This window comes from Triticum aestivum, chromosome 3A (assembly GCF_018294505.1).
Source record: "Triticum aestivum cultivar Chinese Spring chromosome 3A, IWGSC CS RefSeq v2.1, whole genome shotgun sequence".
Taxonomy (NCBI): Eukaryota; Viridiplantae; Streptophyta; class Magnoliopsida; order Poales; family Poaceae; genus Triticum; species Triticum aestivum.
In genome coordinates, this window is record NC_057800.1 from 582,650,010 (window position 1) to 582,722,098 (window position 72,089).

General features: G+C 48.7%; 2 protein-coding genes across 2 annotated transcripts; one reads left to right on the top strand and one right to left on the bottom strand.

Moving 5' to 3' along the window:
• Window positions 1-35,900: 35,900 nt before the first annotated feature.
• On the bottom strand, window positions 35,901-40,455 carry LOC123057000 (senescence-induced receptor-like serine/threonine-protein kinase). Its single transcript, XM_044480187.1, has 9 exons — window positions 40,362-40,455; window positions 39,675-39,819; window positions 39,383-39,454; window positions 39,232-39,297; window positions 38,802-38,869; window positions 37,891-38,117; window positions 37,607-37,733; window positions 36,645-36,704; window positions 35,901-36,571 (listed from the first exon to the last, which is right to left on the bottom strand). The coding sequence occupies exons 1-9, from the start codon at window positions 40,453-40,455 to the stop codon at window positions 35,901-35,903; spliced, it is 1,530 nt and encodes a 509-aa protein (XP_044336122.1).
• Window positions 40,456-51,758: 11,303 nt separating this feature from the next.
• Window positions 51,759-52,937, top strand: LOC123058703 (uncharacterized). The gene is made up of 3 exons (XM_044481401.1): window positions 51,759-51,915; window positions 51,987-52,274; window positions 52,351-52,937. The coding sequence occupies exons 1-3, from the start codon at window positions 51,909-51,911 to the stop codon at window positions 52,833-52,835; spliced, it is 780 nt and encodes a 259-aa protein (XP_044337336.1). The 5' UTR covers window positions 51,759-51,908; the 3' UTR covers window positions 52,836-52,937.
• Window positions 52,938-72,089: the final 19,152 nt, after the last annotated feature.

Genomic DNA, 72,089 nt, shown 5'->3' on the forward strand with positions numbered 1-72,089 from the left:
TGGCGTGCACTTTGCTGCCAAGAAATTGAAGCCTTACTTTCAAGAACATCCAATCACGGTGGTCTGCATGGCTCCACTTGCCGAGATCATCGGCAGTCGTGACGCCTCTGGTCGAGTGGCCAAGTGGGCCATAGAGTTGGCTCCTTACACCATCTACTACCAGCCCCGCACCGCTATCAAATCAAAGCACTGGCCGACTTCCTCGTCGACTGCGCCGAGACCCAGTACCTGCCTCCAGCACCTGACTCCACCCATTGGCGGATGCACTTTGACAGCTCCAAGATGCGCACCGGCTTGGGAGCCGGCGTTGTCCTCACCTCCCCCAAAGGCGACAAGCTCAAATATGCACTGCAAATCCATTTTGCCACCTCCAACAACATGGCCGAGTACGAGGCGCTCATTCACGGGCTCCGGCTTGCCAAAGAACTTGGCATCCGCCGGATCTTGTGTTATGGCGACTCGGACTTACTGGTCCAGCAGTCGTCTGGCGACTGGGACGCAAAAGATGCAAACATGGCGAGCTACCGTTTCCTCGTGTAGCAACTCAGTGGGTATTTCGAAGGGTGCGAGTTCCTCCATGTGCCAAGAAACGACAACGACCAAGCAGACGCCTTGGCACGAATCGGCTCTACCCGCCAAGCAATACCATCTGGCATCGCCCTTCAACGCCTCCTCAAGCCGTCTGTCAAACCTTCACCAGAATCAGACTCCATCTTTGTGCCGGCTCCTCCCAAAGACGGCGAACCCGACTCCGGAGTTCCGGCAGTCGGAACGGGGACTTTGGCGGGCGACTCCAAAGCTGCCACAGTCGAGCCCGGCCCGGGGACTGCGGTGACGGACTTGAAGATTCCAGAACTCGGCCCAAGGACCGAGCCAGTCGGCCTGGGGACTTCATCAGCCCAACAAGCGGTTGTTGACTCCAGCCCGCCGCCTCCCAGCCCAGCCGCCCTCGTCCAAGTCGCAGTTCTGATAGTCGACGAAATAGCAGCACCCTCATGGGCCCAGCCCATCCTCAAATTTCTGGTGAACAAAGAGCTACCAACTGATGAGACCTCAACTCGGCAAGTACAACGCCGGGCAGCAGCCTATACCATAATCAACAGAGAGCTGGTCAGGCGCAGCGTCACTGGTGTCTACCAGCACTGCGTAGAGCCAGAGCAAGGCCAGGAAATCCTCAAAGACATCCATCAAGGCGAATGTGGCCACCATGCGGCTTCAAGAGCACTCGTCGCCAAAGCCTTTCGGCACGGTTTCTTTTGGCCGACTGCCTTGGAAGAGGCCAAGGAGTTGGTCCAAAAATGCAAAGGGTGCCAGAAGTTCAGCTCCAAGCCGCACCAGCCGGCTTCCGCGCTGAAGACCATCCCCATTGCTTGGCCTTTCACAGTTTGGGGTCTAGACATGGTGGGTCCATTCAAAATAGCACGAGGTGGTCTGACTCACCTACTTGTCGTAGTGGACAAGTTCACCAAGTGGGTGGAAGTAAAGCCAATTAAGAAACTGAACGGTCCGACTGCCGTGACCTTCATCACCGATATCACAATTCGGTACAGCATACCACACAGCATCATCACCGACAACAGCACAAATTTTGCCAAAGGCGCTTTGGCCCGTTTCTGCGCAACATAGGGCATCCGACTGGACCTAGCGTCCGTTGCCCACCCGCAGTCAAACGGCCAAGTGGAGCGAGCAAACGGCATCATCCTGTCAGGCATCAAGCCTCGGTTGATCGAGCCTCTGGAGCGCTCGGCTGGCTGCTGGCTCGATGAGCTGCCAGCCGTCCTCTAGAGTCTACGAACGACTCCAAACAAGTCAATCGGCTTCACGCCCTTCTTCCTCGTCTACGGTGCCGAAGCCGTCATCCCAACGGACATAGAGTTCGACTCCCCACGAGTCACCATGTACACCAAGGAGGAAGCAGAAGAAGCACGACAAGACGGTGTCGATCTGCTAGAAGAGGGTCGGCTGTTGGCACTCAGCTGGTCCAGCATCTACCAGCAGAGCCTACGCCGATACCACAACAGGAAGGTCAGGCCAAGATCTTTCCAAGAAGGCGACCTTGTACTCCGGCTGATCCAGCGAACAGCCGGCCAGCACAAGCTGTTGCCGCCTTGGGAAGGCCCTTTCATCATCAGCAAAGTACTAGGCAACGACTCCTACTACCTGATCGACACTCAGAAGCCCCGAGCACGCAAGAGGGACGACTCCGGCAAGGAGACAGAGCGGCCATGGAACGCAAATCTTCTCCGAAGATTTTACAGTTGATGCAGTATGTACCATGCTACCTTTTGTATTAAAATACAAAGACTTCGGGCCCCCCGAGACGAGCTCGGGGACTGCCCTCTTTTGTCTGTATGATAAAAAGTATGCCTACAAGTATGTTACTCTTTGTCATGCCGCTTGGCACCGGGCTCGACAAGTCGGCCCGGGGACTTGCCGCCTTGCACTATGAAATGCTTCCTGCAGCCGGACAAGTAGTTGTAACATCTAAGCCGTCTTCTGTCAGAAGCCGCAGCTCGCAGAGCGACTGTACGGTGGGCAGAGGTAAGGTAGAATGGGTGATCGCACGAAAAATGGCTAGGGACTCAAAGCATAAAACATAGCTCAAGACGGCTTCCAAGCCCTTCTCGCAAACTGACTCGGACAGTCGGATTGTCGTTTTCTATCCAACTTGCCCAAACAATCCTGAAATCGGCTAAGTACTTGCTTTCCCAAAGTAGCCTAGCACTTGATCCAGCAACAGTCTGCAGAGCGGCTATCCGATTGGCAAGGCAGACAACTAGGAGAAAGCGGCAAAGGAAAATAGCCAAAAGAACTATGAGCAAGAAAAGATAGACATATATATATAACACAGGCCCTTGGCCGAATTGTCAAGCAGAGGTTCAGAATACACCCCGTGGGTGGAATTGTGCGAATTAACAAGTTCTTCAAAAGACACAGCGGTAGCTTAGGAGGCGGCAGACGGAGTGGGGGGGTCGGAGGAGGCGCCAGCGTCAGTCGTCGGGGCGGTCGGCTGGCTAGTCTCGGCTTGATTGCCTCCGGCAGCAGTCAGATCGGTCGCACGCGGCTCGTTGCTGGAGGCGCGGTCGGGCTGAGGCTGGCCGTCTGCTCCGTCTTCTGGTGCCTCCGCCTCGCCCCCACCCTCTGCCTCGTCCTCCTCCTCGACGCTGGAGCCGATCACCTCCGCCAAGTCTTCGCTGTAGTCTGGGTTCATCCCAAACCACTCCGGTGGGACCTCCTCGCCGTCTTCAGACCGCTCGGGGATGAAGATGCTCGTGTTGGTGTACTCGGCGATCGCCGTAGCACGCTTGACAAGGGCGTCTTCCGTAGCCGCCAGCTCCGGCTGGGCCTCCGACCGAAGTGTGGCTAACCGGTCTAGATCCAGCCCCGGGTACCACGCCTTGACGAACTCCAAGGCCCGGCGCGCTCCAGCCCGAGCCGAAGAGCCCTTCCAAGCCTCGAGGCGACCAGCCGCGACCTCCAACCAGTTGGCCGTCAGGCTGGAGGTGCGCGGAGCCTGCATATCCGGCCAAAGGGTGGAGATCACCTTGGCGTCGACGCGCTGAAGCCGGCGCAGCATCCGGCGAGCCGGCCGGAGGCGAGCCTCGATGCTCAAGATGTGCTCATCAAGAGTTTGGGGGGCATCGGCAGCGATCTCTGCGCCCTCCGCCCTCCGACTTGCGCGATCGGCCTCGATGGCTTGGATAGCGGCCTGAGACTGCCCAGGGAAGAAGTCTGCAGAAGACACGAAGAAACAAAAAAGCGAGTCAAAAATCAGAAGTTGGCACGACCTAGGTCGGCGGCTCAAAGAAAGAAAACAAAGAGACTCACCATCAACGATGTCTTCGATCTCGTGGGAGCCGGAGGACAGCATCGCCTCCTTGTCAAACCAGGAAGAGCGCTCGCTCGCGAACTCAGCCAGGAGGGCGGCCTCCGTCTCCTCTGCCTCCCTCTGCGACTTCGCGAGCATCCCCTTCTGCTCTGCCAACTGAGTGGTCAGCAGATCGCGCTCCGCGGCGAGCTTGCCGCACTCCTCCCCTTTGGCGAGCAGGGCGGAGTTGGCTTCGCTCAGCTGCTGTTGAAGAGCAGCGTTGGCCCCTGAAGGAAAGAAAGAAAGATAGCAGTTGTCAATAAAGTAGGTCGCCGGGGAGATTCGGCCCAACTGCTCAGCAGTCGGCCCGAATCTCGGGGACTACAGCCCGCGGGTGCGCTAGCGCACCCCCGCAGAGAAGAGAAAAAGGAGAAGGACTTACTTTGGCTCTCCGCCAAGTCAGCGGTCCGCTTGCCCAACTCTTCAACATTACGGTTGAAGGCGGTGACGCGGAGGTTGTGGTAGTCCTGTAACAAGCATTTCAGACAAAGTTAGTACCCAGAAGTTCATCAAATTGGAGTTCCGGACCACCTGCTCAGCAGCCGACCCGAAACTCGAGGACTACACCCAGTGGGTGCGCTGGCGCGCCCCCACAGAGAGGAACAAGAAAAATAAAGGCCCAAAGAAAAGACATACCCGGACGGCCGCCCGCGACGCCAGGAATGCCTTGGTGCAGCTCTGGAGGGCGTCGCCCTCAGCGCGGAGCTTCGCCTGGACGTCCAGGAGCGCCCGATTCAGCGGCCCTGTGCCGCCTCCCCGCACCCACCCAACAAGTGTGGCGCTCGTCGCCTTGGCGTCTGGAGCCGCGAAGCTGGCGGTGCCGGCCTCCAGGGGGCGGGGTGCCGAAGTCGCCTTCTCGAGACGACGGCGCGCTGGCGAGCCGACCTGGAGGAGCAGCCTCGCCACGGCCTCTTCTTCGGTTGGCGGCACCGGAGGGTCCGCTGGCTGCTCGCCTCGCACGCCTTCAGATGGCGGCGGAGGCGGTGGCGGAACGTTCGCGCCCGGAGTAGAGGGCTCGCCGCCTTCCCTCTCCTCGACGAGGTTCTCCCCGCCGGCTCCCCCAGTCTGCCCCGTGAACTCCAGCGGCGGCGGCGCAGAGTTCAACGGGGTAACAAGCAAGGCCGCCTGGCGGCGTGCGGCTTCCTCAGCCTGCTGCTTCGTCGCGGCGGCGGCTTCGGCCTCCACTAGTTTTTCTTGGCGGAGGCCTCCGCCCTGTCGGCCTCCGCCTTCTCCAGGCGGAGGGCTTCTTCTTCATTGCGCTTCTCCTGCGCATTCCGCTCCGTCGCCTCCCGGAGGTCGGCAGCGGGGTCTATCCGCCGAGTGGTGGCGAGCGTCTCCGCTGACCCCATGACGGAGGCGGCGGCGACCTGCTCAAGAGAGAGGGAAGCCCTGAAGAAAGAAGGGCGAGCAGAGACTCAGACAAAACATGAAGAAAGAATAAACTTTGAAGTCAGAATACTTACGCGGAGACCAACGGCGGCTTCTTCACTTCCTTACGGAAGCGGATGGCCTTCGCGGCTGCCTCGTCCCGCCGGGTCGCCACAGCCGAGCCCTTGGGCTTCTTCGGCTGGCTGCCAAACAAAGTCAGCGCAGCCCGGCGTTTCTTCCTGCCGCCTGGAGCGCCCGACGCGGCAGAAGAGCCCGCGCCCGGCTGGCTGGCTCCTGGCCGATGGTGAGGGGTGACTCCACCCTCGGCGTCGTCTTCAGGCCTGTCGGCAAAGGTAGCCGAGGGCCTGAAGTCGCCTGTCATTCCTCCTCCTCCCTCGGCGTCGTCTTCCAGAGCCGCCGCCCCCAGATCGGGGTCGTCGACGTCGCTCTCCGCCCGATCGCCGGCGAACTCACGGGCCGGCCCCGAGGTGCCGGCTGGTGGGTGAAGAAGGGGATTCTAACCAAAAAGCAGACTGATTAAAACAAGACTCGGCAAGAAGAAGACAATCTATAGAAAAGAAAGGCGACTCACCACGGGCGAGGGGGTGGCGCGGGAGTATGGCTCCTTGCCGAATCGCCAGTCCTCCGGGAGCCTGCTGTCCGAGAGGTAGTTCACCATCAGGGCCACCTCTTCGTGAGGCATGTCCTTGGTGCACATCCGACTCGGGTCGCGGCCCCCGCTCATCTGGCATATCAGGTGAGGGCGACCTTGGAGTGGGAGAACTCGGCGCGAGACGAAGGCAGCTAGCAGGTCCGGGCCAGTCAGACCCTCCGACTGCGTCAGCACTCGGAGTCGCGTGATGGCGCTAGCTCCCGCAGGCGTCAGCGACCTGGCCCGGTACAACCAGTTGGGCAGTCTTCCAGCCGGCGGGCCGGCTTCGAAAGCCGGCAGATTAACCCAGTCGCCCCTCGTGGTGACATTCCTGACGTAGAAGTAGGACCGCTGCCACATCTTCACCGACTTCAGCAACAAGATGGAGGGAAAGTGGTTGTCGGCTCCTGTCCTTCGCACGGCGATGAAGGCGCCGCACTGAGCCGGCACGCCCGCGGCCTGGGTGTCGAGCTTGGAGAAGAAGAACTCCCCCCAGAGCTCGAGGGTGGGGAGGACTCCAAGGAAGCCCTCGCACAGAGCCACGAAGGCGGACAGCAGCACCACTGTGTTGGGGATGAGGTGGTGCGGCTGGAGTCCATAAAACTCCATGAACGACCAGAAGAAGCTGCTCGCCGGCAGCCCCAGCCCGCGCAGGCAGTGCGAGTGGAAGATGACCCGCTCGCCCTCCCGCGGGGCGGGGGAAATCTCCCCCTCCGGCGCGAGACGCACCTGCACGCGATCCTCGCCGGGAAGCCGACGGGTCCGGCGGAGGAACTCGATATGGTCTTCGTGGACCTCGGAGCCGTCCCAGGTGCCGGAGTGCACTGGGCGAGGCGCGACAGCGGAGGAAGAGCTCATCACGAAGCTGTCACCGCGGCGTTCGCCGGAGCTTGGGCGTGCGGCAAGGCGAAGAAGAGAAGAGGAAGCAGGAGAGCAGGAGAGCGAGGAGCTGCGAGGAGGAAGAAGCGAGGGGTAGTGGGAAGGAGGGGCGCGCGTGGCCCCCTCTTCCCCCTACTTATAGCCCTATGGGCTGCAAAGCCGAGGGGGCGGACGTGGGGATTTACTGCGCTCGCAGCCCCACGACCCCCACGATCCACGTAAAGTTACTGCGCGTAGTAACTTCACGGGAATCCTAACCGCCCGCCAGGGCCGCAGCGGATCCGCTCGGGCGCCGAGGCGCGGTAGTGGTGGGACCCGCCTATGGGCCTGTCCCGTCGCGCGTGTGGGATGGCAGAACGGCCTGGCCACGTGCCCTCGTGTGACAGGCCAGGAACGGGCGGCGGCTTGGAAGCTTAGCTAGAACGCCACTTGAAATCCCGCTGCGATTTGAGCAAGTCAGAATTAAGTGAGTCCGAGTTGGGCGAGTCCGACTCCTTCTAGTCAGCCTGGCGGAAGTCATTCAAGACCATGTGTTGCGCCCGGAAAGAGAAACTGCTGAGGCTTCTCGGCCGATCGTCCGCGGCGCCTCACCAGCTTCGGGAAGTACTATCGGAGTAATGAGCCACGGGTAGGCCAACCCGAGCCCCACGACCTTTCAAGACATCGGGGCAGGCTGCGCCCCTCAAGAACACAGGGCGAAGAGCCGCCTCCTGGGGAGTCTACGGCAAGGCGGCCGACTGCCCGCTCACGGCCGAGTCCCAGGGACGACTTCCAGAGGAGCCGGCTTTGGGGAGTCGGCCGGCGACTCCAACAAACTGTGACCTCATCGAGGGGGACGGGGCAGGGGCGTGGCTACAATGAAGCCCACTCCCCGCCCCTTACCAAGGGCAGGCATGGCTACAGCGCGCCATACTTGGGAAGATCTCCCCGTGGCGTGGCACTGTTGCCTAGCCGGCCCTGACATCAGCACCACTATACCTGGTCCTGCGCCCACGACGGCTTGTCTGTACGGCCTAGAGGCAGCAGGGCCCATCAGCCAGTGAGACCTCGGGAGACGGCGGGAGCACCGCCAGTCAAACCCAACGGGAGTCGACCCGGGGGAGTCGGCCGAGCCCTCCCCCGGGCCCACGTGCCATTAATCAAGAAGAGATGGGGAGTGGCCACAGTGATCGCCCGCCAGGCGGCGGGGCTGTTGCCACGACCCCATGACCAAGCTTGCATCATCAGGAGCATGGCTACAGTAATCAGCAGCCGGCAAGACCCGCCCACGGTGGACGCGGCCTGTCGGCTCCGTACCAGACCAGTCGGCGGGGCCCACCAGCCGGCAGGCCCCAGCAGTCGGCGGAGAAGTCGGAGGTCGGAGACACTAACGGCTGGGCCCGCGCCCAGTCACATTACCATTGTACCCCTAGGGGTAGGCCTATATAAACCCCCAGGGCACCCATGCAAAGGGTTGGATCCCCGTAGTTCTATACCTCACAAGATAGAGGGAGAGAGCTAGCCTTGCCCTCTCCTACCACCATACACAGCTCAAGGAGCAACCGTGTAAACATTTGACCATAGTGATCATGCGGAGACCCCGCAGAGCAGCAGTAGGGGTATTATCTCCCCGGAGAGCCCCGAAGCTGGGAAAGATTCGTCGGCGTGCATGCATTCGCCTCATCCCATTTCCAGGCACCGGCGACGTTCTACTCGCCCCCACCATGATAAGCCATCTGTTGGCATATGTCGCACCAAACCCCCGACAATATACTAGTGGGAATTTTTCATTATAGAACTTGGCTTGTATATTCCAACAATAGGCCTCCTCAAGTGCCCTAGGTCTTCGTGAGCAAGCAAGTTGGATGCACACCCACTAGTTTCTTTTGTTGAGCTTTCATACATTTATAGCTCAAGTGCATCTATTGCATGGCAATCCCTACTCCTTGCATTAACATCAATAGATGAGCATCTCCATAGCTCATTTATTAGCCTCGTTGATGTGAGACTTTCTCCTTTTTGTCTTCTCCACATAACCCCCATCATTATACTCTATTCCACCCATAGTGCTATATCCATGGCTCACGCTCATGTATTGCGTGAAGGTTTATAAAGTTTGAGATTACTAAAGTATGAAACAATTGCTTGGCTTGTCATCGGGGTTGTGCATGATGAGAACATTCTTGTGTGACGAAAATGGAGCATCACTAAACTATATGATTTTGTAGGGATGAACTTTCTTTGGCCATGTTATTTTGAGAAGACATAATTGCTTAGTTAGTAGGCTTGAAGTATTATTATTTCTATGTCAATATTAAACTTTTATCTTGAATCTTTCGGATCTGAATATTCATGCCACAATTAAGAAGAATTACATTGAAATTATGCCTAGTAGCATTCCACATCAAAAATTCTGTTTTTATCATTTACCTACTCAAGGACGAGCAAGAATTAAGCTTGGGGATGCTTGATACGTCTCCAACGTATCTATAATTTTTGATTGCTCCATGCTATATTATCTACTGTTTTGGACATTATTGGGCTTTATTATCCACTTTTATATTATTTTTGGGACTAACCTACTAACCGGAGGCCCAGCCCAGAATTGCTGTTTTTTTGCCTATTTCAGGGTTTCGAAGAAAAGGAATATCAAACAGAGTCCAACCAGAATGAAACCTTCAGGAACGTGATTTTTGGAACGAACAAGATCCAGGAGACTTGGACCCTACATCAAGCAACCAACAGGGAGGCCATGAGGTAGGGGGCGTGCCTACCCCCCCCCCCAGGCGCGCCCTCCACCCTCATGGGCCCCCTGTTGCTCCACCGACGTACTTCTTCCTCCTATATATACCTACGTACCCCCAAACGATCAGATACGAAGCCAAAACCCTAATTCCACCGCCATAACTTTCTATATCCACGAGATCCCATCTTGGGGCCTGTTCCGGAGCTCTGCCGGAGGGGGCATCGATCATAGAGGGCTTCTACATCAACACCATAGCCTCTCCGATGAAGTGTGAGTAGTTTACCTCTAACCTATGGGTCCATAGTTATTAGCTAGATGGCTTCTTCTCTCTTTTTGGATCTCAATACAAAGTTCTCCCCCTCTCTTGTGGAGATCTATTCGATGTAATCTTCTTTTGCGGTGTGTTTGTTGAGACTGATGAATTGTGGGTTTATGATCAAGTTTATCTATGAACAATATTTGAATCTTCTCTGAATTCTTTTATGTATGATTGGTTATCTTTGCAAGTCTCTTCGAATTATCAGTTTGGTTTGGCCTACTAGATTGATCTTTCTTGCAATGGGAGAAGTGCTTAGCTTTGGGTTCAATCTTGCGGTGTCCTTTCCCAGTGACAGTAGGGGCAGCAAGGCACGTATTGTATTGTTGCCATCGAGGATAACAAGATGGGTTTTTTATCATATTGCATGAATTTATCCCTCTACATCATGTCATCTTGCTTAAGGCGTTACTCTGTTCTTATGAACTTAAGGTCAGTTTGGATCGTGTCCTCACTAGTTTGCCTGGGCAAACAGTTGCCTGGTAGTGGCCGGGAGATCTCAGCGGAATTGCCTGGCCAGGCTAGCCTGGGCCGATAGCATTTGGATTCTATCCTGGCATGTAGTTGTGTCTGTAGGTTTTAAAAAGTATTAAAACAATGGGCCATGCAACCTTTGTCTCCCGATTAGGCGTGAGGCAACTGCCAGGCGTGAGCATATGGACGCCTGGACCAGGCTGAGTACGCCGCCTAGGCTAACTACTTAATATTATATTATTTTATTTAACTGGGCCAGGCTAATCATGTTGTGGAAAGGGCCAGGCCAGACAATAAATTTTTCCTTCGAGGATACCAACCAAACTGTTCCCGGGCAGGATCCAGGGACATGCCAGGCCAGGCATGTTGTGATGTGGACACGATCCAAACTGACCCTTAATACTCTAGATGCATGCTGGATAGCGGTCGATGTGTGGAGTAATAGTAGTAGATGCAGGCAGGAGTCGGTCTACTTGTCTCGGACGTGATGCCTATATACATGAACATACCTAGATATTCTCATAACTATGCTCAATTCTGTGAATTGCTCAACAGTAATTTGTTCACCCACCGTAAAATACCTATACTCTTGAGAGAAGCCACTAGTGAAACCTATGGCCCCTGGGTCTATCTTCATCATATTAATCTTCCAATACTTAGTTATTTTCATTGCCTTTTATTTTACTTTGCATCTTTATCATAAAAATACCAAAAATATTATCTTATCATATCTATCAGATCTCACTCTTGTAAGTGACCGTGTAGGGATTGACAACCCCTTATCACGTTGGTTGCGAGGATTTATTTGTTTTGTGCAGGTGCGAGGGACTCGCGCGTAGCCTCCTACTGGATTGATACCTTGGTTCTCAAAAACTAAGGGAAATACTTACGCTACTTTGCTGCATCACCCTTTCCTCTTCAAGAGAAAACCAACGCAGTGCTCAAGAGGTATCAGTGGTGAAAGTCAACTGCCGTTGTTTACATCATAGCAAGCCGGCCGCAATTGACGCGAAAACAGATTACTGAACCAGTTATTATTGTACTAGTACGGGCTATACAAGGAAGATGGCGTTTTGGTGCTTTCTACTCGTTGCATGTTCGATTGGGAGTAGAGAAACTAGCAATAATGTGACAGGGCTGAAGCGTGGAAGGTTCACACATTGAGCATATACAAGGATGAACAGGACACGGAGTTGAAAAGGAGAAAAAGAAAAGACAAAGCAGCACGACCCGGAAAGGACGTGGAGGGAGGTTGGATTTGGACGCTGCCGCTTGCGTCCTCGTTAGATCGCCCCGTCACCGCATTTCCATTGATCGGCTATCGCCTCATCGACCTGTCACCTGTAGCCAACGAGCCGCCGATCCTATGGTCATCTGAGTCGCCACCCCTGCCGACCATGGCTCTGGCTCTGTCGAGCCGCCCGGATCCTTCTGCTGCAGATTTTTTCCTCGTTAGAGTCGACCTCGTGCAGACTAAACTGTGTCTGTAGCTCAATAGTAACCTGTGGCTGCTCCCGCCTTGAGCCGCCCGGATTGGGCCCTGCTATGACCCGCCTCGCCTGTTGTGAGCCGTCTCCACCACCTCGACCACCTGCGAGCCAAATCGGATTCAAGTCAAGCTGAAAGCTACAAATCAAGTAGCAGACCGTCGCCATCGTAAAACTACCTCTGCAGCCAGAGAACCTCCCCCTGTTGATCTGCCGCCAGAGAGCCGCCGTCACACAATGAGCCGACGCCGGTCTCCGGGTCGACTCGCGTCCGTTTCAAGCTGTTCAAGTCCCCGCCTTCGCCGTCTCAAACGCGCTGCCACTGTAGTTTCTGAGCCGCCGCCATGGTGATGCCTCAGTTCCGCTGCTGTGTTGAGCCGCCTCTGCCGCGTTGAGCCCTTCTGCCGTTGAGCCGCCCCGGTCACGATTTTGTTTCTACAGTCTCGTGGTGAGCCGCCGAGCCGCCATTGCTGCTTTGACAGGCTACGCCTCCACTGATCCCGTGAATCGCGACGAGCTGCCTGGCCAAAGCCTCTGCTTCACCGGGAGTTTTTCACGACCGTGCTACAACCACTACTTTGCCGCGCCCCGCTGCACCATGCCAACCCGCCGGCATGGCCTTCGCTTCCTTCTGAGCCAGCATGGTAATACTGAGTCACCCCTGCGGGGTGTTAAGCCGCTGGGGCCTCATGGAGCCGTGCCTGTCGCGTGTTCAGCTGTCCCGATGGCTCGCCTCCACTAAGACGCTCGCCTCCATTGAGACGCTGGCTTGTACTAATAATCCCGCAGGAAGGGTACCAGGCTACTAGACAAAATTACCAGGGCCTGTGTTTGATGAAAGGTGATGGATGTTGCAAGTACTAGTGCATTTTCACCAAGTGCATTATAACAAAGGATCATATATCATCCGAATACATCAGGTGACATCCATCCAGTTTACTGTTTATCAGTACCTGTTAATTTTTTGTGAAACAACCACTTTGCCCTATAGTGTTGTTATACGCGGGTATATTATTCATTACACAAGTGTTGATATACCGCGGATATGGAGCATGCGCCAACATCATTTTTATTGGTGTTCGTTTATGTCGCGCAACTTCATGGACACACGTGTAAGCCGCTGCCCCTACGGTCCGGTCAAAATTAATGCACTCACTGACTCGTCCGTCCGCGCCGCCTTTACAATGCCATGGACGATTTTCCCGTCCGCCCTCGCGGCTGGCTCACACATTTGCGCCGGCTTATAATGTGACGGAAAATTTGCCCGAACATGTGGCTTACCACACCTGCAATTGACTCGCCCGACTGCGCTGGCTTACAACGCCTCGACCGACTCATTTGTCTGCTCCCAACGGACGACTCAACCGTGATTGATTTCATCTTCACCAAGATGATCATCAACTCCGCAGTGGATAATTTCTAGTTTAACATATCAGGTAAAATCTATCCATTATATTTTTATATTATATATTGCTTTTCTTTAAAAGAGCAATTACTCTGGCTTGCAAGTTCTCCAAATGCAGGATAAGTTATATCACTGAGCTATTGACTAACTCATACCAGTTTATATCATGGTCAAATATGGAGAATCTCAAGACAACTCCTCGAGTCGCCTTGAGACTCGGGGGCTACGATGACATGACTCGGTAAATGATTGCCAATTTAAAGCAGATTCAAGAACTCAGGATCATTGGAGGGAAAAATAACCCAGCCCCAAAGGCTACTGCCTTATTGGCGAATATTTAAAGGCCGTCAGAAAATTTCCGGCTTAAAAAGAAGGATTCGGTTCAAAATCCGGTTCAAGGGAAATCTGTCTCCTACAAAGCATTGAAGCTCTCAATATCGGGTTTAAAATCCGGCTCAAGGTAAACATGTCTCCCACAAAGCTTTGAAGCTATCAATATCCGGTTCAAAATCCCGATTCAAGAAGAATTTATCTCTCGCAATGCTCGAGTTTCTCAGGAAAAATTAAAGGGACCAAAGAGAGTCTGTTGCAAGGCACAACTCAAACATAGGTACCCTGCTTCAAAAGACCATTGGGGGCTGATTGTATTTGAATCTAGTTTAACCCCTTTTGGGTCCGACTTTGATCTTATTCGAATCAGAGTCATTAAAAAACTCTCAAGGTCATTTGGGGGCTTCCTGTTCAAACATAGGTCGTATTCAAACCAAAGAGAACATAGCTGTCGGTACCCTCTTGATCGGTGCAATGCCAAACCCACTAGGGGGCTTCTTGATCGTATTCAAATCATAGCTTAACCCCTTTTGGGTACAACTTTGATCGTATTCAAATCAGAGTCGTTAAAAAACTCTCAAGGTCATTTGGGGGCTTCCTGTTCAAACATAGGTCGTATTCGAACCAAAGAGAACATAGTTGTCGGTGCCCTCTTGATCGGCGCAACGCCAAAGCCACTGGGGGCTACATGATCGTATTTGAATCCTAGCTTAACCCCTTGGGTCCGGTTTACTGATCGTATTCGAATCAGAAGCCTCAAATGTTTCTCTCTGTTTGACTTAAGTTTTTGAAAATAGTCTTTTGGTTTTATCTTGTGACTTTTTGCTCATATCTGAAGCATATATATGTGGTTTCGGTTAACCCGGCTTGACTTTGGATGATAAGTCGCCATCATATGACAATCATAAACATTTGGAAGTTTTGGCTTCTAAAGATTGGGTTATCACCCTTACTGCACAGGTATCCTAAACCGGCAGTACGATTCAATATCACAGGAACCGGTTTTCCAAACTGGATTACATTATTCAAATCTTTACTAGCCAACATGGCTGGATTTTTATTATGGTTATCAATATCCAATATTATGATGGAGGTCTTCAAAGTCGCTTCAGCGCAATGGTAATTATTTTATTAATGGACATGATTTATTTTTACAATGGAGGGAATAGTCCCGAGTCGCTGCAGGCTTACGACCCAGCACTTGGGGGCTACATTATTCAAATTGAGATTACATCAAATATGCAAGTCCCATGTCACTGCCAGCATGCACCATGGCACTTGGGGGCTAATGTAAAGTCATTTTTTGATCAACTTATTGAAGACCCGACTCATCCCATTGTAATGAGTCGGCCCTTGGGGGTGTAAGTGCATCTAGTGCCCCTTAGTGATTTTGGTGTATTGAAGACTTATAGGTTAAGGGACTAATGTGTTTATGAGTGTACACATGTCTATAAGTCTATGAGGAGTTTGATATTTACATAGAAAGTGACCCCTAAAAATGAAGTTCTTCGATTGAAGACTTCGGATTTCTGAAGACTTTCTGAAGACTTTGAAAGTGAAGAAATTGGTGCAATCCTGAAGACTTGGTATTCATTCGAGGAACATGAAGCATGAAGACTTCTGTTTTCGTAGTTTCATTTTCTCTTTCTTGAGTCATAGGAAACACCGTACTGTTAAAGGGGGTCGAGGAAATACTAAGGAAAAATTTCCATGTGATGCTCAACTCAAATCCTACACCTACCAATCCCTTCGAGTGAAGCCATTGGAAATCTCATACAGCTCAGTCAATTTCTTAAGTGACAGAGACGAAGTTCTTCTGGTCTCTGAGGAATTTCTTCTGACTGAGGAGTTAGGAATTCGCAAGTGCGGATTGCCTACACAGTGAGGAACATGATAGCCCTGAGGATTTTGATACTCAAAATTACGACCGTTGTTGTGCTATGCGCCAGCTGTCCCAAAATATCTACCCACCTAACGGTCATGTCATTGAAGGGCATTTATGTCTTATCATGTCGGGCTGCTCCCTAGGCTATAAATAGCCGCCCCCTACAACCACTAGCTGGTTGGCTGCTCCGAGAGAAACTAACACTTGTCATTTGAGAGCATCCCATCCTCCGAGGACTTTGAGTGAAAATCATCAAGTGAGGAAAACTCAAACCCAAACACCTACAAACCCAAAGTGATTGAGCATCACTGAAGAGATTGATCCAGCGTGGATCTGACGCTTGTTACCTTTGAAGACTGTGCATCTTCCAGATGGTTAGGCATCATGGTCTAGAGCATCCAAGAGGAAATTGTGGATCACCGAGTGACCAAGTCTGTGAAGGTTTGTAAGTCACCTGAAGACTTACCACGAGTGATTGGGTGAGGTCTGTGTGACCTTAGCTCAAGGGGAATACGATGAGGACTAAGTGTCCTGAGCTGTGTGTTCAGGACTGGGTGTCTAGGACTGTGTGTCCTCAGGTTTAAATACCTAGCCGCCCTAACCAGACGTACAACTATCACAGCAGTTGGAACTGGTCTACCAAATCATTGTCTTCACCAAGCTACATGGTTCCATTTCCTCAACTCATTCATTTCCTCTTTTATGTGTTGAGTGCTTGTTCATATCTGTTTGAAGACTTTGACTGGAGACTTCCTCTATTTCCTCAGTTCAATTTCTTTAGTCTGTTTGTCTTATCTTGTGTTATCCTATGTTTACGCTTTCTGTACTCTGTACTTGTTTTCATTTCATCATGGAGACCATGCTCATGCACTGCTATGTTTACTTCTGAGTACTTATTCCGCTGCAAGTAGTTCTTCACTCAGGAATTTCCTCACCCGCAAATTCCTTAGTGAAGAATTCATAAAAATCGCCTATTCACCCCCCTCTAGTCGATATAACGCACTTTCAATTGGTATCAGAGCAAGGTACTCCCTTGTTCTGTGTGATTTTGGTTTAACCACCTGGAGTTTTAGTTATGTTGACCACAGGAGTGAAGACTGTGACTTGCCCCATCTTTGACAGTCATGATTATCCCAAGTGGAAGGCCATGATGAAGAAGCGCCTCATGGCGATGAACAGCAAACTCTGGACCGGCATCGAGATTGGTCTTACTGACCTATGCAAGATGGCGGAGGCTGATGATATTCGCAAATACACACTTCTCAACCTCACGGCGAAGGACATCATTTGCTCTAGCTTGTCACAAAATCTGTTCAGGAACGTTATGCATCTCAGCCATGCGAAACTCATCTGGGACCGACTCTCTGAGGTCTATGAAGGTCATCGATCTCACCATGAACCCTGGTTTGAAGAATTCATGGAATCACGCAAGGCTATGACCTTCGATCCAGAATCATCATCCTCTGCACCATGTCTTATGGAAAAATGTGCCAAGGTAACTGAATGTTACTTATCTACGTCCAGTGATGATGAATCTAGTGATGAATTTGGACCCAGTTATGTCAAACTTGCTTCCCTAGCCACTAAAAAACAAAGAGCTTTGGAAAAAGTTCAATACATGCTGGATAAAAGCGATGATACGCTGGGTGAAGAAATGGATCAGTCGAAACCTTTGGCTGATAGTCTTCAAAGACTTCAGTCTAAGTTCGACACCCTTCAAAGTCATCATAACACTCTCTTATCTGATTAGGAGAAGCTTTCTTATGAATTCCTTCAAAGAAAGCAAGATCTTGAGAAGCTAAGAGTGAGTTATGAAGATCTTCAGAAGGAGCGTGATTCATTACTTGCTCAACAGATTAGCGCTACTCAGGATGAATTTGTTCCTCCATGTTTGAAGTGCATTGAATGTGAAACTGCTAATTCTTCACCTGGATGCTCAAATACTTCCATTGCTGCAAATTCTTCAAATGCCTCTTCTATCACTAATTCCTCATCTGAGGACATTGCTAGTATCACTGATGATGCAGGGCTGAAGGAATTGTATATGACAGGCATGTACAAAAGCCTCAAAGGGCGTCAGGCTCTTTGTGATGTGCTTAAAAAGCAGATCCTCAACAGGACCCTAGGAAAGAGGGTATTGCCTTTGAGAGGAAACTCAATGTTGATGGGACCTACTGGAAACCTGAGCAGTATCCCAAAACCTCATGGATTGCTGCAAAGGGACCTTCAGTGGATCCATCTACTTTATATGGCTTTACATGTGAATCTTCATATTCTTCTGATGAGTCCATTGACTCTAACTATAAACTATTCAAAAATCAGAATGGTGAAGTATTTTGCTAGATATGTTGGCACAAACTGCAGGAACGGTCCTCCTATGAAGAAAATTTGGGTTCCCAAAAGGTGCCTTGAAAATCTTCAGGTGAATGTCATCCTGACACCACCTGTGAAGAATTGGAACCCCAGATCAAATTCTTCATATGGACCAAATTCTTCATATGGACCCAAGTCCTCATTTGGACCAAACTCCTCTCATGGATCAAATTCCTCAAAAGGATCAAAGTCCTCATATGAACATCATCGTGCTAACCCGTCTGTTTTGTAGGGAAGATCTAAGGATTATGTATATGTGCATTATTCTTCAAATCATTATGTCCATAAGTCCTCGAAGAATTTCTCTGCTTACTCTTATGCTTATCCTAACCCCTCTTATGTGAAACGAAGTGGATTGGCGTCTATGCCACCTTTCTCTTATGGAGCTCGCAGAATGATGAACTCTTTGCCACCCCTTCAGATGTGGGTGGTGAAGAAAAAGAACTAATATCTTATGCAGGGTCAGGTCTCCAGACAAACTTAATTGTCTGAAGAATTTGCTGGAGACCTGAATATGCTTGAAAGGACGCAAGCTAATCATGAAGAAATGAATTTTCATTTCTCACGTCCTCATATTGTTTTATCTATTCTATTGTCTGATGAAATTGATACCATATTATTCATTGGTGAAGTATATGAGTTCGTAAGTTGCACTAATTCATATGCAGGATGATCAACCCAAAGCCACTGAGTGGGTCCTCGATAGTGGATGTACAAATCACATGACTGGTGACAGGAGCTTATTGATGGACTCTGCTTTATCTCCATCACATCTGAAGCATATCACCTACGCTGACAAAGGCAAAAGCAAGGTATTGGGTCTAGGTAAGGTTGCAATCTCAAAGGATCGACACATGGACAAAGTCATGCTTGTCGAGTCCTTAGGGTTCAACCTCATGTCTGCCTCAATGCTTTGTGATCTTGATATGGTGGTTGTCTTTGGCAAGTATCGTTGTGTTGTGATCATGGAAACTGACAATTCCAAAGTCTTCGAAGGCTTTAGGAGAGGAGATTTGTATATTGTTGATTTCTCTACAGGACCACAACCTACTACATGTCTTCTTGCAAAAGCTTCAGAAGGCTGGCTATGGCATCGATGACTTGGTCATGCTGGCATGAGGAATCTGCACACGCTCGCGAAGAAGAAGCATGTCATTGGCATTGAAAATGTCGAATTCCTCAAGGATCACTTATGCGGAGCCTATGAAGCTAGAAAGATGACCAAGGCCAAGCATCCAGCAAAGACTATCATGACTACTACTCGACCATTTGAATTGCTTCACATGGATCTCTTTGGCCCTAGTCACTATGCCACATTTACCAATGCTGCATCTCTATATGGTTTTGTCACTGTTGATGATTACTCTCGACATACATGGGTCCATATTATCACTTACAAAACTGAAGTGTAGGAAGTCTTCAAACGATTTTCCTCGAGGGCTTCAACTAACTTTGGTGTGAAGATCAAGCACATCAGGAGTGATAATGGAACTGAGTTCAAGAACACTGGCCTTGATTACTATCTTGATGAACTTGGTATTATTCATGAGTTATCTGCTCCTTATACTCCTCAGCAAAATGGCGTCGTGGAGCGCAAGAACAGGACTCTTGTTGAGATGGCCCGCACTATGCTTGATGAGTACAAGACGCCTCCTCGCTTCTGGCCTGAGGCAATTGATACTGCATGCCACATCATCAACAGGGTATATCTTCACAAATTCTTCAAGAAGACAGCATATGAACTTCTCACTGATAAGAAACCCAATGTGAGTTATTTCAAAGTCTTCGGTGCTAAATGTTGGATTAGAGATCCTCGTCGCAGTTCTAAATTTTCACCGAAAGCACATGAAGGTTTTATGCTCGGTTATGGTAAGGACTCGCACACCTACAGAGTCTTCAACACCTGTCATCACAAGGTTGTTGAAACCATAGATGTGCAGTTCGATGAGACTAATGGCTTGCAAAGAGAGCACCTACCTCCTATGACAGATGAAATACCTCCTGAGGAATCTATTAAGATCAAGGCTACAGAGGATGTCATTCCTACTGAAGAATCAGCTGAATAAGTTATTCTAGAGCATGAAGAACATCATGCTAATGCACCTGAGGAAAATGGTGCTGAAGAAAATGCTGATCAAATCCCTCAACGTCAACCTGCTCATCCTCATGTCGCAAATGAAGTGCAAATTGAGAAAATCATCAGCGACATCAACATTCTAGGTCCTCTCACACGCTCAAGAGCTTCACATTTATCTAACTTTTGTGGGCACTTTGCTTTCGTCTCTATCACAGAGCCCACTAAGGTAGATGAAGCATTTCTGGAGCTTGAGTGGATTCAAGATATGCAAGAGGAATTACATCAATTCGAGCTCAACAACGTTTGGGAATTGGTCAAACATCCAGATCCTCACAAGCACAATATCATCGGCACAAAGTGGATCTACCGCAACAAGCAAGATGAAAATGGCCTTGTGGTGAGGAATAAGGCACGGCTTGTAGCTCAAGGCTACACACAGGTTGAAGGAATTGATTTCGATGAAACTTTTGCACCCGTAGCTAGATTTGAAGCTATTCGCATATTAATTGATTATGCTAACCATCATGATATCACTTTATATCAAATGGATGTGAAAAGTGCATTCCTCAATGGTAAGCTTGAGGAAGAAGTATATGTTGCTCAACCCCCAGGTTTTGAAGATCCAAAGCATCCTGACAAAGTCTTCAGACTCAATAAGGCCCTCTATGGCCTCAAGTAGGCCCCACGGGCGTGGTATGATACTTTGAAGGAATTTCTCATGAAGAAAGGATTCAAACCCGGTTCACTTGATCCAACTCTTTTCACTAAATCTTATGATGGTGAATTGTTTGTGTGCCAAATATATGTTGATGATATTATCTTTGGATGTACTGACCAACATTATACTGATGAATTTTCCTATATGATGAGTGAAAAATATCAAATCTCTATGATGGGAGAATTGAAATTCTTCTTAGGTCTTTAGATTCGTCAACAGCGCAATGGCATATTCATATCTCAGGAGAAATATCTCAAGGATGTACTGAGGAAATTCGGCATGCAAGATTGCAAAGGAGTCAAAATCCATATGCCCACAAATGGCCATCTATGCACTTATGAAAATGGTATTGACTTCGATCAAAAGGTATACCGCTCCATGATTGGTTCTTTGTTGTACCTATGTGCATCTAGGCCAGATATTATGCTTAGAGTTTGCATGTGTGCCCAATTCAAGCTACACCAAAGGAATCACACCATAAAGTTGTGAAGCATATTCTTCGATATCTAGATCACACACCAACACTTGGATTATGGTACCCCAAGGGCTCAGCTTTTGATCTCATTGGATTTTCAGGCTCTGACTATGTTGGTGATCGCGTGGATCGCAAGTCAACATCTGGCACATGCCATTTCCTCGGACGATCTTTGGCCTGTTGGTCCTCGAAGAAACAGAACTGTGTATCACTGTCTACTGCTGAAGCTGAGTACATTGCTGCTAGTTCTTGCTGTGCTCAACTGCTATGGATGAAGCAAACCCACAAGGACTACGGCGTCAACATGAAGAATGTGCCACTCTACTGTGACAATGAGAGTGCCATCAAGATTGCTCATAACCCAGTTCAGCACTCGAAGACAAAGCACATTCAGATTCATCATCATTTTCTTTGTGATCATGTGTTGAAGGGCGACATCTCTATTGAGCATGTGAAGACTGAAGAACAGCTAGCCGATATCTTCACTAAGCCCTTGGATGAGAAGAGATTTAGCAAGTTGCGGTGTGAGCTAAATATCCTAGAATCTTCGAATGTTCTTTGAAAAGGACACCCATCCTAACACTTATGCAAAATTGATGACTTAGATGTGCAACACATGAAGAAACGTTTTTCTTCAATCAATGAAGACTAACACTCTAAGTGTGAAGAAATTAACGAAGAATTTGATTCTCAGAACCCTACGACAATTGTACGTGGTGTCTGAAATCATCATTCTTATACGGTGGGTCACGCCACCACAAAATGTTGAAAATCTTCAATTGAGTTTTTTCCTCAGTTCTTTGAAATTCCTCAGTTGTTTTTCAATTTGCATTGTCTTCATCATTTCCATCATTTTTCTTCATTGGCTATATATATATATATATATATATATATATATATATGAGTTTATGTCCTCTACAGCATTCACTTATTGCTATTTCTTCAAGTTGCTTGTTCCGCTAAGTGAATGTGATCAGACCCTTCCCCCTCTATGCTAAACTCAACCCAGTCTATTCACAAATTCTTCATGTGCGTTCTATTTGAAACTTGTTCAAAATCTTCACTGTGTCCTTGTCAGCTGAAGAAATTGCAAACTGAACTTTAAAACCTATCTTATCTAAATTTTCGGCTTTGCCGCTCAAACCGTTCCACATCCCATGACGACACTTATCCATTCACCCACGATCTCACACGATCTCCACTTCTGAGTACGTGGGTGACACATGTCAAGCGAATGAGAAGGGTCAGGGGCACGTTCATCCAATTTCTTCGGGCGAATAGTTTTTTCACCGTGGCTATAAATACCCCTTCCCTTCCTCACTTCACTTTTACTCCGCTCGTTCTCACTCCAGCTCGAGCTTCTCAAACCCTAGCACCGCCGCTACTTCATCGTTGTCGGTGAGGAAGATCTTCACTGCCTCAACCTCGTCGCCGTCGTACTCGTGCCGGCTGCGGATTTCTTCACTCCACCGCCGCCGTAGCTGTCTTCCTCTGCCAAGTAGGGCATGGAATATCTGAACTGACGAACTTCACATCTACACCTCTCAGTTCGTCGTTTTCTTCGTCCAGGGCAATTAAAAGTTACTTTTACTGCCCTCTTTGATTCAAATGATAACTACAAAATCTTCAAAGGTGTTTATACTTCAATTTCATCACACACTGAACACCTCACATGTCATCTGTTCTTGATTCATTTCTCTAAGCTATATTTTTCTTCAAGATTCCTCAAATGTGTGGATTTTCGATCTATACATCTCTGGAACCTAAGACAAAGAACGCTTAGTGAAATTCTTCAAGACTCATCTGGTCAAATTCCTCAAACTTGCTCCTTTTTGAAAAACCTCTGAGAACGCATATGACCTCTCCATATTCCTCGCAACTATACTCTATTCACAGGTACTCATGTCAGATGCTGAATCACTAGGTTCTCATCAACTTAACTCATTTGCAGCGTTCCTTGAAGAAAAGTTGCATACATCTTCAGAGATTCCATTATTCAAATTCCTCATCTGAAGAAAATGGCTGATGGAAAGAAGCCACAGAAGGGAGGAAAGAGGCCTAAGGTCAATACTGCTTTTGAGATCCCTAATGACATATACAAGGACTATTGCACTCCTGATGAGGCCACTCATGGAAAGGAAACCAAGAATGAGCGCAAAGTGCGCATTCAAAGAATAGAGAGGAGATGGCCAAGAGAGTGGAGGGAGTACATGTATGTTACTCCCAAGTACATGAAGAAATTCGCTCTCAATCCTCCATGCCCAAGACTTTCGTTGGCACTTGGCCAAGAAGCAGATCCCACCAGCCTCAAGCACGGTGAGGATTATCCTAATGAATGGGCCAAGCGCCAGGCCAAGTTGGGCATACAAGCAAGAGAAGCAGTGAGGAAATTCAATGAAGACTCTGCTACTGCTGCTACCACTGCTGAGGCCTCTGCAAGCAAGCCAAAGAAGGCCATGCCAAAGAAGCCTGCTCATAAGCCAAGTACTTCAACCCCAATGCCCTCACGGCCAAGTTCCTCAGCAATGCCCTCACGGCCAGATTCCTCAAAGCCCTCATAGAAAATTCCTCACGGCCATGCCAAAGAAGCCTGCTCACAAGCCAAGTGCTTCACCAGCAATGCCCTCACGGCCAAGTTCCTCAGCAATGACCTCACGGCCAGATTCTTCAAAGCCCTCACGGCCAACTCCTCAAATTGCTCCCACTTAAAAATCCTCAGCTCCTCCGCCAAAGTCCTCACCTGCTCCGACCAAATCCTCAGCACCTGCGCATCTCGCATTGTGCCAAAGGACGGAGGACATCTCTATTGCCTCAGGAGCATCTGCTAGTTCCTCAGCACCACTGCATTCTTCAACTGGTCCTACTCTGTTGAAGACCAAGGCAACTGCTGGACTAGGCTCTTGACCAAGTCCTCAAAAGAAGAAAGTCGCTTTTCAAGTATCGTCAGATGAAGACGAAGCTGATGATGATGAACTTACAGAAATCATCAGAGATAGGCAGGTCAAGGCCGCTAGAGCCAAGGGCACAAGTGTGCCTCTGCTTTTGGATCCAAAGTTGATCCTTGAGTACATTAACCTATGACACAAGGACCCAAATACTCCTATGCCTGATTTCAAGATGACTCCTGGCCAAAGTCATATGTTGACTCACTTCATACAAGAAGAAAAATGGAAGTTTGAGAAGGCCAAGCAGATTAAGAAAGCGCAGTACAAAAAGGAGCGCTACTTGAAGAAAAATGTTGTCTCTATGACAACTGAAGAACTCATCAATATACAGTCTGAGATCAAGAAACTCAGTGATGAATTTGACGCATACCATGCTGATTGGTTGGGAGCCAAGGTTCGTTTTGTGAGACTCGCTAACAACTTCACTTCAAATGTTGCAGCCCCAACGCAACAGGAAATTCCTCAGGCTGAAGCATCTGCTCAGCCTACCGAAGAAAATGCCAGCGCCGCTGATGACAATCAGGCTGCTGAAGAAAATGCTGATTCTAGGGCTGATGACTGCATTCCAGCCACTAAAGAAATTGCCAGGGCAACCACTAGTGTTGTGCCTGAAGAAAGTAAAGACGTCAGGGAAACTGCATCAGTTGCGCCTGAAGAAATTCAACCAAATTCCTCTGCTCCCCCTGCGCCTACACCAACTATGATCCTTCCATCTGCATCAGATGTGAAGAAGACCAAGGCTGCAGAGCGTGCAGCTGTGAAGAAAAGGAAGGCATCAACTTCATCAGATTCTTCAGCCCTGAAGAAGATGAAGCCATTGACCAGCTCATTTTCCAACCCAATTGATGTTGTTCCTATCTCAACCATGCCATCAAAGGACCTTGTTCCTTTTGATGAAGAATATGTGATTCCAAGTGAATCCGATGAAGAGAATCCCTCTGCTGCTTCATCAGAGCAGTTGGATGAAGAAATTGAAGTGGATGCAATCCCTTCAACACCAATTATCTCATCACCCATGACTCAGTTCACTGTAGAAGAGGCCGGCATTGAAGAAATGGATGAAGAAGACGATGTGGACATTGGAAGCACTACTCCAGTGATGAAAGATGACTTTTGGGAAAGTCAGCACCCCAACTCTCCTCTATTCACAACTCTTCAACAAATTCCTCAGTCCCCAATAACTACTGAAGTCCAAATGGGATCTCAAAAACCTCGTGCAACTCCATCCATCCATGAAGAAATTCCAGCCACTAGTGCTGATGAACATGTAAATGAAGAATTGAAGTCCCAGGCTGCCACTGAAGAAGTACCTGAAATTCCTCAGCATGTGGAACCTGAGATTGAGATCCCTGAGGTTGTGATGCAATTGGCTGACACTCCTCACCCCAAGCCAAAGGATCCCTTCTCAAAGAAACAAAAATTCAAGGCTGATGACTTCTTTGGCGAGTGAGGGAGTCCTGGATTAGGGGGTCTCCGGACAGCCGGACTATATCCTTTCGCCGGACTGTTGGATTGTGAAGATACAAGATTGAAGACTTCGTCCCGTGTCCAGATGGGACTCTACTTGGCATGGAAGGCAAGCTAGGAAATACGGATATGTATATTTCCTCCTTTGTAACCGACCTTGTGTAACCCTAGCCCCCTCTGGTGCCTATATAAACCGGAGGGTTTTAGTCTGTAGGACAACATACAATCATACCATAGGCTAGCTTCTAGGGTTTAGCCTCTCCGATCTCGTGGTAGATCAACTCTTGTACTACTCATATTATCAAGAATAATCAAGCAGGACGTAGGGTTTTACCTCCATCAAGAGGGACCGAACCTGGGTAAAACATCGTGTCCCCTGCCTCCTGTTACCATCCGCCTTAGACACACAGTTCGGGACCCCCTACCCGAGATCCCCGGTTTTGACACCAACATTGGTGCTTTCATTGAGAGTTCCTCTGTGTCATCGCCATTAGGCTTGATGGCTCCTTCAATCATCGATGGCAATGCAGTCCAGGGTGAGACTTTTCTCCCCGGACAGATCTCGCACTGCGGGCCAACTCGCTTGGCCATCTGGAGCAGATCGAAAGTTATGCCCCTGGCCCCCAGGTCAGGTTTGTAAGCTTAAACTACATGGACGATGTCCGCGGAGACTTGATCTTCGACGGATTCGAGCCCCTGCTGAGTGCGCCACACAGTTTCGATGAGCATGATTTAGCTCTATCATCGGACAGTGTTCAGGAGATCGCATCGGCAACTGCTCCGACCCTCAATTCGGAGCCAATCGCGCCATCCATGGACGGGTGGATAGACCCCGCCACGGAGGTCGTACTCTCAGCGGCGATCGAGCCGAGGATCGACCTTACCCTTCACGGGAGCCGTGACGCCGAACTACCGGATTCTTCCCCGGCCACGGACTCCGAACCGCCTGCGACCATGCCTATCAAATCCGATTGGGCGCCGACCATGGAGTTTACCTTTGTGGATATCTTTCAGCACTCGCCCTTCGGCGACATACTGAACTCATTAAGGTCTCTCTCCTTGTCAGGAGAGTCCTGGCCGAACTATGTCCAGCAGGATTGGGATGTGTATGACGAAGAAATTCGCCGCCCACCCACCACCCACTTAGTAGCCACTGTCGACGATTTAACCGACATGCTCGACTTCGACTCCGAAGACATCGACGGCATGGACGACGATGCAGGAGGCGAACAAGAACCACTGCCCACAGGGCACTAGACAGCCACCTCATCATATGATATATATATATGGTGGACACACCCAAAGAAGGCAATGGCGATGGGACAACGGAGGATGACCCCTCCAAGAAGCATCCCAAGCGCCGACGTCAGCGGCGCTGCTCTAAGTCCCGCCAAGGAAAAAGTGGTGATACCGGCACAGGAGATAATAGCACTCCGGATAGTGCCGAAGATGGCAACAATCCCCTCCAGCAAGATTTAGGGCAGGAGGATGGAGAAGCCAGCCCTCCCGAGAGAGCGGCAGATGGAGAGGCGGAGGATGATAATTACATGCCTCCCTCCGAAGACGAGGCAAGCCTTGACGATGACTAATTCGTCGTGCCTGAGGATCCCTTCGAACAAGAGCGCTTCAAGCGCCGGCTTATAGCCATGGCAACTAGCCTTAAGAAAAAGCAACAACAACTTCAAGCTGATCAAGATTTGCTAGCCGACAGATGGATTGAAGTCCTTGCGGCCGAGGAATATAAACTCGAACGTCCCTCCAAGGGTTACCCAAAGTGTAGACTGCTATCCCACCTAGAGGACGAAGCACCAAAACCTACATCTCCAGCGTATGACGCGGCTAATCGGCCACCTCGTGGCCGCGATAGAGAGGCATTCCAGCCAAAAGCTCAGCCCGCACCAAGACGCCATTCAAATAAAAATATCAAGGCATGGGGAAATACGCCAGACCTGCGAGACGTATTGGAGGACAAAGCAAAACACGCAAGATCAATCTACGGATCACGAGGGCGCGCCACTATGCGAGACGGTAACCGTCATGCAGGATACGGTAAAAGTAAATCTGGCTGGGCCGACCACAGCGGACAAGACTCATTTGAGCTGCGTCGCGATATAGCCCAGTACAGAGGCGCCGCACACCCCCTATGCTTCACAGACGAAGTAATGGATCACCAAATCCCCGAGGGTTTCAAACCCGTAAATATCGAATCATACGACGGCACAACAGATCCTGCGGTATGGATCGAGGACTTCCTCTTGCACATCCACATGGCCCGCGGTGACGATCTACACGCCATCAAATACCTCCCACTCAAGCTCAAAGGACCAGCTCGGCATTGGCTCAACAGCCTGCCAGCAGAATCCATCGGCTGTTGGGAAGATCTGGAAGCCGCATTCCTCGACAACTTCCAAGGCACTTATGTGTGACCACCAGATGCCAATGACTTGAGCCACATAATTCAGCAACCAAAGGAATCAGCCAGGCAATTCTGGACACGGTTCCTAACAAAGAAAAATCAAATCGTCTACTGTTCGTATGTGGAGGCCCTAGTAGCTTTCAAACACAACATCCATGACGAATGGCTCGCCCGGCACCTTGGCCAGGAAAAGCCGAAATCTATGGCAGCCCTCACGACACTCATGACCCGCTTTTGTGCGGGAGAGGACAGATGGCTGGCTCGCAGCAATAACATATCAAAGAACCATGGTACTTCGGATACCAAGGACGGCAATGGCAGGTCACGTCGCAACAAACATAAGCGCCACATTAACAATGACAATACCGAGGATACGGCAGTCAATGCCAGATTCAAAGGCTCTAAACCCGGTCAGCGGAAAAAGCCATTCAAAAGAAGCACTCCGGGCCCGTCCAGTTTGGACCGTATACTCGATCGCTCATGTCAAATACACGGCACCCACGACAAGCCAGCCAACCACACCAACAGGGATTGTTGGGTGCTCAAGCAGGCCGGCAAGTTAAATGCCGAAAACAAATATAAGAGGTCACATAGCGATGACGAGAAGGAGCCCCGGCAGCCGAACACCGGAGGACAGAAGAGGTTCCCCCCACAAGTGCGGACGGTGAACATGATATACGCAACCCACATCCCCAAGAGGGAGCGGAAGCGTGCGCTCAGGGACGTATATGCGTTGGAGCCAGTCGCCCCAAAGTTCAACCCATGGTCCTCCTGTCCGATCACCTTCGATCGCAGGGACCACCCCACTAGTATCCGTCATGGCGGATTCGCCGCACTGGTCCTAGACCTAATCATTGAAGGATTTCACCTCACTCGAGTCCTTATGGATGGCGGCAGCAGCCTGAACCTGCTTTATCAGGATACAGTGCGCAAAATGGGCATAGACCCCTCAAGGATAAAACCCACAAAAACAACCTTCAAAGGCGTCATACCAGGTGTGGAGGCCCATTGCACAGGCTCAGTCACACTGGAAGTGGTCTTCGGATCCCCGGATAACTTCCGAAGCGAGGAGTTAATCTTCGATAGTCCTGTTCCGCAGTGGCTACCATGCACTGCTCAGGCGAACCGCATTTGCGAGATTCAATGCGGTACCGCACTATGCATATCTCAAGCTCAAGATGCTAGGACCTCGGGGGGTCATCACAGTCAATGGAAACACAGAGCGCTCTCTCCGCACGGAGGAGCACACTGCGGCCCTCGCAGCAGAAGCGCAAAGCAACCTCTTAAGGCAATCCACCAGTTCGGCGATTCAAGACCCGGACACCTTCAAGCGCGCCCGGAGTAATTGGCAACAAGACCGCCTGGCACGTTCCAAGCTCGCATAGCAATGCGGCCCCCACCCCAGTCCCAGCCAAACAGCTAAATCCATGCCCTGCGTACATAATTACGCATTGAAAATACCATGGGCATAGTGGGGAGGGGGGCACGACTATGGCACGCCCCAAGACGCGGCTCAACCGCACTAGGGGCTTCCCGCCTTATTATTTTTTCTCTCTTTCAGGACTTTACTCTCTGGAAACACCGTCCGGCAGTATGTTTGCCGGACACACGATACAACAATCAAGGAGGTAGAAAGCTACGTCACATCATGAAATTCCCAGGTGGTCTCTGATAATGAGTGAAATACCTGCTTTCAATACCATTCCTCAGCTTGCCCTTGGAGGGGACATGTCAGATGGTCCCACTTTTTGCTTATCGCACTACTTGTATCATGTTGCTTTAACGCACCTTTTGGAATAAACAATGCATATCACTAGACTATTATCGCATTCTCTATTCTTCTTTTATATATATATATATGTTCATTCATGACATTCAGCACCCGCACACTCTGGTACGGCCAGTACGCCAGGGGCTTAAGTGTACCCCATAATACGGCGTTAGAAGCCCGAACACTTTCGACAGTGTGGCACCCCGAACTTATAGCATTATATGCATCAGCTCCGAATCATGTCTTGGGTCAATAGTTGGGTTTGCCCGGCTCCCATGTTTTGGTACCTTACGTTCCGCTATATCGGCTAAGGTAGCACTGGGGGAACTACTGCGATTGTGCCCCGGTTCAGCTAGGCTAAGCACCTCAGTAGATAAAGCTAAAACTGGCTGTCATGATAAGGCGAGAGACTGGTCGCTGTTCGAGAGGTTTCGAGTCCCTAAAGACTTATGCCGCTTAGAGCGAGGAATCGCCTTTGTCCGGCTTAAGGCGTGTATAGCGCCCCGAATTCGGCCTTCCGAATACTAGGGGCTTCGCCAAAATTTAAAATTATAGAATTCTATGGCTAAGTGAGAGAGACAAAGCATTATAGTCTAATTGCCTTGTTCGTTGTGCTGAGCACCTCCCTCGAAGGACCCAAAAATGGGAGAAAGAGTGCTCATGTTTATCCCGAACACCCCAGCACTCGTGGCATGGGGGCAGAAGCCGATGACTAGCCATCTCTCAAATTTGATAAACAGCCAAACAGAAGGTAATATTTTAAATTCAAACAAGCGTTGCATAGCGCATATGAACAAGTTTTCATAATACATGATCACACGAGCAAGTTTATTCAAATATTACATTTTTCACACACTCGTCCGCTACAAGACGGGCACCCTTCAGGACACCCTCATAATACATCTCGGGGTGGCGATGCTCCTTGCCCTGCGGCGGCCCCTACTTCACCAGCTTCTCGGCGTCCATCTTGGCCCAGTGCACCTTTGCACGGGCGAAAGCCCGGCGGGCACCTTCGATACAGACGGACCGCTTGATGACTTCTAGCCGTGGGCAGGCATCTACAAGCCGCCGCAGCAGGCCGAAGTAGCTGTTAGGGAGGGAGTCGCCAGGCCACATCCAGACTATAAAGCCCTCCATGGCGTGTTCGGCCGCCTTGTGTAGCTCGACCAGTTGCTTCAGCTGGTCGCTCATAGGCATCGGGTGTTCGGTGCCAGTATACTGGGACCAGAACAACTTCTCCATCGAGCTTCCCTCCTCGGCCTGGTAAAATTCCGCGGCATCCGACACGTTGTGGGGCAAATATGCGATGCTCTTGGAGAGCTCCGGACTCGGGTAAGTAACAAGTAATTTACTTTCACATGCTTACTTTGCATATTGAATGCCTTACCCGCCGCTATCTTCCTCATCGCCTCAATCTCCTGGAGGGCCTTTTGGGCTTCGGCCTTGGCATTCTTTGCACTCTCGAGGGCCGTGGCAAGCTCGGACTCTCACGTCTTCGAGTCAAGCTCCAAAGCCTCGTGCTTCGTCACGAGAGCCTGGAGCTCTTGCTGCACCTCGCCCACCCGTGCCTCTTGCTTTTTCCGCTCGGTGCGCTCCTTGGCCGCTTTGTTTTCGGCCTCAGACAGTGCTTGCTTCAGGGTCGCCACTTCGGTCGTGGCCCCTGGCAAATTCATGATGATCCTATCATTTTGCAATCGCATCTTTGTGTGTGTGTGTGTGTGTGTGTGTGTATAGACAAGGTATTACTTACCTTTATTCTCCTCGAGTTGCCTCTTGGCAAGGCCGAGCTCCTTCTCGGACCCTTCGAGGTCCTGCTTCAGTGAGGCAACCTCCGCAGTTAGTGCGTCAGAGGCCAGTAGCGAAGCCTGCATACGCATATAGACATACTCATATTAGACTCCTGCAGTTATTATTTGATCCTCTATTCGGCTTTTCTTTGTGAACACCAAACAGAGCATCAGGGGCTACTGTCTATGCGGTAATATTTTTCCTATGTTTTAAATACTTACCTCAAAGCCTGTTAGAAGGCTGGCACAGGCTTCAGTCAGTCCGCTTTTGGCGGACTGAACCTTCTTGATCACCGCACTCATAATAGTGCGGTGCTCTTCATCGATGGAAGCGCCGCAAAGCGCTCTGAGCAGGTTGTCCGGCGCCTCTGGATAGACAGAGGTCACCAGCACGGGCGTCTTAACCCTTTTAGAAGGGGGCCGCCTGCCCGAGTCCGGAACCATTGGAGGTTCCCGCGTGGTGTTCGACTGAGAGCCGAACTTGGAGCCCCCGGGAGCCTGGCTCCCTTTGCTCCTGGAGTCCGGAAGGTCGCCTTGAGGCGCCTCCGGGACTGTCTCCCCCCGGCTCGGCGCCCCTTGAGACAATACCTCGGCATTGTCTGTAGGGCAAGGGGAGGAGGCGATCGGAAGTGGATCGCTGTCCATATCCGACAAGTCCAAGGAGCCGTCCGATGAGGATACGTCGATATGGGCTTGGGGCGGTCTGCATAATCATATTCGGCGTGAGGAGAAGCAGTGCGACAAAGGTATGCTATGAGTTACTCTGGTATCCGAATACTTACAACTTCGCCAGGGGCTTGGCCCTAGCGGCCACTCGTCTTCGCCGTCGGCGGCAGTGGTGGAGCAGTCCGGAAGGATAGTCCTTCCTTTTCTTGTCTCCCCCGGCTGGAGGGGGAGCATCTTCATCTTCCTCCTCCTCATTGTCATGGGAGGAGTGTGTCGCGGAGTTATCGGACGATGAGTCTGATACCACCTGGCGCCGGGAACTCTTTCGGGTTCCCTTGGCCTTCTTCTTGGTCTTCTTCGGCACCTTATAAGGAGCCGGAGTCAGCATCTCCGTCAGGAGAGCGTTCGCAGTGTCTTTGGGCAGAGGGGCTGGATAGTTAATCTGCTCCGATGTCTCCACCTAGTCCTGTCAAAGGCATGGGAGCTCAGACCCCGCACGTGGTTAAACTATGAGAAATAAATATCCTACCAGATGTGTAGAACTCACCGAATTCGCAGGGCGCTTCGCGCTTAGCCCGCGGTCCTCGGTAAGAGAAGGAGGGACCTTGGCGCCCTTGAACAGCACCCTCCAGACGTCCTTGTGCGTCGTGTCGAAGAGCTCGCTTAGAGTCTGGTGCTGGGCCGGGTCGAACTCCCATAAGTTGAAATCCCGTTGTTGACACGGGAGGATCCGGCGGAAGAGCATGACCTGGACTATGTTGACAAGCTTAAGCTTCTTGCTTATCATATTCCGGATACATTTCTGGAGTCCGTCCAGCTCCACCGATGAACCCCAGGACATGCCCTTCTCTTTCCAGGAAGTGAGCCGCGTGGGGAATCCGGATCGAAACTCGGGGGCCGCCGCCCAGTTGGTGTCGCGCGACTCGGTGATGTAGAACCACCCCGATTGCCACCCCTTTACGGTCTCCACGAAGGAGCCCTCGAGCCATATAACATCGGGCATTTTTCCCACCATGGCTCCGCCGCATTCCGCTTGTTGGCTGCCCACCACCTTCGGCTTGATATTGAAGGTCTTCAGCCACAGGCCGAAGTGGGGCCGGATGCGGAGGAAAGCCTCGCACACGACGATGAATGCCGAGATGTTGAGAATGAAATTTGGGGCCAGATCATGAAAGTCCAGCCCGTAATAGAACATGAGGCCACGGACGAATGGATGGAGGGGAAACCCCAATCCGCGGACGAAGTGGGGGAGAAAAACCACCCTTTCATGAGGTTCCGGGGTAGGGATGACCTGCCCCGTGGCTGGCAGCTGATGCGCGATATCCGCGGCTAAGTATCCGGCTCCGCGTAGCTTTTTGATGTGTCCCTCCGTAACGGAGGAATCCATCCACTTGCCTCCCGCTCCGGACATGTTTGGAGAAATTTAAGGAGAAGAATGTGGACTTGGGCGTTGGAGCTCGAGTGCGCAAGAATGGATGAGCAAGGAGGAAGAAGGCGTGGGTAGAAAAAGGTGAGACCTTATCCCTTTATAAGGGCGGATGAAACTATGCGCCCCCTCACTAGCCTGGTAAAACTCGCTTATCCCCCAAGCGCCGTAATTGGTGGCGCGGTTGGGTTACCCACGTCCGTATTGACGAGAATCCCGTAATAAGGGGAACACGATCTCTGCTTTGACAAGACGTGTCAAAAAACCGCCTCGCGTTATGTGCGGGGCTGGTTAAAGAAAAACGGTTCGAATAATTACCGGGCCATGACGTGATGTCGTGCTGCCGAAACGTGTCAGCAGATTAGATTTGTGGAAATATTATTCTCTCTACGGTAGTATGTGGAACTTATTTTGCAGGGTCGGACATTATCCTTGTATTTAAATTCTTCTGTGGTGTATTCAGGGGAGGAACCCGCCTTGCAATGCCGAAGACAACACTGCGCGCCGGACTCATCGTCATTGAAGCCTGGTTCAGGGGCTACTGAGGGAGTCCTGGATTAGGGGGTCTCCGGACAGCCGGACTATATCCTTTGGCCAGACTGTTGTACTATGAAGATACAAGATTGAAGACTTCGTCTCGTGTCCGGATGGGACTCTACTTGGCGTGGAAGGCAAGCTAGGCAATACGGATATGTATATCTCCTCCTTTGTAACCGACCTTATGTAATCCTATCCCCCTCCGGTGCCTATATAAACCGGAGGGTTTTAGTCCGTAGGACAACATACAATCATACCATAGGCTAGCTTCTAGGGTTTAGCCCCTCCGATCTCGTGGTAGATCAACTCTTGTACTACTCATATTATCAAGAATAATCAAGCAGGACGTAGGGTTTTACCTCCATCAAGAGGGCCCGAACCTGGGTAAAACATCGTGTCCCCTGCCTCCTATTACCATCCGCCTTAGACGCACAGTTCGGGACCCCCTACCCGAGATCCGCCGGTTTTGACACCGACAGCGAGCATGTATTCTTCACTGACTATAATCCTTATGACTCTGCTCGTCTTAGGAGGAAGCGCTTCTGGACTGCCAGCCAGACCAATTTCTATTCCTCGCTGCTTTTCAACAAGGACAAAATCTTCTACCATGAGCATATTCCTCATGTGGACATGGAATCATTGCCTTGTCTCACTCCTGTACTCAGTGTGCTTCATGACACAGGCCTCCTCAACTTTTGTTCTGACATTGTTGATTGGAATGAAGAGCTTATTCTTCAGTTCTACGCTACACTACATATCACAGGTGATTCTGAAGATATGAACTCCTGGGTCTTGTACTGGATGACTGATAATACTCATTATAAGGCACCGACCTCTGAATTGCTTCATGCCATGCCCATCAGTCCACCCAGTAAAGGAGCTCGCTGTAAGGATGGTCTTTGCAATGCTGTACGTATATGGGCTTGGCCTTATCGACAAAAGAAATGTAATCCAGTAGTATAAAACAAACGGAGGATAAGGTGGGTGGACTTTCTCTCAACCCAGAACTCCAGAAGCACGAGTGATTCAGCTGTTGTTGCGGGGGCCTTAGGGCAGTAGGGCCTACACGCGCGACTCGGCTCCGCGCGTGCGGTCGTTTGGGTTCACTGGACCAGACCAGATTGCAGAACGCATAGCAGGCACGGCCCTCTGCCGTCGCCGTCGGGGATGGCGGCCATGGGTTTTCGCACGGCGCGGGTTCGCCCCGCCCCTCTCCCCAAGACCACCGCCACAACAGCCCGGGTCTCGGCCTGGAGGCGAAGAAGGCGCTGCAGTAAGCGGCCGAGTCGAGGAGCTGTCTGCGGGCGAGGGCCGACGGCGGACGAGGGTTAGGTATGTCATATGGTTCCATTTCTGCCCCTTCATAAGCATCAGCCTCTTGGTAGCTTATATAGGTGCTAACTCGCTCATTGATTCATATAGTACCCCATCACATATATTTTTGGGATGGTCGATGAACTCGACAATTGCTTAGAGGATTTGGTACAGTGAGCACGCATTTTTAATCTAATTCAACAGCATGCAAGAGGGATTGGGGATAAAACTTGGAATTCTAAAGTAGCAGTGTTTAAGCTGACTACTTGTTTTCGATTTGGTTTAGACCCTAATGTTCGAGCACCGGTTAATAGATCACCGAGTTCTCATCGCATGGAAGAAGATGCTTCCTTTTTCAAAATTACTTGAACTAAACCCCAGTGTCGCGCAAAAAAGTACTCCTCATCCAAACAACAAGCAAGACTGGGAACTGGAAATAAAATGAATGAATTGTAGTTTATAAACAACCAATGACAACACAATAGCAAATTACCAAACTTTAACTAAGCAGATGCAACAACTCAGCTGGTATTTTCCCTTCAACGTCCAGATAGAGGGTTTAATTCTGGCATCCCACCGGTATAACCAGACCGGAAGGAGCTCTCCTCGTTCCTTTCTTCAGAAATCAGCAACTGGAACTGCCTTCGCATTTCAGCATCCATGGAGTTCGTACATCGAGAGGACGCAGAAGCATACTGCTTTTCACTTGGAACCGTTGGCAGCAACACTTTTAGCCTTGAAACAACTTCGGTCATGGTAGGACGGTCCATGGCTGCGCTTTCGACGCAGTTCATGGCAAGGTCCACCACACTCTGCAGGGAACTGGTGTCATACTGATCCAACAGCTTCTTGTCCACGATATCTTGGATACTGCCTTTGGCAATCTTTTGGCGTACCCAATTTGGTAGGTGGTAGGTTTGAGGGTCCATCAACACCGGGGGCTTGCCAGTGATGATTTCCAAGAGCACGATGCCGAAGCTGTAAACATCTGTCTTGGTGGTGAGCTGGAAAGTTGCATGGTACTCGGGGTCAAGGTAGCCAAGAGTGCCAGCAGCAACAGTAGATATGTGTGTGTGCGCATCGTTAAAAGCCCGTGAAAGCCCAAAATCAGCTATGATCCCCACCAGGTTCTTGTCCAGAAGGATGTTAGCGGTCTTGACATCTCTGTGAACTATTGATGGGGTGCATGACTCGTGTAGATATTCCAGTCCTGTAGTTTACTTTGTCAACATATGGATACATACATAGATCGCCTAAAGGAAGCATGTAAATGAAATTCCAACCTTGTGCAGAATCAAGTGCAATATGAAGTCGCTGTTCCCAATTCAAACTGTAGTCTTCTCCTGCATCAAGATGTACCAAATTTAATTTAAGTGCCACAAGATACATGCATGGTAGCATACATACTAGCTTTGTAATTTTGCACATTTAACTTCAGAAATGATGTTAAAACAACACACAATGATTAACCTTGGTATCAATGGGTCTATTATGGTCTGAAGCTGGCATAAATAAGCTCTTTGATCTTCAAGAGATCACTGTTTTTCCTTCTCTTTAACAAAGATTTTTCTTTTAACAATGGAACCAAGCTATTGAAGTATTCTTTGAATATGTACCTCCGTCATTGCTTTGTTTCTTACTGATTTTAAATATGCAACTATCAAGTCATAACTATGACTGAGTAGAGATATGTAACTGTTGTGCCCAAATTTGTTAGCCAAGTATCTATGACCATGCTATGGTTATGAATTTGACAATGGACAATTCTAAGTAGAATTTTCCAAAAAAGAAAAGCTCTAAAAAGAACTAGGTCCACCAACTCAAGTGTATGATTAGCAGCAGCAATAACAGTCTATGCAACCAACTACACCTTTAACAAGGAAATCAGATTTTATTTAAAAAACTCCTTGTTTACAGTAGGGTCTAGGGTGTCAATGCCAGATTTATTTGATTTGATTTTAAAAAAACTTATGCCAGGTCCTATCAATTTTTTATTATGCTGCGAAGCGCAATATAAAATTTACTCCCTCCGTTCACAAATATAAGATGTTTTAAATTTTTTCTGAATCGGATGTATATAGACAAGTTTTAGTGTGTTTGTTCACTCATTTCAGTCTCTATGTAGTCCATATTGAAATATCCAAAACATCTTATATTTGTGAACGGAGGGAGTAGCACGTAGGTGGTTTCCAAGTAGTTAATGAAAGCTGTTGGTGTGTGCTTTTGAAATAGTGGAGAGAAAAACCTTCTCTTAAAAGCTGTTGAAGATTTCCTCTGGGCATGAAGTCATAAATGAGGGCTAGGCACTTGTTCTGGCAATATCCTTGTAGAGTTACGAGATTCTTGTGATGAACTTTGGACAAGGTTTGCACCTGCAGCAACAGATATAGTTACCAATCATCCTAGAGCTGAAGCCAGTTGCATCATTTCATTGGATATGGACTCTGGAAAGGATTGATATCTTGCACACTTATAGTTTACTTTCTGTTGAAGAATCATTAATTTGACCTAGTTGGTCTTATGGTATACCTCAGGGAGGAAATCCGTTGACTCCGCTATTGATGTCTCCATAAGCACCTTTACCACCACTTCATCAGCATTTTCCATTGTGCCATGATAAACAGTACCAAAACCTCCTTTTCCAACTATTGAATTGAAGTCGTTTGTTATGTGCTTTAGCTCTGCGTAGGTGAACCGTCTGATGTCAATATGTAGGGGCGTCTCCTCTTCATACATAGCATAATCCTCAGTGTCTCCTGACATCCCCGCAGAGTCAAAAAGTAGTGTGTTACATGAAAGTTTTGGTGTGAAGCTGCTGTTTAATTTCTACCACCTATTCCATTGATGGAAGGGAATTTAAGAGCGAAATGTATTGTTTTACCTTTCCAGCACAATTTCCAGAGTATGCACATCACTACTAGGAGGGATACAAGTACTACAGGAACTATCACTGCGATGACCATGGTAGATTTGGTGCTCTTCTTATTTGAACAGTACGTATCTTTGACTTTTGAGCATACGGGATTGCCTTCTAACCTAGTGGCACCATTACAGAACATATAGAAAAAAAATGAACACATAAGATGTTAGCTACAACAGCTCTACAAAATTATGATTAGAAGATGCCTCCATTTTCTAACACGACTAACATGCTAAACATGTATGCACTCTGAACGAATAAACTTCATGGTTTCTCATCTATGCATTCTAAAAGAAGAAACTTCATGGTTTGTAAATCATGTGCAGTTACTAAATGTCCTTATCTATTTCTCATATTGAATGCCGATAGATGATAAAGCCTTATAGTTATACTAGTACACGTAACTGATGGAATGTTTAGATCAATGCAATGCTCTGCGCAAGTGTTGCTGCACACACTTCTTGTGGCACCCGAATTGGCCATCACAACTTCGTCAAATTTGGTAAGTGTTCACATATACGACAATGAGGCTGCTGCGGCTTGGTGCTGGAAAAATGTGGCACGCCACAAAATGTAACACCAACCAAACTGTTGCCACAGAAAGTCAAACTTGTATAACTGTTGTTTTGTGAAATGTGCGAAGATTTTTGCTAAACCTTGATTTTTTTTCTATGAGGCTTAACCCTGTTTCTTTTCGGTGTAGTTGTTTAGTTTGATCTATTTTTTTTCTTCTGTTGTAAGAAATTGTGAAACATTCAGTCAAGACGAAAGGATTGTGCAACAGAGCATGCAAACCTTAAGTCAAGCAGACCGGCCTGATATCTTTGAAGAATAGAATGAGGGATTGGTCCATCGAGTTGGTTATATGACAAATCTCTGTAAAATAATAGTTAAAACCATTCTCTAAAATTTATATCATCACCCAAACATTATAATCAGCAGAGACTTACAGAACTTTTATTGACTTTATTTGGTAGTCTGGAATACCTCCTGTCAAATTGTTGTGTGACAAATCCCTGCATATGTTTTATGCTTAGGATCACAAAGATGTTAACATAACCTCATTTATCCCATTAATATTTTGTGGTAGGCACCACTTACAGGTTTTCCAGTGATACCATGTTCATGAATGCTATGGTTAATCCACCTTTCAGTCCGCTGGTAGACAGATTTCTGCAAAAAAAAATAAAAAAAATCATTCAATACAAATGTCTTCATTTTGTGATATCATTGAGCTAACATGTTTCCTTGAGATTATTCTAGTATCTTTTTGTGGTTCAGGTTTACAGTAAATTATTTATATAACAGAATGTGCTTCAAAAGTTAAAAAATATTGAATTGTGATGTTCAGATTCCGAAATGTATATGGTACAAGTCCCTGTTAGGTTCTTACACTCCAACAATCCTCGGATTCTGGTTGCTCTTAGAGTAGTCGCAAGTCAAACCTTCCCAGGAATATTCTCTTGGGGAGCACAGATCTCCATTCCAGTTTATTCGTGTCAAATTGTAGTGTTTCTTGACTTCTTTCATGTAACTGACTACAACAGCCAAAAGACAATGGAAACAAATATAAATGGAATGAAAAAAGCTGTATGTGTTGGGTATGGGCGTTCATATGTATTTAAAAGAATGTAGACATTAACTTAAGTACTTAACTAGTTGCAAAGTTATTTTAATAGAAGAAAATAAATTGTATCAATCCATTCCTCTACAACGGTCTTGGCCATGGTTTGTGGGCCGTTGAACTTTAGAACATGGCTTACTAAGGAATTTAGTGTAGGACTGAATCAGCTGGTTATTGTCTTACTAAGGAGTTTAGTGTAGGACTGAATCAGCTGGTTGATAAACTTGTTTCTATTACTTTAATGAGGATACTGGCAATGTCTAATGGAGTTGAGAATCTTCAGGGGTCTACACAAGTATACAATGAGATTTTTGTCATTAAGATCTGTTTTAAGTGCAGGGAGCTGGAGGTGATGTTCATCAACTGAATAAGCTGCATGATGATGGTGCGAATCTTGTCACACGCATGATATATTCGTCATATGCGTGCAATATCTATGTCGATGATCGATCTTACCATCCTGGGAGTCAGCGGTAAAGTTTTCCATCCGAATGAGCGAGTACACCTCGAACGTGTTGATGAGCGGGGGCAGGATCGAGCCATGCGTCATATTCAGGGTGTAGAACGCGTCGCCGTTATACAAGAATTGCCCGCTGTCATACAAGTTGTTGGCCTGTAAAAGCGACGGGAGAAGCCTCGATGCAGCAAATTGTCGGCGTTATAGATGTCGAACCTTCTGTTTGGGTTGCTATCATTGATTTCAACAAAATGGAATAAAGTGACACAGTTTAAAATTGCATTAACACAATATGGTATTGTTCAGGTCAAGACATGGCAGGAAATGACATTGTGAAGGAGTTGGCAGCTTCACGACACCATTGGATTACAGATCAAGAACTCATAAGTATCAATGGTTAGTGTGCTGTCAATTTATAACATTTCAGATTGGCAAATAAAGAGACGGTTTAAATAATAGTAGAATGATATGACATTGTTCATAGTTAAGACATTGCAGAATATGACATTGTGCTGTAGTGGGTAGGTTCACCACACCACTGGATTATGGATGAAGAACAGAAGCATACATGTAGTGCAAAAGAAGATCACTTGCTCTGTATAATTTAATTTACATGGTATGAAGAAGGAATTTGGTTGTACAACTGAAAATTTAAATAGAGAAATGACAAACTTTTGTTTATGAACTACATAATAAACTTTAAACAAACAATTTAATGCAAACACTAAAAATAAACAGTTGGTGCAGTCATGCCTAACCAAATATATACAACAAAGTTTGAAGGCTTGAGATGGACAAACTTACATTATTGGTGAAGACAGACTCTATAAAGGCTTTGTCCATGCTGATGGGGGGGGGGGGGGCAATTCAAGAAGTTTACCACAGAATCTTCTTCAAAAGCATTGTCTTTATTCTACATTTTGTTAAGAATAAATATAGATGTGATAATATACGAAAAAATGGAGAATATTTAAGATAAGATGAAGAGTGATGCTACATAACCAAGTAGCTATAAATGTAAATGCAGCGATACAGACAAAAGGTACAGCCAAGAGCAATGCATAGCTAAACTTCTTCAGTACCAACCTTATGGTAAGAGTAAATATAGATCTGATGTGTAGAAAATGGAGGGCAAAGAAAAATAAGTTGCAGAGTGATGGTACATGAACAACTACCTGTCATTATAAGTACACTGATAAAGGACAATATGTACTTACAAGAATAATGCAGAGCTAAAAAAACATTGGCATTGGATATATTCTACACTAATGTAACCATTCATACAGATCAGATAATTTAAAGCGAACAATTGATAAGCAAGCTATCATGCATACTGCTGTCACATAATGAACCAGGTATGTATGCAAGTACAGTGATACAGGACAACAAGTACTAACAAGAGCAAAGCAGCGGGTAGCATATTTGCGATATCATGTCGTTCTTGTCAAACTGAAATTCTTTTTCGAGCAGATTTCCTGCAAAAAAGATCCGTAAGGCACATGCGAAAAAGTAGAAGTTCAAATTGTCATGTGGTTTCATAGACAGTACCTCATCCTGGGAACGAGACCAGTGCATAACAAGGTTTTTCCATTCAATGTCTTCTAAATTTAGCACAAGAGACTTCACCGAAAATTCGTTTATAGACTTGCCATCAAAGTGTGATTTCCTCAGTTAACACCGATACTGCCGCAATGCTTCCTTGAAAAGCACAAGCAAGCTTTGCTCGTCATGACTGTCCAGATTGACCCTTGCCTAGTTACAACAATGTAATGTAAATCATTGATGTGTTCAATCAGCAGAAAACAGGAAAATAATAACCATGAATAATAGCACTTACACGTAAGTTGGACAGGAAGATGTGAAAATGGTGTTTGTCTTCACAATAATTTTCCCATGATGGGAATATATGCACGTAGTCCCTAACAACATTGAAAGCATTGTCCTTTAAACTGTGAATAAATGGAATAGGGTTCCAATCTGCAGGAATTGGCCGTCTCTGCAGTTGGGATAGGTCTTCGGCCGGTGGACTTGTTGTACTTTTTGCTGGAGTGGGATTTTTCTGTGGTACAGCCGGTGCTATGGCAAATGAAATCGGTATACCTTTTGCTGGAGTGCAGGTCTTGTGTGGTGGGGCTAGTATTGTGGCCAGTGAAGTATGGGTACAGTCTGCTGGAATCGGTCCTATGTTTTGTGTCACTGGTTGTACAGCCAATATAAGTGGGGCGCTGTCTGATTTCTCCGTCACCACCACGTTTTTCAAGGACTTTGCTAGTGCTCCTTCAGGTTCGGCAATCGTCATCTTCCTTTTTGATGTCTGATGCACAAGAACATCATTTGAGTGGAAAAACATGGTATGATGATAGATGGAATATGTATTGATAATGGATGGGCATGGCATCTCGACATATATGATGAGTAAACTAAGTAGATGGCGGTGCAACAAAGTAGAAGAAATGCAAGACAACATATGCAAGATACCCGCAATCAATAAAACATTGCCAAATTAGAACAGGCACCTTGATGGGTGAATAGGACAGGCCATCTGCCTTTGACCCCTCGAGGTTAGAATAGTCATTAGGATCATATTCTGAACAAGAATCAACAGGTGGGGAGCGTATGAGTTTCATTGCATCCAGAATGGCACTCAATGCCTTAGTGCCAATTTTGTAAGTCATTGAAGTGTTTAGCTTCAAGAGTGGACTGCTGCTAGTGCGACACAAAGCAGCTACACAGATCATAGTGTAGATATAATGGGAAAACCTTAAGCATCAGAGTAAAATCAACAAAGTGGAACTTGCTGGAATATATGTGCTAGTATTGCCGGTACGGCTAGAAAGGCTTCGGATACCAGCTCTCTTCAAGTGAAGGTGCGGTACTGTTAATATCAGTGTAACTCTCAAAGGCGACACAGCTCCCCGCATTTCCTTACTATTCTTATAGGATTCAAGTGGGCAGGCCACTACAAATCCTATTCCTATGTTTACAAGATCCTACGAATCAAAGAGGCTCAAAGTGTCCATCACAACCGACCGTATAGACCTCTACACTGTAAATATCCCTGCTCATCGTCAGTACAAGGAACATACTTTACTACTATCATACTCCCTCCATTCCAAAATATAAGTCTTGGTAGAGATTTCTACTATGGATCACATACAGATGTATTCAGATACATTTTAGAGTGTAGATTCACTCATTTTGCTCCATATGTAGTCCCTGGTGGAATCTATGCAAAGACTTGTATTTAGGAACGGAGACAATACATGTTAAAAAAGAATGGAAGAGGAACATGGTAAAGAAGAGCAATCAGATTTTGGATAATAAAATGTTGGTTGCGCAGTGCCCACACATGATGAACCAGAGCGCATTAAGAATGCAACTCCCAGCTATCTCTCGACCATTTCAGGCGGTTGGATGAAGATCCTACGTCTCCTAACCCTTCTTCTTCCTCGTCTCTGATTCTTCCCATACAAAACACCGCACGGGCCGCCGGCCGGACCACCGGCCCCCATCACCTGTGTTCCTCCGCCACCCCCACCCCCACACCCACCCCAACCCCCACCCGTGTCGAGTTTTCTTCGTTCGGTGAGGCCCCACAACCACCCTAGCCCCTTCAATCGCACCGGCGAACTCCGGTGAGCTCTGAAAAATCGACTGACCCAATTTTGAAATTCTACTGTGATTTAACTAGTGTGGAATATAAAAGGGGAAAACCATAAGCATTGGGAGTATAGTGTTGAGCGTGCCATGGCGGATCTGAAGGTGCAAATCAGACAAAGGCAACTTCGCAACCAAGACAAGAAATTAGAGTAAAGTAGTGAAGATCTATTTTCTTGCTGTGATAAATAAGTTGAGCAAATACGAAAGAGTACCGCCTCTGGTGCGGCGCCGTGTACGCATCTGCTGAGAATTTGACGGTGCTGCGGTAGCAATGGCTGTCGGCGGCGTGGAAGCAGATTTAGGAGGGTAGACGGTGGTGGCGGGGCGCGGTGGACGAGATGGTCGTCGGAGCGGCGCCGGCAAGGTGGACGACGGCGGGGATGAAGCGAGAGGACGGGATGCAAGGATCCCAGTCCGAAGCCGTGGATGAGAGAGGTCGATCTCTTGTAATGGACGGCGGCATCAGGATATCAGCTCCGGCATGGTGGAGGAGGACAGCAGTGGATGGGGTGGCGGACGGCGGCGGACGGAGGAGGGTGGGGTGGAGAGGGTGTTTTGGCGCCCACGGAGTACGAATGGGGAAAAGGGAGGTAGAGAGGAAGGGGGGAACCATGTATTCAGGGCGCGCTTGTCTCAAATGCGAGGAAATTTACAAACTTAGCCCCCGTTTCAAATTTCTACTACATCACAACAACATTAGTCGGTTGGGGATAGGACGGTAATCTCGCATACACCGAATATTTGCCGACGAGAGTTTGTTTTTGGCGCCCACCGTGTATGAATATGAATCGGGGAGGGAGTCGATTTCGGCCGAGGACACACTGTGTTTTGGTACCCACCGTGTATGAATCCGGGTGAGAGGCGGTTACGTCACGTTTGAGTGAAATTACAAACCTACCCCTATCGAAACCTATAAAAATTCAGCAGATAGGCTTTGCGTGGCAGAGATAGGCAGTAGTGATTTCCATCTCGCAGATTTTGGTTTCGGGCGGTTACTGTGACTTTCCCCGCTTCGTTCAAATTTTGCAGAGTGCACGTTTACCGTGCCAACTCAATTCGAATCCCGTTTGTATTCTATTTTTTTTTCGGGCGGGGTCCATTTTCAATTGGAATTACATTCTATATACATCATTTTTTATATATACTTTCAAAAGCACAACAAATAATTTTGCTCCTTTATATGTATAATATGATTTACAAATACAACGATCTCGAAATCTTAAGGTTGAATTTGAAATTTTTTAACCAAATTATGTTCTACTAAAATGTATGGATCAGTAATATCTACATATTAAATAACATAGATGTGCGTGAATTTATATGAGTATACATGTTTGATAGATCAATTTTGGTTCGAGTATGGATTACATGTATCATCATCTCGAATTCAAATATTTGAATCCCTTTTTTGTTCACTCCTTTCACGCCCATCTCTCTCGCATGCATGCTCCTTCAAGTAGCTATCACTCTCTTTTCTCCAGCTCACCCGCACGCTCACTTCATGTTTCTCCTATCCTCGCAAACATGGTATGTCGACGTCTCCCTTGAGAAGTGTCACACTCTCCCTATCATTATACATTACACAGTTTTCATTATCTCTCATGTCTCTATTGTTCTCTGGTATCACTCGGTACCTCAGCTTTCTTTTTCACCGCCACACACACAGTCTCCACTCGTCTTTCACTTTGTCTTTATCTCTATGGAATTCTCTCACACACCCTATATGTCTCTACATATGACTCATACCACTAAAATTACTCTCTCTCTCTCTCTCCTGTAGACACAACATTTGTTGTGGTCTCCTTTTTGTCTCCATCCCAGACTGACATTATTCATTTGTTTACCGATCAGACAACCCCGACTACCGTCTCCTCTCTCTCATAGACACACACACACAACTCCTGCTTCCACTCCCCTTCCCGACTACCGTCTCTCTCTCACACACACAAAACTCTCGCTTTCGCACCCCGACTCGTATTTCTCTCACGAACATTTATCGACTAGCTAGCCTCTAGATAGGTTTATACACCCGCACACTTGTGCTTCCACCATCGCATACATGTCTCTCTCCCGCTCTTTGTATCTATGTAGATTTTTCTTCCCTTCTTGAGACACGCCCTCTCGATCGTGCACACACACACTATCGCCTCATTTTAAGCTGATACCTATCGCACACACACACTCCTTGTGTCTTTGTCACACATGCACTCCGTCCTCCTCCACTCTCCCTCTCTCTCACACACACATGGGCTTTTTGCAACAACTAGTAAGATGCCCATGCGTTGCACAGAGCATCAAGATGCATTTGTATGAGTAGTTTATCTTGTGGGGGGAAAGGATGAATGAGGGAAGGCCTTATTTGCAAATGTGGAGAGGGGTGTGGGTATCTTTTTGCAAAATTGCTATAGTTTCCTTCCTATCCGTCAGATATAGATCGGACGGCCTATATTGCAGGATGGCAGGCACACGATCATCACCGACAATGCTTTTTATAAGAGTAGGGATAAAAAATAGAGTTGGTGATGATGGTGGGCCTGCCATCCTGCAATGTAGGTCGTCCGATTTACATCTGACAGATAGGAAGGAAAATATGGCAATTTACCCGCACTCTTCACCACATTTGCAGATAAGGCCTTCCCTCGTTCATCCTTTTCTCCCACAAGATCTTGATGTTCCGTGCAACGCACGGGCATCTTGCTAGTAAGAGTAGAAATTAGACATATACCACTTCTCGAATCTTGAAACCAACAACATTCCTCCCTTATCTCATCAAAACCGCCAAAGGAATATATTTTGAGTGAAACATAACATATTTTTAGTGATATACGTATTTGAAAACTAGACTTTTTTTCTATTAAATCGGTGAATATGTATTAATCTACTTTGACCGTGTGGCAACGGATTGGCACATTGCTAGTAGTTATTATAATTTTTTGGACACCAGACAAACGGTGGAGTACATATACGAAGAGAAGAGACGCACGCACGCAGTTGGCCTCTCGTTGTCTCGCACACATGAGTGTTACGTAAAGGAGACATTAACAAATAAACCCTAAAACCCTAGGTGCATGATTGCTGCATTCACGGGTACCGGGTACGTGGTGGAGCACCTTTGTAGGAATAGTCAGCTCTCGTGATAATTTGATCCGTAGGAGTTGATGGTCGGGACCATAGGTGAACGACTTGGAGCACGGTGGCTCGCCAGTTGCCACAGATCGAGTAGCCACGTTTAAAATATCGTTTTTTAGCGGGGTTAATTTAATCTGCATGCATGACTCTCCTCCCCCCACGCTCGTCCAATCCGTTGTGACCAGCAATATTTCCACCCCTTCGCTCCCCCGTAATTTACTCCAACAAATATGCCCACGTAGCTATTACTTAATTGCAGGTGTATTGGGTCACTGACATATGGGCCCAACAGGGGTCTGGCCCACATGTCAGTGACGCAACTGGACCTGCAGTTAAGTCAGTGCAGCTCAGTCCATATCTTACGTAGGTGTGCCATTGCTCGCTATAAATACTGTGCCTCCCACGACATCGCTATCTCCTCCCTCTCACATTCACGTTCATCGCTATCTCCTCCCCCTCCCTCTCACGTCGACCACCATGGCATCGCCCCTCCCAAGCCCTAGGAGTCCCTCGCTGTACCGCGCGGACGGTCACTCGTCGTCGTTCCGTTCCTCGCCGCCACTAGTCGAGGAGGACGCGCTGGTGTTCCGCTCCTCGCCGCTACGCGACGCATCGCCGTTCCGTTCCTCGCCGTCACTAGTCGAGGAGGACGCGTCGGTGTTCCGCTCCTCGCCGTGACGTGTCGAGGTGGACGCGTCGGCGTTCCCAATCTCGCCAGCACGCACGCTGGAGGACGCGGCGGCTCCCCGCTACGAGGAGAATGCCGCGCCGCCCGCCGAGCCCCCCAGCCTTGAGGAGCTTTGGAAAGAAATGGATGTCGCCTTGTGGGAGGTGTCGTGGATCTAAGACTGACAGTAGAATGGGGGGTAAGTTTGAGGAGGCAAGATCCTAGCTATGGAGGAGTTGTACGCACGAGTTTTACGAGTTCAGGCCCTTCTCGGAGGAAGTAACAGCCCTACGTCTCGGTGCCCTGAGGCGGTCGACTGGATTATATGAGTGTGTTTACAAAAGTGCGAACCCCTGTCCTAGAGGAGGAGGGTGGCTTATATAGAGTGCGCCAGGACCCCAGCTCCCCTCCGTTACACAGGGTTCAATGTTCATAAAGGAGGGGCGTTACTGGTAACGCCTGCAGTAAAGTGCTATAAATGCCCATAAAGCTATGGTTTAAGTCTTGACCGTTGCTGAGTGGAGAGTTTCTCATCTTCTGGTGGTCGAGTGTCTTCAAGGTGGTCGAGTGAGTGCATCTTCATGGTCGAGTGGACGATGGTTTCTCTTCGACTGCTTCTGATTCTTTGCAGAGATGTCCTTGGGGAGGGTATGTCGGATAGGTCCATGACTCAACCCTAGGTACATAGCTTCATCATTAGCCCCCGAATGGATCAGGGTTTGAGTGGGGAAGGAGTTGGGAACACTTCCGACCCATTCTTTGTGTTACGAGTATATCCTGTTCTGGAACAATGAGTTGAGGTGACGACGTCGACTCCTTTCTCAGTCACCGTGGTCCATTCTTGGTTTTTGTCGAGTGAATTTTCACAGTAGAATTCCGAATGATGATGCAGAGGATGTTTGTCTTCAGTCTGACAGGTTGTTCTGCTCTCCGCGAATCTCACGGGATTTGAATTTTGGGAAGCGTGCCAGACAGACGGAAACAAGGTTATCGGGACGGATTAGGCAAGTCTCCTCGATCCCTGTGCCACCTTTTTCGCCACGTATTGCGCGCGCAACTGTTGCGGGATTTGTTTAGATCGCCTAGGTCCACCCGTCAGCCACTCGGATGACGACCTTATAAAAGGCCTCGGACCAGGCCTCTGCCCCGTGCGCTCCCATTCTCTCTTCTTCTCTCAATCTCTCCGCCACGCTCGCTTCCACCCTCATCGCCGGACCTTTGATCAAGCTCGACCCGCCGCCATGGGGAAGGAGAGGACGGTGGCGCTGGAACACGCGAAGAAGGCGACAGCGAAGGCGAAGGGCAAGCGGACCAGCCAGGGCGGATCCTCGTCGAGATCCGGCCTGCCGGCGGGCTGGATCCAGGGCGACTGGATCCGCTCGACAATCACCTAGGACGACCTCAACGACCTGGTGGAGGGGGGACTGATCCCCCACAAGTCAGCACAGCTCCCGGGGATGAAACCGAGCCGCAACCGAGGGAGGGTGAGTGTGTTCTCCTCGCCACTCACGTAGATCGCGGATTCTCACTGCCCCCATCCTTTCTTCCGGGGTTTTTGAACTTCTTTGGGGCTCAACTCCACCATTTCACCTCAAACACTATAGTATATCTGACCGCTTTTGTGTCGATGTGCGAAAACTTCTTGGGTTGTCGACCGCACTGGTGCCTTTTCAAACATATCTTCACCTGCCGATCCCAGTCAGTCAAAAAGGCCAAGTCGAGTGACGATAGGACACAAGTGATCCAGATGTGCGGGGGTCTGGGGATCCAGATGAGGAGCAAGAGTACTTTCCCATCCATGATTCTTCCCGACTCGGTCCGGGGCTGGCAGTCGACTTGGTTCTACTGCAAGGATCAGCCGACCCCCGGCCAGTCGACTGGTCTTCCTCCTTTTTCTTTGGCTCGAGTGGAGAAGCCCGCCCCCTGAAGGTAGTTCCAGAAGAGAAGGCGCAGGTCAAGGCGCTGGTCGAGCGGGTCGTCCAGCTTGTCCGCGATGGGGTGACCGGGATGGACCTGTTGGAGGTCTTTCTCGGTCGACGCATCCAACCTCTTCAGGTGCGCGATCATCCGATGTGGATGTATTCTGGGCTCGAGGATTCCACTCGGATCCACCCAGAGGACGTCAGCGAGGACACCTAGGAGAAGTGGTTGATGGGGATCACCAGCAACAAAGACAACCCTCGGGGGTCTAGGAGGGTGATTCCATTCGACAACTCGCACCAGCCGGAGCAGGTATAATTCTGTCTTATCGAGTATCTTTTCGATTCACCGAGTGACATCTTGTTTATGGTCGATTGAATTTCCTTTGATCATTGTCCTTTTAGGCCCTCATCGACATGTACTCAATGCCCAACAGAGTGCAGGACCAAGAGGCTGAGGAAGAAGGGAGCGGTGGCGAGAGCGGCGAGGAGCATTCAGAGGCCGAAGAAGACGAGGAGAGCGACGAATTGACTGGTGACGAAGAAGTCGACTCGCCTCCTCGCAGGGAGAGGAGATCCAAACAAGCCCACGACCCGGCGAGTGCTCTGGACTTAGTGGCCGCGCCGACTGGTCAGACTTCGAAGCGTCCTAGGACGTCTTCCCCAACGCCGGCTGAAAAGGCTCCAAAGCAGTCCAAAGTTGCGCCGCCTCCAGCGCCGAAAGCGCCGAAAGCCACCTCTTCCAAACTGCCAAAAGCTTTGCCCAGGATCAAAGTGACCATTCCTACTATCTCCGGGTAACCATCTGACTTGTCTTTTTCGTCGACTCGATTAACCAGACGTAACCGATTGAATACGGGTCTTTGCAGTGCTGCTACGTCAGGAACCTCTTCTTTCAAGTACCGAGACGAGGAAATGAAAGATGCTGTAACCTCCAACCCAGGTATAAACTCTTGTGATCTTGTTCTGGATTCTTTGGTCGACTGCGTTCGTGTGGTTCACTTGGGGTCGAATGATCTGCCTTGCAGCTCCACCCAATATCATTGATCTTCCAGATGACGATGAAGATGTGGCTCCTAAGCCCAGGAAGAGCAAGAAGGTAGCAGCTGGCAGGGTGGCTCGGCAAGAACCAACTCCAACACCTCCCGTCCGTCAAGCTGAAGACGCGGGCAGGGCCTCTGTGACGTTCGCTGCACCCTTGTCGAGTGGGCCTCCCGCATCGTCGACTGCACCTGTGGTTCCTTCAACTGTCCAACTCCATGCCACAGAGCTCCAAGCCACCGCACCTGGGTCGTCTGCACACTTTTTCACCAGCTACCCCGTCCCGGACAACCAGTCGGAAGCGGCTGCGGAAGCCATTCGACAGGCTGACATGATGATGGAGCGGGTGAAGACGGTGCACGAGAACAGCCAGGCTGCCTACAACGCCAGTGCCGCCCTTCGGGCCAATGTCCAGGTGAGTAAACTTTTCGACTGTTTTTGTTCTCGAAAAATCTTCTTCTGCACAATCTCCTGTTGTTTGCGTCGAATTAGAGCACCCACTAGGTGTTTTGTTGTTTTTGGTAGTTTCGCTCTTCCACTCGGTCTGGGCGAGTGGGATCAGAACCGGTGGGGGCACGCTAAGTGCACCCACTGGGTGTAGTCCCCGAGACCACGGTCGACTGCTGGCAGTCGACTGGGGTCTGAGTTCTTCGTTCTTTTCTTTCTACTCCTTACACTCGACTCCGGCGGGCCGGTCGAGTAAGATCCGAACCGGTGGGGGCACGCCAAGTGCATCCACTGGGTGTAGTCCCCGAGACCGCGGTCGACTGCTGGCAGTCGACTGGGGTCTTAACAGCTTGCTGCCCCCTTTTTTTTAACCTGGTCCGGGCGGACCGGACGAGTTGAGTCTTATTCAGTGGGGGCACGCCAAGTGCACCCGCTGGGTGTAGCCCCTGAGACCGCAGTCGACTGTGTGCAGTCGGCTGGGGTCTAAATGGACTTCTTTAGGTTTTATTCACTCGGAAGTGAACCACCTTTGATCCTATCGATTGATCTGTCTTTTGCCTTCTGCAGAAGTCTTGTACTCTTATTTCCAAGTTGCTGAAATCGAGGAGAAGCATAGGCAACTCAACTTAGACTTGGAATTGGCTCAGCAAAATCTGAAAAAAGCTCAAGACGAGGCCGCTGGTATGGAAGGTAACTGATTGTCGACTGACTCTCAATATATCTCTTTGATCTCTTCTTTGACTCGATTGCTTCTTTTGCAGAGAAAATGAAGTTGGCTCTGGAGAAGAAAGACTCGGACCTCGCCGCCGCGCAGAAAGCAGCCCAAGACAAAACCGTTCTCGCAGACAAGAAGCTTGCTTCAATCGGAACGCTTGAAGGAGAGGTGAACAAACTGAAATCTTGTCTTAATGAAGCTAACCGTGAAGTGACCAGTCTGAAGAAGGACAAGGTCATCCTGAATGAAAATTTGGAGTCTGCAATCCGCAAGAGGAATGACACAGAAGCTTATCTGAGGACTCTCGCCAAGAAGCTTTATCTCGCGCTGGAAGGTATTTCCTTTAATCCGACTGTGTTGATGCTTGCGATCGGATCTTGCTCGGTCGATTGACTAACTTTTGGCTGCAGAACTCTGCCAAGACTTCGACGAAGAAACTGGAAGGGTCAAGACGGGTCTGGACCCTATCGCTTCCCCAGTTTGTGATGAAACTGTGATGAACATGCTCCGACTGGAGTCCCGTATCGCCAGCGCCACAAGCTACCTCGCACGCCTGAAGAAGGTTGTCTCTCGAATCGACTCATCACTTTTGCCGGGGGCGATGCTTCAGAATGACCTGAAATCCTTGATGACTCGACTGAACGAGATCCCTGACCGAGTGCAGGAATGGAAGAAATCCTCTGCCCGGTGCGGTGCTGACGTTGCGCTGTCCTTGGTGCGAGTCCATTGCAAGGAGGCTCGTGAAGATAAGATGGCTGCGATCAAAGTCGCAAACACCAAAAAGCATGACTTCCAGTCCTTCATGGAGACTTTCATCGCTGCCGCCACTCGGATTGCTGATGGGATCGACCTGGACTCATTCGTGGAGCCTGCCAGCCCTTCTCCGGCCGAGTGAACAGACTCATGAAACCTGAATACGCTTTAAATTTGCCTCGGAATGCCGAGTGATCGCTGTAACCGCTGAACTCCTTCGGGCTTGATGCCGGAGTACTTTTGATTTGCTGCTCGGAATCTTTCGGATTTATCTGAATTTGGTTTATTTCCAAATGTGCTTGTGTTTGTCCTCGAATGGACTTTACTCACTGCTTTGAATAGTCTTTGCGCTGGAGACGCAGCAGCTCCGAAGGAGAAGGTTGCAGTCGACCTACACCTCGTCGTCCTTGTGGATAGGGATGGACCGAACGTTGTATTTGTGCCGCAGCTCCAAAGGAGAAGGTTGCAGTCGACCTGCACCTCGTCGTCCTTGCGGGTAGGGATGGACCGGACGTTGTACTTGTGCCGCAGCTCCGAAGGAGAAGGTTGCAGTCGACCTGCACCTCGTCATCCTTGCGGATAGGGATGGACCGGACGTTGTATTTGTGCCGCAGCTCCGAAGGAGAAGGTTGCAGTCGACCTGCACTCCGTCGTCCTTGCGGGTAGGGATGGACCGGACGTTGTACTTGTGCCGCAGCTCCGAAGGAGAAGGTTGCAGTCGACCTGCACCTCGTCATCCTTGCGGATAGGGATATGTTTCATGTTGGGGAACGTAGTAATTTCAAAAAAAATCCTACGCACAAGCAAGATCATGGTGATGCATAGCAACGAGAGGGGAGAGTGTCGTCTGCGTACCCTCGTAGACCGGAAGCGGAAGCGTTATGACAACGCGGTTGATGTAGTCGTACATCTTCACGGTCCGACCGATCAAGCACCGAAACTACGACACCTCCGAGTTTTAGCACACGTTCAGCTCGATGACGATCCCCGGACTTCGATCCAGCAAAGTGTCGTGGAAGAGTTCCGTCAGCACGACGGCGTGGTGACGATCTTGATGTTCTACCGTCGCAGGGCTTCGCCTAAGCACCGCTACAATATTATCGAGGATTATGGTGGAGGGGGGCACCGCACACGGCTAAGAGAACGATCACGAAGATCAACTTGTGTGTCTATGGGGTGCCCCCTGCCCCCGTATATAAAGGAGTGGAGGAGGGGAGGGCCGACCCTCTCTATGGCGCGCCCTAGGGGAGTCCTACTCCCACCGGGAGTAGGATTCCCCCTTTCCTAGTCCAACTAGGAGTCCTTCCAAGTAGTAGGAGTAGGAGACAAGGAAGGGGAAGAGGGAAGAGAAGGAAGGAGGGGCGCCGCCCCTCCCCCTAGTCCAATTCGGACTAGTCAATGGGGGGGGCGCAGTCTGCCTCTCCCTCTCCCCTAAAGCCCAATAAGGCCCATATACTTCTTCTCACGTATTCCCGTAACTCCCCGGTACTACGAAAAATACCCGAACCACTCGGAACCTTTCCGATGTCCGAATATAGTCGTCCAATATATCGATCTTTATGTCTCGACCATTTCGAGACTCCTCGTCATGTCCTCGATCTCATCCGGGACTCCGAACTCCTTCGGTACATCAAAACTCATAAACTCATAATATAATTGTCATTGAAACCTTAAGCATGCGGACCCTACGGGTTCGAGAACAATGTAGACATGACCGAGACACGTCTCCGGTCAATAACCAATAGCGGAGCCTGGATGCTCATATTGGCTCCTACATATTCTACGAAGATCTTTATCGGTCAGACCGCATAACAACATACATTGTTCTTTTTGTCATCGGTATGTTAGTTGCCCGAGATTCGATCGTCGGTATCTTAATACCTAGTTCAATCTCGTCACCGGCAAGTCTCTTTACTCGTTCTGTAATACATCATCTCGCAACTAACTCATTAGTTGCAATGCTTGCAAGGCTTAAGTGATGTGCATTACCGAGAGGGCCCAGAGATACCTCTCCGATAATCGGAGTGACAAATCCTAATCTCGAAATATGCCAACCCAACATGTACCTTTGGAGACACCTGTAGAGCTCCTTTATAATCACCCAGTTACGTTGTGACGTTTGGTAGCACACAAAGTGTTCCTCCGGCAAATGTGAGTTGCATAATCTCATAGTCATAGGAACATGTATAAGTCATGAAGAAAGCAATAGCAACATACTAAATGATCAAGTGCTAAGCTAACGGAATGGGTCAAGTCAATCACATAATTCTCCTAATGATGTGATCTCGTTAATCAAATGACAACTCTTTGTCTATGGCTTGGAAACACAACCATCTTTGATCAACGAGCTAGTCAAGTAGAGGCATACTAGTGATACTTTGTTTGTCTATGTATTCACACATGTATTATGTTTCCGGTTAATACAATTTTAGCATGAATAATAAACATTTATCATGAAATAAGGAAATAAATAATAACTTTATTATTGCCTCTAGGGCATATTTCCTTCATTTCAAACTTAGTCGAGTACTGGACTGCAGCTAAGTCTCCTAATGAGAGAACTTAGGCGAGTGCTGGACTGCAGCTAAGACCCCGAGTGGGAGGGTTGCTCTCCACTCGGTAGGATTTTTTTCAAACTTAGGCTAGTACCGGACTACAGCTAAGTCTCCTAGTGGGAGGACTTAAGCGAGTGCTGGACTGCAGCTAAGCCCCCGAGTGGGAGGGTCGCTCTCCACTCGGTAGGATTTTTTCAAACTTAGGCGAGTGATGGACTGCAGCTAAGATTCCTAGTGAGAGAACTTTGGCGAGTGCTGGACTGCAGCTAAGCCCCCGAGTGGGAGGTTTGCTCTCCACTCGGTAGGAATTTTTCAAACTTAGGCAAGTACTGGACTGCAGCTAAGTCTCCTAGTGGGAGGACTTAGGCGAGTGCTGGACTGTAGCTAAGCCCCCGAGTGGGAGGGCCGCTCTCCACTTGGTAGGCTTTTTTCAAACTTAGGCGAGTACTGGACTGCAGCTAAGTCTCCTAGTGGGAGGACTTAGGCGAGTGCTGGACTGTAGCTAAGCCCCCGAGTGGGAGGGTCGCTCTCCACTCGGTAGGATTTTTCTCAAACTTAGGCGAGTGATGGACTGAAGCTAAGCCTCCTAGTGAGAGAACTTAGGTGAGTGTTGGACTGCAGCTAAGCCCCCGAGTAGGAGGATTGCTCTCCACTCGGTATGATTTTTTCAAACTTAGGTTAGTACCGGACTGCAGCTAAGCCTCCTAGTGAGAGAACTTAGGCGAGTGCTGGACTGCAGCTAAGCCCCCGAGTGGGAGGGTTGCTCTCCACTCGGTAGGATTTTTTCAAACTTAGGCTAGTACCGGACTGCAGCTAAGCCTCCTAGTGAGAGAACTTAGGCGAGTGCTGGACTACAGTAAGCCCCCGAGTGGGAGGGTTGCTCTCCACTCGGTAGGATTTTTTTCAAACTTAGGCTAGTACCGGACTACAGCTAAGTCTCCTAGTGGGAGGACTTAGGCGAGTGCTGGACTGCAGCTAAGCCCCCGAGTGGGAGGGTCGCTCTCCACTCGGTAGGATTTTTTCAAACTTAGGCGAGTGATGGACTGCAGCTAAGCCTCCTAGTGAGAGAACTTTGGCGAGTGCTGGACTGCAGCTAAGCCCCCGAGTGGGAGGTTTGCTCTCCACTCGGTAGGAATTTTTCAAACTTATGCGAAACGGATCCACGACTAAGCCCACCCACTGGGGGATTTCAGAAGTAAATAAGAACAACACAATCGAATGAGAGAACCGTAAGCTCTTGTCTTTGATAAACGAATTACAAAAGGTGTTTCTCATTACATTTTATTCGAACGAGTGCTTAAGTATAAAAGGGGCAGAGCAGCTCCGCGTTCCAAGCCCGTGGCTCGTCTTTCTGATGTTCAATACTGTAAAGATGGTATGCTCTGTTGTGGAGAACTTTGGTGATGATGAAGGGGCCCTCCCAAGTCGGGGCAAGCTTGTGTGGTTTCTGTTGATCCACTCGAAGAACTAGGTCTCCTTCTTGAAAGGCTCGACCCCTCACATTTCTGGCATGGAATCGACGCAAGTCTTGCTGGTAGATGGTCGACTGGATCAAGGCCATCTCTCTTTCCTCCTCCAAGAGATCGACTGAATCTTGCAGGCCTGCTCTGCTTCCTCTTCGGAGAAGAGCTCGACTCGGGGTGCATTCTGGAGTAGGTCACTTGGCAAAACTGCTTCGGCTCCGTAAACCAAAAAGAAAGGAGTTCGTCCAGTCGACCGATTAGGAGTTGTCCTCAAGCCCCACAGAACTGACGGAAGTTCATCAACCCAAGCGCATGCTGCGTGTTTGAGATCACGCATCAGTTGGGGTTTCAATCCTTTGAGAATTAGGCCATTGGCCCTTTCTGCTTGTCTGTTTGACTGCGGGTGAGCGACCGAAGCATAGTCGACTCGAGTGCCCTGAGAGGTGCAAAAAGCTCTGCATTTATTGGAGTCGAAGTTCGACCCGTTGTCCGTGATGATGTTGTGTGGGACTCCATATCTGAACGTCAATTCTCTGATAAAACTGACAGCGGTGCTAGCATCAAGGTTCTTGATAGGTTTAGCTTCGATCCATTTGGTAAACTTGTCGACTGCAACGAGCACATGAGTGAAGACGCTCCTGCCAGTTCTCAGTGGTCCAACCATATCCAATCCCCAAACAGCAAAGGGCCAGATGAGGGGGATGGTCTTCAAAGCAGACGCTGGCTTATGGGACATGTCGAAGTAAAACTGGCAGCCTTCACATCTGTCGACTATATCTTTCGTCATTTCATTTGCTCGTGGCCAATAGAATCCAGCTCGGTATGCTTTAGCCACGATGGCCCGGGAGGACGCATGATGACCACAGGTCCCCGAGTGGATGTCATTAAGGATCATTCGACCTTCTTCTGGTGTTATGCATATCTGACCGACTCTAGTCACGCTTTCCCTGAACAGCTGCCCTCTTATCACAGTAAAGGCCTTGGATCGACGGACGATCTGTCGAGCCTCTTCTTCATCCTCTGGGAGTTCTTTCCCGAGGACGTACGCAATGTAGGGCACCGTCCAGTCGGGAGTAATGGCCATAACCTCCATGATCAGGTCGACCACGGCTGGGACCTCGACTTCAGTCGGATCTGTGGCGCTCTTAGGTTGCGGGGGCTCTTCAGTAAAAGGATCTTCCTGAACTGTCGGCGAGTGGATATGCTCCAAAAATACATTGTTGGGAATGGCTTCTCTCTTGGAACCTATCTTTGCCAAATCGTCGGTTGCTTGATTTTTTAGTCGGGGTATGTGGTGGAGTTCTAATCCCTCAAACTTCTTCTCGAGCTTTCTCACTGTGTTGTAGTAACCAGTCATGGCTGGGCTTCTGACGTCCCACTCCTTCATCACTTGATTAACTACCAAATTTGAGTCGCCATAGACCATGAGGCGACGGAAGCCGAGTGAAATGGCCATGTGCAACACATACAGGAGTGCTTCATATTCTGCTTCGTTGTTGGAGGAATCAAAGTGAATCTGGAGGACATATCTGAGCCTGTCCCCTCGGGGGGATACCAGAACTACTCCAGCACCAGAACCGTTTAGCATCTTGGATCCGTCAAAGAACATGGTCCCGTGTTTAGAGTGAACTTGAGTCGCCAGTTGCTGTTCGATCCACTCGGCAAGGAAATCTGCTATTGCTTGGGACTTGATAGCTTTCTTTGCCTCAAACTTGATATCCAGGGGAAGGAGTTCAATCGCCCATTTGGCCACTCGACCAGTTGCATCTCTGTTGTGCAGAATCTCTGACAATGGAGCGTCGCTGACGACTGTAACAGAGTGATCTGAGAAATACTGTGCAACCTTCTTCGTGGTCATGGAAATCCCATAGACAAGCTTCTGATAATGAGGATATCTCTGCTTTGACGGGGTCAGGACTTCAGAAATATAATAAACTGGGCGTTGAACCTTATAAGCTTCTCTTCTTCTTCCCGCTCGACCGTAAGTACTATACTGACGACTTGTCCAGTGGCTGCTATATAAAGCAGTAGAGGCTCTTTGCTGATTGGAGCAGCAAGCACCGGCTGAGTGGGAAGCAGGGCTTTTAGCTCTGCAAATGCCGCATCAGCTTCTGGGGTCCACTCAAACTTGTCTGATTTCTTCATTAGTCGGTAAAGAGGCAGCGCTTTTTCACCGAGGCGAGAAATGAATCGACTTAGGGCGGCCAAGCAACCAGTAAGCTTCTAGACATCGTGCACACGCACAGGGCGCTTCATTCGGAGTATAGCGCCTACTTTCTCTGGGTTAGCATCGATTCCTCATTTGGAAACAAGAAACCGAGTAACTTTCCGCTTGGAACTCCAAACGTGCACTTTGATGGATTGAGCTTGATATCATACCTTCTGAGGTCGGCAAAGGTTTCAGCAAGGTCAGTCAGTAGGTTGGAACCTTTACGTGACTTGACCACAATGTCATCCATGTATGCTTCCACATTCTGACTGATATGAGTGAGCAGGCACTTCTAAATCATCCGCATGAATGTGGCTCCGGCGTTTTTCAAACCGAATGGCATTGTGACATAACAGAAACACCCAAATGGGGTGATAAACGTTGTCTTTATTTCGTCGGGTCCATTCAGACGGATCTGGTGGTACCCGGAGTAGGCATCCAAAAAGGACAAACGGTCGCATCCTGCAGTTGAGTCGACTATCTGGTCGATGCGAGGGAGAGGAAAGTGATCTTTCGGGCAGGCCCGATTGATATGCTTGAAATCGATGCACATGCGAAGTGAGTCGTCTTTCTTTGGGACCATGACAACATTGGCTAACCACTCGGAGTGGTAAATCTCTCAGATAAACTCAGCTGCCAAAAGCCGAGCCACCTCTTCCCCGATTGCGTTTCTTTTCTGGACGGCGGACCGTCAAAGATGTTGTTTGACTGGTTTCACCCTCGGGTCGACTCGCAAACGATGCTCAGCCAGTTCCCTGGGAACACCCGGCATGTCAGAAGGCTTCCATGCAAAGATGTCCCAATTCTCACGGAGGAACTGGATGAGCGCTTCTTCCTATTTGGAGTCGAGTGTGGTTGAAATGTGAGTCGAAGCAGCACTGGGATCTGTCGGGTGAATATGAATTGACTTCGTTTCACCAGACGACTGGAATGCTGAATCTGTGGCTGGCTTCTTGGCTCGCAGCAAGTCACTCGGATCTGCATATTTCTGGTATTCTTGCAATTCTACTACGGCCATCTGGGCATCGGTGATCTTTGAGCCCTTCTGGAAGCACTCTTCTGCCTTCTTACGATTACCAGAGATAGTAATCACTCCTCTAGGACCTGGCATCTTCAGTTTGAGGTACACGTAACATGGTCGAGCCATAAATCATGCATAAGCTGGCCTGCCTAGAATTGCATGATAAGCACTCTGGAAATCCACAACTTTAAACGTCAATTTTTCTTTGCGGTAATTTTTGGAATCACCGAAAACCACGTCGAGTGCAATCTAACCGAGGGATGCGGCCTTCTTGCCTGGAATGACCCCATGGAAACTCATATGGCTTTCACCGAGCCTGGACATCGGAATGCCCATTCCTTTCAACGTTTCTGCATATAGCATGTTCAGACCACTGCCACCGTCCATTAGGACCTTTGTTAGTCGAGTGCCTTCGACCACCGGGTTGACCACCAGTGCTTGCCTCCTAGGGGTGGCGATGTGTGCTGGATGATCAGACTAGTCGAATGTATTGGCAGTCTGTGACCACTTCAAGTAACTGGGTGTCGCCGGAGCGACCATGTTCACTTCCCTGTTGATAACTTTCAATCGACTTTTGTTCTCGACATCAGCAAAAATCATCAGAGTGGAATTCACGTGGGGATAACCATCGTCATCCTCTTCCTCATCCTCAGCCTTGTCTCTCTCCTTCTCTTTTTCCTTGGGTTGTTTCTCTCGGAACTGCTGGATTAGGAGCCGACACTGCCGAGTGGTGTGCTTCGTGTAAATGAAATTACCTTCTTCATCTTTTTTGGTGTGGATATGGCACGGCAGATCCAACACGTCATTTCCATCTTGATCTTTTACTTTCTTGAGGTTCCACGGCCCTTTGGGCTTCCCCTTGAACTTTCCTTGAACCATAGCCAAGGCTTCACCCGGAGCAGCTGGCTAAGCCTTGTGCTTCTGTTTCCGACCGGAGTTTCCTTCTCCGGCTTCGTGGGCGACTGCTTTGTGCTTGCCGCTCCGAAGCCGCTCTTCTTCTTCACCATTGGCATACTTGGTGGCAATTTCTATCATCCGAGCCAGAGTCATATTCCCTGTCCGGCCGAATTTTAGTATTCAACTCTCGATACCTGACACCTTCCTTAAAGGCACAAATTGCCTGATGATCTGACACATCTTCTACTGTATGGTGCAGGGTGATCCATCTCTGGATATAATCCCTCAAAGTTTCATTCGGTTTCTGAACACAACACTGCAACTCTGTCAAACCTGCCGTCCGTTTGCACATGCCCTCGAATGTTCTGACAAACACTCGGGCGAGATCTTCCCAAGTATAGATGCTGCCAGGTGCTAACTGATTCAGCCACGCTCTAGCCGAGCCCTCTAACATCAGAGGAAGGTGTTTCATGGCCACTTCATCATTACCGCCACCAATCTGGACAGCCACTCGGTAGTCTTCAAGCCAAGTGTCAGGCTTGGACTCCCCGGTGAACTTACTAACTCCAGACGCCAACCTGAAGTTGGGGGGAATCATCGCAGTTCTGATAGCTCTGCTGAAGCACTCTAGACCAGAGACATGCACCCTGTTGCTGGTTTGTGGACCTCCATCATGGCCCTCTCGGTGAGCTCTGTTTCTGTCGACCAAGCCCTGCACGAGAATAGATCTCGCATCAAAGCCTGGCTCCCTGGGGTCGATTGGAATACCTCGCCCAACACTGTGAGGACGTCTGTCTTCATGCTGCCGAGGCGCGTACGACCCGCTCCTCTGGGGAGGCGTGGGCACTCGACGGCGATCATCACAATCAACTCGGCGATCATACTGCTCTCGGTTTTTGTACTGATCTCATCGATCCCCACGTCCCTCACGCCTCGGAGGCAATCTTGGGCTATGGGCCGACTGAACTGTGTCTGCCATCACGGATCTGTTGTGGATCATATCTCGCGACTGAGATACAACTGTATTCTGCTCTCCCGCCGCCCGAAGCAAGGCTTGGATCTGCACCAGACCTCGACCAACTTCTGACTGGGAGGGTTGGATCGACTCCGCTATCCGGGCAGCAGCAGCTAGATTCTGGATCGGGGTTCGGTATACCTGAGTTGGAGGTGGAAAAAGTTGGCGTCAACTGGGTTCAGGAGCACGTTGTCGAGCGCGATCGTCGAGTGCGCGCTGGAGGTTCTCCAGTCGAGTGTGCTCAGCCAGATTGGCCAAGCGCGCCTGCTCCAAGGCCTGGGCCTCGGGGGTTTCTCCAACTATAGGAGTGTGCAGGAAATCCATGTTCCGGCGATGAAGTTCTTCCCTCTGCTACGAGGAGAGAGGTTCGGGGCGGTACTCCTCGTGAACGCGCGACGGATCACCGTTCCCGTCACCTCCGTCTTCACGATTGAAGCCAGGAGGACTGCGTGGTCCATTGACCATCAGGACTTCCGCCGCTGAGTCACTGCTGTCGCACTCGGATGCGGTCTCTACGGAGCCAGTCGACAGATCAAACAGGCCATAGAGAGATTCATCGGGCTCGATCACCGTGACTTGAGGGGTGGCCCATTGGCGGGCCACCGCATGCTTCACCCACCGTTGAAGCCTCGACCGACCGGTGCGCTTGCTCCGGCGGGTCGCAGGGAGGGGGAAAGCTGTGTAGTCGACTGGTACTGGGTCGATGGTTGCCGCAGGAGGACGCCGCGGATACACGCGCGAAAGTGCACCACCCCGCGGGCGGGGAGCGCGTCGGCGTTGAGTGGTGCCTCCTGGAGCCAAGCAGAGTCGTGGCGACAAACACGAGCGCGCCGAGACGGATCTCGCGGCCCTCAGCCAAACCTCCGCCTGGAACCATGATGAAGGGGATTGGAAAAATTGCAACTTCTCCAATAAGTCGATAAGACACCTGCCCCACGGTGGGCGCCAACTGTCGTGGATCTAAGACTGATAGTAGAATGGGGGTAAGTATGAGAAGGCAAGATCCTAGCTATGGAGGAGTTGTACGCACGAGTTTTACGAGTTCAGGCCCTTCTCGGAGGAAGTAACAGTCCTACGTCTTGGTGCCCTGAGGCGGTCGACTGGATTATATGAGTGTGTGTTTACAAAAGTGTGAACCCCTGTCCCAGAGGAGGAGGGTGGCTTATATAGAGTGCGCCAGGACCCCTGCTCCCCTCCGTTACACAGGGTTCAATGTTCATAAAGGAGGGGCGTTACTGGTAACGCCTACAGTAAAGTGCTATAAATGCCCATAAAGCTATGGTTTAAGTCTTGACCATTTTAGAGTGGAGAGTTTCTCATCTTCTTGTGGTCGAGTGTCTTCAATGTGGTCGAGTGAGCGCATCTTCATGGTCGAGTGGACGATGGTTTCTCTTTGACTGCTTCTGATTCTTTGCAGAGATGTCCTTGGGGAGGGTATGTCGGACAGGTCCATGACCCCACCCTAGGTACATAGCTTCATCAGGAGGCTTTGCCTCCAAAAGAGCGCGCCAAAATGGAGGCGGAGAAGAAGGCCGAGGAAGAGAAGTGCACCGCGGAACAAGCTGCCTGGGAGGCCTATGTCGCGTCCGAGAGAGTCAGGCAATTGGCTCTTTGGCAGAAGGCTCGTGCGAGGGCCATGAGGGTGGCGGAGGACGCCCGTGCCAACGCCCTGAGTGCAGTCGGGCCCAAGCGCCTCATCTACGCTTGGCGATACGTGGACCGGGTGCACGCTTCCAGCGAGGAGGAGTACCTGTTGGCGCCGGATCACCACACCGGTGAGATCGCGCTCGCCCGCCGGCAAGCCACCAATCAGCACCTCGCGAGTTGCGAGGCTGAGGAAGAGGCGTTGTGTCGGCGCGCTGGGAAATGGCCGTGCACCAGGGCACTCGTGGCGCGCCGCAAGCGCTCCTGCGAGCATCGTGGCTTTTAGGAGGAGTATAATTTTTGTTTCGTAAGGCGATCTCATTAGTTTTGGGACGCAAATGATAAATCCCAAACGTTCAGGAATTTTTAGCGTCCTTAATTAAGTATGTAAAAGGGAAAGTTGGAAACCTTGTGTATTCGTACGCATATTGCAAGTACATGCATATAGCACAAACTTTACTATATACTATCGCACTACACGTCTCTCTCGATATATGATTGCAGACTGTGCTACTCCCTCCGTCCAGGTCAATAAGTCATCTTTGGTTGTGCACCGTGACCAAGAAGGAGGGAAGACTTATAGACCTAGACAGAGGGAGTACTACATTACTTATGTAGTACGTGCAAATGCACGTTTTAACATTAAGATGCGGTTTTTGTAAAAGTAGAAAAATAGCACTAGTCAAGCTTGTGAAACGATTCAATGCAAAACAAATGCAAAAATTCTCGTTTGATTGTTTACTTTTAGCTTCCTTCTCTGTGGTTATTTCTCTCTCGTACTTTGTACGGAGTATCTCACTGGTTGGAAAGGCATGCAAATTCCCAAACCGCTTCCTACACCCTGTATTGAATTTTTTGCCTAACAAGTTGTGCCGTGCAATTGGAATTCCATCTTGGGTACTACTACTAGTAGGAGTACCAGGGGCCAGTTCTTTTAGGCTTCTAGATTAGTAATCCCATAACTACTACCTTCGTCCTAGTTTATTGGTCCCCATTGTAATCTGTGTCAAATTTTGATTATAAATTTAACTAATGAAATGTTAGTGTATGTCACATGCACTACTCCATCCGTCTAGGTGAGTAAGTCATCTTAGGCTATGCACCGTGACCAAGGAGGAGGAGAAAACGAGAAACGTTGATGTTTATTTGCTAATTAATAGTATTGCATGCAATGAACTAACCACTGCATGTCGTGTTTGATATCTCATGTCATTAAAATCATGCACACTCTTTATCTCTTATTGGTTGATATGTCAAGAAATAAGAAACGAGGTAGAAGTTAATGCACCGCGCCTAAGTGTTTTGGGATTATTTTGTTTTCGTAAGATGACTTACACACCTAGACAGAGGGATTACACTGGTGAGGAATAAACTAGTTAAATCTTTGGTCAAAATTTAGCACAAATTACAATGGTGAGGAATAAACCAGGACGGAGTAGTAGTTTAGAAGCCCAAATAAATGAGTTAGGCGCCTTATTGTTACTCTCCACTGTGACTAGTCTTGTGGGAAAAGCTGGGGAAGCTGCCAAAAGAACTGGCCCTAGGAGTAGTAGCTAGGGATCGAGTGTGCGAGATGAACCGGAGAAAGTAAATGCAGAGAGATGAAATGCAAAAAATACGGAGGGATGTGATGGTTGGTTGTCCGTTTATTTTACCAGGCCACTTATTACTGGGAGTGGTTGGGTTTTGTGATATGACGGCTTTACTGCCGCGCCACGAGCGGGGTGAGAGGTGAGACTCCCGTGCAGCACCGCCCTCTACACTTGTACTACATCGGTCGTGGTTTATTAGTCCCCCATTGAATTTGAATGAAGATTTAACTGAAAAAATGTTAGTGCATGTCAACAAAAACTATATCGTTGGATTCGTATTTAAACATAGTTTTGAATGATATAATTTTAGGTGACATGCATCAGCATTTATCGTACTATATATAATGTTAGTTCAATTTTTGGTCGTACTAATCTATAGTAGTAAGGTGCCCATGCGTTGCACCAAAGAGTGAAATGCATTGATCGGGGGGTTGTTTATTTTGACAAAGGATGTGGGGGTCATCTCATGTGTAACAGGTATCGATAGGTTTCTTCAGATATTATTTCATCTCTAGATCTCACAAACATCCGGGTGAAATAGATAAAAAGGTATCTTTTGCAAACAAAAGCGTTCAACTGTTCAACCTGCATCCAAAACTTGTGAAGAAATAACACTTATTGTGCTTTGCAAGAAATGATCTTTAAGAATTAGTTTTTGAGTATCGATTGTTATACATGTTGGCTACAGATGACATGTCACTTTCTTATAGTCAACAGTTGGCTATACTATTAAGTAATATTAACCATGCCCTTATACACCTAGACGGACGGATTAAATCAGGATGACTTGAAAGCGGGCAGAGGAGATGTAAGAAATGGTTCATCGTAAGTCTTTCACCAGTACTGTAGTAAAAATTCATACATGGAAGATTCTAGACTAAACCATAAACGAATACACTTTTATTCATGCGCAGTACTCCAATAGAGCAAGATCTTGCATGGAAGTCTCCACATGCTTAGACAGCGGATTACATTGAGCGAAGACTAATGATCAACATTTAACTTGATAATGTGTATGTCCAGGTGAACCTCCTTGGAGTCCCCGTGCACCGCGTCGGCGGGTAAAGGATGCCATGGGTTTTCCAAGTCCACATTGGCGGGATAGTCCTAGCTCCCCAGAGTCCAAGTCCGTTCGATGAGGCCGGTGTCGCCGCCCACGCGACCCGGAGGGGTAGTAACACTGACCACGCAACCGTACATCGGCCTCATGTCAGTGTCAGTGTCAGCGGCGTCGCCCCTGACGCACATTACAGAGACGGGGCGGCGGCCTATGCGGGCCTCGCCGGTGCCCACGATCAATAGGAAGACGCTGCTGTCCTCCTCCGAGACTAGCAGGCGGCGGTGATCCTCCAGCGACTTCGGCATGGTGAACGGGTAGCACGTCTCGTACTTGATGTTCTCCACCAAGGGCCAGCAGTGACCACTGCACGCATCCATGAGGTGATGCACCATGTCCGCCGGCGAGCCACAAAACGGCATCGGGCACTCATAGCAGTGGACGAAGGGCTCCTTGGAGGCATCGACCAGGCCATCCATGAAACGAGAGTGGCTGTAGGGGACGTTCACCAGTTGAATATATGAGCAAGTTACTACGAGATTTAATCCGAATAAGCACAAAATATATCATGAATTCTACCATGATTTCGAACAGGAAGGATAGAAACACATACGGTGCAATGGGAGCAGCACCGTTGGCGTTGAGGTTGTCGCCCATGTCCAAACACCATGTAGACACGGTCTTTGAGAATGGTTCGTAGTCGTTCCACGCTCGGGTATTGAAGTTTGTAACTATTTTAGATTAGAATATACTACTCCACTGGTGCTAGTAGTAGAGCAGAGTCCTACTCTACTACTCTACTCAAGCAAGTTAGGGCATAACACTGTAGGGAGTACCAGTATTGTGATCACTCAAGCAAGTTGTCTGGCATCGACATGACCCTACGCTGATGGTATGTGTCTCATAAGTCAAGCGGCGTGATGTAGTCATCATCACATGTCCACTTCCCGCAGCACATATTCGCTTCTCCATCTTTGTCCGCACATAATCTCGTCCAATCTTCCATCCCCGCTAAGGCGCCTCCCCCCCTCGCCCGAAACCCAAGCACTAACAATGACAGAACCTAGCAGCGCCCGCCGAAAGAGTGGCTGGAATTCGCTCCCACAGAGGTAATCAAGCTCATTGTTTTGCGTGTGGACAATCTCAGTACCATGTCGCTCGTCGCGTGCTCGTCGGGGCTGTACCGTTTACTCAAAGCCCTCAAACCGGAGCTTTTTAAGCCAGCTCCTTGCTTGCTGACGCCGCCTGATCTTTAGAAACGGCGTGTCACACAACATAACGATCATAGTGTGGCGAGCATCAACCCCCTTGACTACGATCCGATCCCCGTCAGCCTCAACTACATTAACGGTATGTACTGGGTCGGCATGAACACGTCTTGGATGGTGCTCGTCGATGGTCGCGGCAGCTGGATGCTCGTGGAGGTCTACACCCGGTGATTGATCCCCCTTACTTCGATTAACACTGCACTGCTTTGGCACCGCGGCCCAGAATACTCGGAATCTTACAGTAGCCAACATGATACCAAGTTTGATTTGCTCAAGGTTGTAATCTGCCAAGTGCCCACAAGATCTGTGAATTATAAAGACTTCAGGCTAATTGCGTTCTTCAACCGCGGTCTCGCCTATCTGACGGGTCACTGCGGTAAGTGGATAAATCTGCACGTCCATCGCAGGATCATACATCCTTCATGGTTCTCTGATGCCATTGAACACAAGGGCTTCATTTATGATGTCGACTCCTTCTATGGCTGGACGTATTGCTGGCCTACTCCAGTCATCGCTACAAACGGCTGTTACAGCAGTATGTTACTTTCCTATGATATCATGATGGCTTGCTTATATTACTGTCAACATTTGCTAAAAAATATTCATGCTCATAACATGTTGTTCTTAAGATTGACTAAATCAAGAGCCCTTTTTTATTTAACTCCAACTTGATATGATGTTGTAGGCCGCCTTGTGTCCCTATCCTTCCTAATCCCAGAACCTTTCAAAGAAAAGTGGCATGGCAGTTGCAGGTGGTTCCTGGCTCCATCAGACGACGGCGAAAGATTGATGATCGTTCGCACGTATCGGATGTGTTGTTTCGCGGAATACAATCACAGTCGCTGCAAGGTCTTTGAGCAGGGTCCCAGCTTCTCTGGGCCTTCAGGAATTTTTGACTGGAGGCTGGTAAGTAGCCTTGGTACACGCTCTCTATTTGTCGGACTGAATTATCTGATTAACCAGGAGATAACTGACGGCAAGGATCATGATGGCTGCGCAGTTTCGTTCATCATGCAAAACTATGTGTACACAGCGTACCATGCGTCTCTGCATGCACCATACCCTGATATGTGCCGCCACGCTCTGCAGCCCAAAGTAGGAGAGAGGGTCGCAAGTATCAGACTTCGATCTGCTAGCTGGAGTTTCCCCCGTCAGGCACCCATCTGGTTCAAGCCCTCAGCCAATCTCCACAGCTTAATAAATAGTAACATCTAACTGAGCCAGTTAGTTAGATGCGTACACTTGGTGTAGTAGGATCTTTATTTAGTTTGATGCATACACTTGTTCTTTTTTGGTAGCCCTTTTGTAATGATGGCTGATGTTTGGTTTGGAAGAGAGAGTTGCGTCTTCACTCTTCTGGCCTGCTTACTGCTTCTGTTGGACCCCCAGCCCTGGTTGCTGCTGCTGCTATTTTCAATGTACAATCAGTAGTATATTTCGTCTGTTGGTTGAACAAATGTGTTGTTAGAACGACAAACACACTATTTTGGAAGTTGTTGCATGGTTCGATCCTTTAGTGCCCCGTACCGTACGTAGCGCATACTATTTTTCGTACGGAACACATTTTCCACTTGTTGATAACATGCAGCCCACTGATGAAGGCCCAATAGAGAAGCCCATAATTAACTGGAAGGGAGGTTCTTGCATGAATCCGGCCCGGGTACATGCTCATGGTCCCCTAAACATAAATAAGTAAGTAAATAAATAAATAAATAAAGCTAAATGCTCGTGCACCAGTTCTTTGGGAAAATAGGTAGCCCAATATTTCTTTTTGAAGAATACCCAAGCTAGGCCTATTTGTTTTCTCCGAATTACTGGGCTGCAAATCTTTCAAGACGAGGAGGGATGCATTCCGGCCTGGCTTAAGAGTATGGTCAATGTCTGTTAAAAGTAATATCAAAAGGGGTTGAAAATTCCAAAAAATTTATAGCAAATGGGATATAAGTTTCTTTTTTTGTTTTTGTTCTTCACTGATATCTTATACGTATTTCATTGGATTTAACATGACATAGTACTAATTTATTTTTAATTTTTTTAGTATGGCTATTAATTTTTGGATTAAGAATATTTGGTTCCCCAACAAAAATTTGCAAATTTTTTCAAAATTTCCCACATATTTAGTTAATTTTGTGACCCTGGTATTGACCAGAAAATGGCCAGCAATTCTAAAAATGGAAAATGGGCTGCAATAAATTCCATATGAATTAGAAAATGAGTAAAAATTATAAAAATAATAGAAAATGGGTTGTACACACCACAGATTTCGAGGCTGACTTGTTTACGCAAGGCTTTGTCAGTGAACACACGATTCTAGCAGTAGTGACTGTTGGATGTCCATCCAACGACCTACGTGCTTCTTCAATCTCTGATCTTCCTGCTCCAGCCGCCTAAACTAGCGCCGACGGGACTGCCTACTAGGGTCGGCCCTGAGGGGGTGGCAGGGGGGCGGCCGCCCAGGGCCCCCAAAATCCAGGGGGCCCCTCTAGGGTTCGCAAGAAGCCCATGGCCCAGACCATAAGGAGGCATTGACCTAGACGCACAGAGAAATACCTGTTTTCCTTCTTTCCATCGCGAGTTCACCGCTTCGCGACGATCCTATTCCCCCGAGGGCCCCGACCGCGAGTCGCGACACCGATGTAGATCGCTCTCCGGCATGCGGCCGGCTGGTCCAGGTCCCCGGTCCTCTCATGTGCAAAACAAAGCCACCCCACTTATAAGGTCATCCCTAACCTCCTCTTTCTAGTTGGTCACGTTCATATGATGCAGCAACAGTCAGATCTTAAAAGGTCTTGCATATGATGCAGTACAAAATTGTAATTTCGTGTGCCCTTTGCTCTATTTCTTACTTCAATCTGGACTTTGTCGACACAACACCAATCGCCTTATCTATTGAAAAAGTTGCCTGCTATGTGTTCGATTGTTGTTCTTTGCATTCTCTCTCCAAATCACCATGACTGCAAATTTAACTTAAAAATTGGAAGAAGGTCTCAGCTATACACACATAACTTCAATCCAAACATGGTTATATAATAAAGCCACTCAAACTCCCGTAGCCGTCGGGTAGGTAAATGATCTTTTATTGTTGCAAATGAAGCTTTTAAACTTTAAACCTTTCATCTTGATGTTTGCCCTCTATCAGGTATTCGATTTTTCTAATTAAGTAAAGGAGTACACTATTTATATTTTTTGTTTTATTTTGGAACAATAGACAATAATAAGTTAGGTAAAGGAATGAATCTAAAAAGAAATGAGATTATTATTTTGATCTTTATAGTAGGGGCCCCGGGTTGTAATTTCGCCCTGGATCCCTGAAATATCAGGACCGGCCCTGCTGCCTGCTCCCTCCTCTTGTGGCCCGCTGTGATGCCACGCAGGCTTCCCTGGCCCACCCTACTCCCTCCGCTGGCCTAGCCGCACGCAATCAACTGCCTCCTTATTACGCGAAAAAAATGATTCCTCGCACTGACATCTGGGGCGCACCGGTTGGGAGGCTGACCTGTGGGCCTACTAAGTTGACGCGTGCGCAGGGCTTGTCAACTTAGTCAACAAACGATTCTAGCAGCAGTAACCGTTGGATTTGAATCAAACGGTCATGTTGCTTCTTCAATCGCTGCCAAGCGCCGGGGAGACCGCCTGCTCCTGCCTCCAGTGGCTGTGCTACCGTTGAGGCCTCATCGCCCCCTACTACTCCCACCGCTAGCCAGGCCCTGCGGTGACGGCAGCCTCACATCGCAGCCGAACCAGTGAACCCTCGTACTCCTCTCCACGTGGGCATCCACTAATGCGTCTTCCCCGGCTCTGCGTCGTCCCCTTCCTAGGCCTCGCCGTTGTCCACCGCCTTGGTGCTCTTGGCGCGGCATGGTCAACGTGGTAAACGACATTCCATCGGAAGAGTACTGTACGTGGAGAGGCTGACAGCTGGGTCCACAACCACAGCCCAGTTTTTTTGTGATTTGCCAAGTAAGTCGCTTTGTCAGGCCTGTTGGGCTACAAATCTTTCAAGACGAGGAGAGATTTCATTCGGCTGGCTGAGAAAATGGCCCATCAGTAATGAGAAATGGGTTGTACATTTTTAAAACACATCAAACCGGCAATTAGTTTCAAATATCTTTTTTTCATTTCGAGATTTTAAATTACATTAATTTTTATGCGTGGAGAATTTGTTGGATTTTATATTGATATACATTTATTTTTAAAATCAGTTTGAATGTGAGTCAAAATTTCGGGATTAAAAACAGTTCGGACCGCACCGAAATATGCAAAATTTCGTATAATTTTTTAACCATGGCCACAATATGGGCTGTAATGCTAACAAAAAGAATATGGGCTCCAAAAAAACCTTAATAATTAGCAAATGGGCTGTAAATTATTAGAAATAATGGCAGATGGGTTGTATGCTATTTTCCATAGATTTGAGGTTTTCCTAAAAAAAAGGTTGACGCACAAGCAGTGACTATTGGATGGCCATCCAACGGCCGTCGTGCTTCTTCGATCTCTGCTCTTCCTGCTCCAGCCGCTCAAACAAGCGCCGGCGGGACTGCCTGCTCCCTCCTCCCCGCGGCCGGCTCTGCTACCGCGCAGGCCTCACCGCCCCACCGTACTCCCATCGCTTGCCTAGCCATCCCTCAACTCACCCACACCTGCTGTTATTCTCCGGCGACGGCAGACGAACCAG

Excerpts from the sequence above, each read along its gene's own strand:
- LOC123057000 (XM_044480187.1), bottom strand. The coding sequence starts at position 40,455 with ATGACGCATGGCTCGATCCTGCCCCCGCTCATCAACACGTTCGAGGTG. Across the intron at positions 39,298-39,382 it reads ATGGTATCACTGGAAAACCT|GGATTTGTCACACAACAATT; the intron begins GTAAGTGGTGCC and ends AAACATATGCAG. Across the intron at positions 36,705-37,606 it reads TCAACAGCTTTTAAGAGAAG|GAGAAGACTACAGTTTGAAT; the intron begins GTTTTTCTCTCC and ends ATCTTGATGCAG.
- LOC123058703 (XM_044481401.1), top strand. Across the intron at positions 52,275-52,350 it reads GCTTTATCTCGCGCTGGAAG|AACTCTGCCAAGACTTCGAC; the intron begins GTATTTCCTTTA and ends TTTTGGCTGCAG.